General features: G+C 35.7%; 12 non-coding genes across 12 annotated transcripts; all 12 read left to right on the forward strand.

Moving 5' to 3' along the window:
- The first annotated feature begins 1,542 nt into the window (after nt 1–1,542).
- TRNAI-AAU (transfer RNA isoleucine (anticodon AAU)) lies at nt 1,543–1,616 on the forward strand. Its single transcript has one exon. It is a non-coding gene; the product is annotated as a tRNA-Ile (tRNA).
- Nucleotides 1,617–6,788: 5,172 nt separating this feature from the next.
- On the forward strand, nt 6,789–6,862 carry TRNAI-AAU (transfer RNA isoleucine (anticodon AAU)). Its single transcript has one exon. It is a non-coding gene; the product is annotated as a tRNA-Ile (tRNA).
- Nucleotides 6,863–10,275: 3,413 nt separating this feature from the next.
- TRNAI-AAU (transfer RNA isoleucine (anticodon AAU)) lies at nt 10,276–10,349 on the forward strand. Its single transcript has one exon. It is a non-coding gene; the product is annotated as a tRNA-Ile (tRNA).
- Nucleotides 10,350–16,396: 6,047 nt separating this feature from the next.
- Nucleotides 16,397–16,470, forward strand: TRNAI-AAU (transfer RNA isoleucine (anticodon AAU)). The gene has a single exon. It is a non-coding gene; the product is annotated as a tRNA-Ile (tRNA).
- A 5,172-nt stretch (nt 16,471–21,642) lies between these two features.
- TRNAI-AAU (transfer RNA isoleucine (anticodon AAU)) lies at nt 21,643–21,716 on the forward strand. The gene has a single exon. It is a non-coding gene; the product is annotated as a tRNA-Ile (tRNA).
- Nucleotides 21,717–25,138: 3,422 nt separating this feature from the next.
- TRNAI-AAU (transfer RNA isoleucine (anticodon AAU)) lies at nt 25,139–25,212 on the forward strand. Its single transcript has one exon. It is a non-coding gene; the product is annotated as a tRNA-Ile (tRNA).
- Nucleotides 25,213–33,897: 8,685 nt separating this feature from the next.
- TRNAI-AAU (transfer RNA isoleucine (anticodon AAU)) lies at nt 33,898–33,971 on the forward strand. The gene has a single exon. It is a non-coding gene; the product is annotated as a tRNA-Ile (tRNA).
- Nucleotides 33,972–37,377: 3,406 nt separating this feature from the next.
- TRNAI-AAU (transfer RNA isoleucine (anticodon AAU)) lies at nt 37,378–37,451 on the forward strand. Its single transcript has one exon. It is a non-coding gene; the product is annotated as a tRNA-Ile (tRNA).
- Nucleotides 37,452–44,379: 6,928 nt separating this feature from the next.
- On the forward strand, nt 44,380–44,453 carry TRNAI-AAU (transfer RNA isoleucine (anticodon AAU)). Its single transcript has one exon. It is a non-coding gene; the product is annotated as a tRNA-Ile (tRNA).
- Nucleotides 44,454–48,747: 4,294 nt separating this feature from the next.
- On the forward strand, nt 48,748–48,821 carry TRNAI-AAU (transfer RNA isoleucine (anticodon AAU)). Its single transcript has one exon. It is a non-coding gene; the product is annotated as a tRNA-Ile (tRNA).
- Nucleotides 48,822–51,390: 2,569 nt separating this feature from the next.
- Nucleotides 51,391–51,464, forward strand: TRNAI-AAU (transfer RNA isoleucine (anticodon AAU)). The gene has a single exon. It is a non-coding gene; the product is annotated as a tRNA-Ile (tRNA).
- Nucleotides 51,465–54,870: 3,406 nt separating this feature from the next.
- TRNAI-AAU (transfer RNA isoleucine (anticodon AAU)) lies at nt 54,871–54,944 on the forward strand. Its single transcript has one exon. It is a non-coding gene; the product is annotated as a tRNA-Ile (tRNA).
- The last annotated feature ends 10,677 nt before the right edge of the window (nt 54,945–65,621 follow it).

Below are 65,621 nucleotides of genomic sequence, written 5' to 3' on the forward strand. Positions count from 1 at the left end.
ATACAAAACAGAGAATTTTTAAATCCATGTTAGGAATAAATAAAAATGTCATCCTTTGGCTGATGCAGCATTTCTCTATATGGCATACATAGAAAACTTTTTCTCAAATATAGCAATATGGCAAATCTAAGAAATGCTGTGGCAAATTAATCAATCAGGACATTTATTTGGTGATTGAATCTACTATGGGGGACTAAGTTTTAAGACGAGAAGAAGAACAGACCTTTACTCTCATTAGTGCACACTGAAGAAGAAAATTCTTAAAACCAGAATATCTTAAAACCATAGCACAAGTGATGGATCACTGCATTCTTATTGCAACTTTTCCTATTTCCAAATGTTTGACAAACATCTCTCCAGTTGAAAACTGATTTGAAACAGCTTCAAAATTAGTTTGGAGTAAAAAAACCACTGAAGATGATGGGATTTATACAAAGTTTAAATATAGATAAGCTATCCTAAAATTCAACTTTAAGGAAATTGAACAAAGTTAGGTCCCACCAAGATTTGAAATCAGATTACTGGATTCAAAGTCCAAAGTGCTCACCATTACACCATGGAACCCATTATTAGAGAGTCTTCCTCTACTCAATATTGCTGATCTTTGAAATACTGAATGCTCTCCTGTTTTAGGTACATTTGGCATTTTTGTGTTTGCTGATGCTTTTATGTTTGGCCGGTTTGCTCAGTTGGTTAGAGCGTGGTGCTAATAACACCAAGGTCATGGGTTTGATCCCCATATGGGCCATGTGCTTTTTCTTGTTGGCAAGAAATGCCAAGAAGGGATTTTATCCAGCGGCAAAGTGCATGAAGTGTGGGATGAATGCATTGGCTACAGTTAGCAGCCCTTGAAACTTGCAAGAGAACATCATAGACACATACAAAACAGAGAATTTTTAAATCCATGTTAGGAATAAACAAAAATGTCATCCTTTGGCTGATGCAGCATTTCTCTATATGGCATACATAGAAAACTTTTTCTCAAATATAGCAATATGGCAAATCTAAGAAATGCTGTGGCAAATTAATCAATCAGGACATTTATTTGGTGATTGAATCTACTATGGGGGACTAAGTTTTAAGACGAGAAGAAGAACAGACCTTTACTCTCATTAGTGCACACTGAAGAAGAAAATTCTTAAAACCAGAATATCTTAAAACCATAGCACAAGTGATGGATCACTGCATTCTTATTGCAACTTTTCCTAATTCCAAATGTTTGACAAACATCTCTCCAGTTGAAAACTGATTTGAAACAGCTTCAAAATTAGTTTGCAGTAAAAAAACCACTGAAGATGATGGGATTTATACAAAGTTTAAATATAGATTAGCTATCCTAAAATTCAACTTTAAGGAAATTGAACAAAGTTAGGTACCACCAAGATTTGAAATCAGATTACAGGATTCAAAGTCCAAAGTGCTCACCATTACACCATGGAACCCATTAATAGAGAGTCTTCCTCTACTCAATATTGAAATACTGAATGTTCTCCTGTTTTAGGTACATTTGGCATTTTTGTGTTTGCTGATGCTTTTATGTTTGGCCGGTTAGCTCAGTTGGTTAGAGCGTGGTGCTAATAACGCCAAGGTCATGTGTTCGATCCCCATACGGGCCATGTGCTTTTTCTTGTTGTCCTACAAGAAATGCCAAGAAGGGATTTTATCCAGCGGCAAAGTGCATGAAGTGTGGGATGAATGCATTGGCTACAGTTAGCAGCCCTTGAAACTTGCTAGAGAACATCATAGACACATACAAAACAGAGAATTTTTAAATCCATGTTAGGAATAAACAAAAATGTCATCCTTTGGCTGATGCAGCATTTCTCTATATGGCATACATAGAAAACTTTTTCTCAAATATAGCAATATGGCAAATCTAAGAAATGCTAAGGCTAATTAATCAATCAGGACATTTATTTGGTGATTGAATCTACTATGGGGGACTAAGTTTTAAGAAGAGAAGAAGAACAGACCTTTACTCTCATTAGTGCACACTGAAGAAGAAAATTCTTAAAACCAGAATATCTTAAAACCATAGCACAAGTGATGGATCACTGCATTCTTATTGCAACTTTTCCTATTTCCAAATGTTTGACAAACATCTCTCCAGTTGAAAACTGATTTGAAACAGCTTCAAAATTAGTTTGGAGTAAAAAAACCACTGAAGATGATGGGATTTATACAAAGTTTAAATATAGATAAGCTATCCTAAAATTCAACTTTAAGGAAATTGAACAAAGTTAGGTCCCACCAAGATTTGAAATCAGATTACTGGATTCAAAGTCCAAAGTGCTCACCATTACACCATGGAACCCATTATTAGAGAGTCTTCCTCTACTCAATATTGCTGATCTTTGAAATACTGAATGTTCTCCTGTTTTAGGTACATTTGGCATTTTTGTGTTTGCTGATGCTTTTATGTTTGGCCGGTTAGCTCAGTTGGTTAGAGTGTTGTGCTAATAACACCAAGGTCATGTGTTCGATCCCCATACGGGCCATGTGCTTTTTCTTGTTGTCCTACAAGAAATGCCAAGAAGGGATTTTATCCAGCGGCAAAGTGCATGAAGTGTGGGATGAATGCATTGGCTACAGTTAGCAGCACTTGAAACTTGCTAGAGAACATCATAGACACATACATAACAGAGAATTTTTAAATCCATGTTAGGAATAAACAAAAATGTCATCCTTTGGCTGATGCAGCATTTCTCTATATGGCATACATAGAAAACTTTTTCTCAAATATAGCAATATGGCAAATCTAAGAAATGCTATGGCAAATTAATCAATCAGGACATTTATTTGGTGATTGAATCTACTATGGGGGACTAAGTTTTAAGAAGAGAAGAAGAACAGACCTTTACTCTCATTAGTGCACACTGAAGAAGAAAATTCTTAAAACCAGAATATCTTAAAACCATAGCACAAGTGATGGATCACTGCATTCTTATTGCAACTTTTCCTATTTCCAAATGTTTGACAAACATCTCTCCAGTTGAAAACTGATTTGAAACAGCTTAAAAATTAGTTTGGAGTAAAAAAACCACTGAAGATGATGGGATTTATACAAAGTTTAAATATAGATAAGCTATCCTAAAATTCAACTTTAAGGAAATTGAACAAAGTTAGGTCTCACCAAGATTTGAAATCAGAATACTGGATTCAAAGTCCAAAGTGCTCACCATTACACCATGGAACCCATTATTAGAAAGTCTTCCTCTACTCAATATTGCTGATCTTTGAAATACTGAATGTTCTCCTGTTTTAGGTACATTTGGCATTTTTGTGTTTGCTGATGCTTTTATGTTTGGCCGGTTAGCTCAGTTGGTTAGAGCGTGGTGCTAATAATGCCAAGGTCATGTGTTTTTTCTTGTTGTCCTACAAGAAATGCCAAGAAGGGATTTTATCCAGCGGCAAAGTGCATAAAGTGTGGGATGAATGCATTGGCTACAGTTAGCAGCCCTTGAAACTTGCAAGAGAACATCATAGACACATACAAAACAGAGAATTTTTAAATCCATGTTAGGAATAAACAAAAATGTCATCCTTTGGCTGATGCAGCATTTCTCTATATGGCATACATAGAAAACTTTTTCTCAAATATAGCAATATGGCAAATCTAAGAAATGCTGTGGCAAATTAATCAATCAGGACATTTATTTGGTGATTGAATCTACTATGGGGGACTAAGTTTTAAGACGAGAAGAAGAACAGACCTTTACTCTCATTAGTGCACACTGAAGAAGAAAATTCTTAAAACCAGAATATCTTAAAACCATAGCACAAGTGATGGATCACTGCATTCTTATTGCAACTTTTCCTATTTCCAAATGTTTGACAAACATCTCTCCAGTTGAAAACTGATTTGAAACAGCTTCAAAATTAGTTTGGAGTAAAAAAACCACTGAAGATGATGGGATTTATACAAAGTTTAAATATAGATAAGCTATCCTAAAATTCAACTTTAAGGAAATTGAACAAAGTTAGGTCCCACCAAGATTTGAAATCAGATTACTGGATTCAAAGTCCAAAGTGCTCACCATTACACCATGGAACCCATTATTAGAGAGTCTTCCTCTACTCAATATTGCTGATCTTTGAAATACTGAATGCTCTCCTGTTTTAGGTACATTTGGCATTTTTGTGTTTGCTGATGCTTTTATGTTTGGCCGGTTTGCTCAGTTGGTTAGAGCTTGGTGCTAATAACACCAATGTCATGGGTTTGATCCCCATATGGGCCATGTGCTTTTTCTTGTTGGCAAGAAATGCCAAGAAGGGATTTTATCCAGCGGCAAAGTGCATGAAGTGTGGGATGAATGCATTGGCTACAGTTAGCAGCCCTTGAAACTTGCAAGAGAACATCATAGACACATACAAAACAGAGAATTTTTAAATCCATGTTAGGAATAAACAAAAATGTCATCCTTTGGCTGATGCAGCATTTCTCTATATGGCATACATAGAAAACTTTTTCTCAAATATAGCAATATGGCAAATCTAAGAAATGCTGTGGCAAATTAATCAATCAGGACATTTATTTGGTGATTGAATCTACTATGGGGGACTAAGTTTTAAGACGAGAAGAAGAACAGACCTTTACTCTCATTAGTGCACACTGAAGAAGAAAATTCTTAAAACCAGAATATCTTAAAACCATAGCACAAGTGATGGATCACTGCATTCTTATTGCAACTTTTCCTATTTCCAAATGTTTGACAAACATCTCTCCAGTTGAAAACTGATTTGAAACAGCTTCAAAATTAGTTTGGAGTAAAAAAACCACTGAAGATGATGGGATTTATACAAAGTTTAAATATAGATAAGCTATCCTAAAATTCAACTTTAAGGAAATTGAACAAAGTTAGGTCCCACCAAGATTTGAAATCAGATTACTGGATTCAAAGTCCAAAGTGCTCACCATTACACCATGGAACCCATTATTAGAGAGTCTTCCTCTACTCAATATTGCTGATCTTTGAAATACTGAATGCTCTCCTGTTTTAGGTACATTTGGCATTTTTGTGTTTGCTGATGCTTTTATGTTTGGCCGGTTTGCTCAGTTGGTTAGAGCGTGGTGCTAATAACACCAAGGTCATGGGTTTGATCCCCATATGGGCCATGTGCTTTTTCTTGTTGGCAAGAAATGCCAAGAAGGGATTTTATCCAGCGGCAAAGTGCATGAAGTGTGGGATGAATGCATTGGCTACAGTTAGCAGCCCTTGAAACTTGCAAGAGAACATCATAGACACATACAAAACAGAGAATTTTTAAATCCATGTTAGGAATAAACAAAAATGTCATCCTTTGGCTGATGCAGCATTTCTCTATATGGCATACATAGAAAACTTTTTCTCAAATATAGCAATATGGCAAATCTAAGAAATGCTGTGGCAAATTAATCAATCAGGACATTTATTTGGTGATTGAATCTACTATGGGGGACTAAGTTTTAAGACGAGAAGAAGAACAGACCTTTACTCTCATTAGTGCACACTGAAGAAGAAAATTCTTAAAACCAGAATATCTTAAAACCATAGCACAAGTGATGGATCACTGCATTCTTATTGCAACTTTTCCTATTTCCAAATGTTTGACAAACATCTCTCCAGTTGAAAACTGATTTGAAACAGCTTCAAAATTAGTTTGGAGTAAAAAAACCACTGAAGATGATGGGATTTATACAAAGTTTAAATATAGATAAGCTATCCTAAAATTCAACTTTAAGGAAATTGAACAAAGTTAGGTCACACCAAGATTTGAAATCAGATTACTGGATTCAAAGTCCAAAGTGCTCACCATTACACCATGGAACCCATTATTAGAGAGTCTTCCTCTACTCAATATTGCTGATCTTTGAAATACTGAATGCTCTCCTGTTTTAGGTACATTTGGCATTTTTGTGTTTGCTGATGCTTTTATGTTTGGCCGGTTTGCTCAGTTGGTTAGAGTTTGGTGCTAATAACACCAAGGTCATGGGTTTGATCCCCATATGGGCCATGTGCTTTTTCTTGTTGGCAAGAAATGCCAAGAAGGGATTTTATCCAGCGGCAAAGTGCATGAAGTGTGGGATGAATGCATTGGCTACAGTTAGCAGCCCTTGAAACTTGCAAGAGAACATCATAGACACATACAAAACAGAGAATTTTTAAATCCATGTTAGGAATAAACAAAAATGTCATCCTTTGGCTGATGCAGCATTTCTCTATATGGCATACATAGAAAACTTTTTCTCAAATATAGCAATATGGCAAATCTAAGAAATGCTGTGGCAAATTAATCAATCAGGACATTTATTTGGTGATTGAATCTACTATGGGGGACTAAGTTTTAAGATGAGAAGAAGAACAGACCTTTACTCTCATTAGTGCACACTGAAGAAGAAAATTCTTAAAACCAGAATATCTTAAAACCATAGCACAAGTGATGGATCACTGCATTCTTATTGCAACTTTTCCTAATTCCAAATGTTTGACAAACATCTCTCCAGTTGAAAACTGATTTGAAACAGCTTCAAAATTAGTTTGCAGTAAAATAACCACTGAAGATGATGGGATTTATACAAAGTTTAAATATAGATTAGCTATCCTAAAATTCAACTTTAAGGAAATTGAACAAAGTTAGGTACCACCAAGATTTGAAATCAGATTACAGGATTCAAAGTCCAAAGTGCTCACCATTACACCATGGAACCCATTATTAGAGAGTCTTCCTCTACTCAATATTGAAATACTGAATGTTCTCCTGTTTTAGGTACATTTGGCATTTTTGTGTTTGCTGATGCTTTTATGTTTGGCCGGTTAGCTCAGTTGGTTAGAGCGTGGTGCTAATAACGCCAAGGTCATGTGTTCGATCCCCATACGGGCCATGTGCTTTTTCTTGTTGTCCTACAAGAAATGCCAAGAATGGATTTTATCCAGCGGCAAAGTGCATGAAGTGTGGGATGAATGCATTGGCTACAGTTAGCAGCCCTTGAAACTTGCTAGAGAACATCATAGACACATACAAAACAGAGAATTTTTAAATCCATGTTAGGAATAAACAAAAATGTCATCCTTTGGCTGATGCAGCATTTCTCTATATGGCATACATAGAAAACTTTTTCTCAAATATAGCAATATGGCAAAATCTAAGAAATGCTAAGGCTAATTAATCAATCAGGACATTTATTTGGTGATTGAATCTACTATGGGGGACTAAGTTTTAAGAAGAGAAGAAGAACAGACCTTTACTCTCATTAGTGCACACTGAAGAAGAAAATTCTTAAAACCAGAATATTTTAAAACCATAGCACAAGTAATGGATCACTGCATTCTTATTGCAACTTTTCCTATTTCCAAATGTTTGACAAACATCTCTCCAGTTGAAAACTGATTTGAAACAGCTTCAAAATTAGTTTGGAGTAAAAAAACCACTGAAGATGATGGGATTTATACAAAGTTTAAATATAGATAAGCTATCCTAAAATTCAACTTTAAGGAAATTGAACAAAGTTAGGTCCCACCAAGATTTGAAATCAGATTACTGGATTCAAAGTCCAAAGTGCTCACCATTACACCATGGAACCCTTTATTAGAGAGTCTTCCTCTACTCAATATTGCTGATCTTTGAAATACTGAATGTTCTCCTGTTTTAGGTACATTTGGCATTTTTGTGTTTGCTGATGTTTTTATGTTTGGCCAGTTAGCTCAGTTGGTTAGAGTGTGGTGCTAATAACGCCAAGGTCATGTATTTGATCCCCATATGGGCCATGTGCTTTTTCTTGTTGGCAAGAAATGCCAAGAAGGGATTTTATCCAGCGGCAAAGTGCATGAAGTGTGGGATGAATGCATTGGCTACAGTTAGCAGCCCTTGAAACTTGCTAGAGAACATCATAGACACATACAAAACAGAGAATTTTTAAATCCATGTTAGGAATAAACAAAAATGTCATCCTTTGGCTGATGCAGCATTTCTCTATATGGCATACATAGAAAACTTTTTCTCAAATATAGCAATATGGCAAATCTAAGAAATGCTAAGGCTAATTAATCAATCAGGACATTTATTTGGTGATTGAATCTTCTATGGGGGACTAAGTTTTAAGAAGAGAAGAAGAACAGACCTTTACTCTCATTAGTGCACACTGAAGAAGAAAATTCTTAAAACCAGAATATCTTAAAACCATAGCACAAGTGATGGATCACTGCATTCTTATTGCAACTTTTCCTATTTCCAAATGTTTGACAAACATCTCTCCAGTTGAAAACTGATTTGAAACAGCTTAAAAATTAGTTTGGAGTAAAAAAACCACTGAAGATGATGGGATTTATACAAAATTTAAATATAGATCAGCTATCCTAAAATTCAACTTTAAGGAAATTGAACAAAGTTAGGTCTCACCAAGATTTGAAATCAGAATACTGGATTCAAAGTCCAAAGTGCTCACCATTACACCATGGAACCCATTATTAGAGAGTCTTCCTCTACTCAATATTGCTGATCTTTGAAATACTGAATGTTCTCCTGTTTTAGGTACATTTGGCATTTTTGTGTTTGCTGATGCTTTTATGTTTGGCCGGTTAGCTCAGTTGGTTAGAGCGTGGTGCTAATAATGCCAAGGTCATGTGTTTTTTCTTGTTGTCCTACAAGAAATGCCAAGAAGGGATTTTATCCAGCGGCAAAGTGCATGAAGTGTGGGATGAATGCATTGGCTACAGTTAGCAGCCCTTGAAACTTGCAAGAGAACATCATAGACACATACAAAACAGAGAATTTTTAAATCCATGTTAGGAATAAACAAAAATGTCATCCTTTGGCTGATGCAGCATTTCTCTATATGGCATACATAGAAAACTTTTTCTCAAATATAGCAATATGGCAAATCTAAGAAATGCTGTGGCAAATTAATCAATCAGGACATTTATTTGGTGATTGAATCTACTATGGGGGACTAAGTTTTAAGACGAGAAGAAGAACAGACCTTTACTCTCATTAGTGCACACTGAAGAAGAAAATTCTTAAAACCAGAATATCTTAAAACCATAGCACAAGTGATGGATCACTGCATTCTTATTGCAACTTTTCCTATTTCCAAATGTTTGACAAACATCTCTCCAGTTGAAAACTGATTTGAAACAGCTTCAAAATTAGTTTGGAGTAAAAAAACCACTGAAGATGATGGGATTTATACAAAGTTTAAATATAGATAAGCTATCCTAAAATTCAACTTTAAGGAAATTGAACAAAGTTAGGTCCCACCAAGATTTGAAATCAGATTACTGGATTCAAAGTCCAAAGTGCTCACCATTACACCATGGAACCCATTATTAGAGAGTCTTCCTCTACTCAATATTGCTGATCTTTGAAATACTGAATGCTCTCCTGTTTTAGGTACATTTGGCATTTTTGTGTTTGCTGATGCTTTTATGTTTGGCTGGTTTGCTCAGTTGGTTAGAGCTTGGTGCTAATAACACCAATGTCATGGGTTTGATCCCCATATGGGCCATGTGCTTTTTCTTGTTGGCAAGAAATGCCAAGAAGGGATTTTATCCAGCGGCAAAGTGCATGAAGTGTGGGATGAATGCATTGGCTACAGTTAGCAGCCCTTGAAACTTGCAAGAGAACATCATAGACACATACAAAACAGAGAATTTTTAAATCCATGTTAGGAATAAACAAAAATGTCATCCTTTGGCTGATGCAGCATTTCTCTATATGGCATACATAGAAAACTTTTTCTCAAATATAGCAATATGGCAAATCTAAGAAATGCTGTGGCAAATTAATCAATCAGGACATTTATTTGGTGATTGAATCTACTATGGGGGACTAAGTTTTAAGATGAGAAGAAGAACAGACCTTTACTCTCATTAGTGCACACTGAAGAAGAAAATTCTTAAAACCAGAATATCTTAAAACCATAGCACAAGTGATGGATCACTGCATTCTTATTGCAACTTTTCCTAATTCCAAATGTTTGACAAACATCTCTCCAGTTGAAAACTGATTTGAAACAGCTTCAAAATTAGTTTGCAGTAAAATAACCACTGAAGATGATGGGATTTATACAAAGTTTAAATATAGATTAGCTATCCTAAAATTCAACTTTAAGGAAATTGAACAAAGTTAGGTACCACCAAGATTTGAAATCAGATTACAGGATTCAAAGTCCAAAGTGCTCACCATTACACCATGGAACCCATTATTAGAGAGTCTTCCTCTACTCAATATTGAAATACTGAATGTTCTCCTGTTTTAGGTACATTTGGCATTTTTGTGTTTGCTGATGCTTTTATGTTTGGCCGGTTAGCTCAGTTGGTTAGAGCGTGGTGCTAATAACGCCAAGGTCATGTGTTCGATCCCCATACGGGCCATGTGCTTTTTCTTGTTGTCCTACAAGAAATGCCAAGAATGGATTTTATCCAGCGGCAAAGTGCATGAAGTGTGGGATGAATGCATTGGCTACAGTTAGCAGCCCTTGAAACTTGCTAGAGAACATCATAGACACATACAAAACAGAGAATTTTTAAATCCATGTTAGGAATAAACAAAAATGTCATCCTTTGGCTGATGCAGCATTTCTCTATATGGCATACATAGAAAACTTTTTCTCAAATATAGCAATATGGCAAAATCTAAGAAATGCTAAGGCTAATTAATCAATCAGGACATTTATTTGGTGATTGAATCTACTATGGGGGACTAAGTTTTAAGAAGAGAAGAAGAACAGACCTTTACTCTCATTAGTGCACACTGAAGAAGAAAATTCTTAAAACCAGAATATTTTAAAACCATAGCACAAGTAATGGATCACTGCATTCTTATTGCAACTTTTCCTATTTCCAAATGTTTGACAAACATCTCTCCAGTTGAAAACTGATTTGAAACAGCTTCAAAATTAGTTTGGAGTAAAAAAACCACTGAAGATGATGGGATTTATACAAAGTTTAAATATAGATAAGCTATCCTAAAATTCAACTTTAAGGAAATTGAACAAAGTTAGGTCCCACCAAGATTTGAAATCAGATTACTGGATTCAAAGTCCAAAGTGCTCACCATTACACCATGGAACCCTTTATTAGAGAGTCTTCCTCTACTCAATATTGCTGATCTTTGAAATACTGAATGTTCTCCTGTTTTAGGTACATTTGGCATTTTTGTGTTTGCTGATGTTTTTATGTTTGGCCAGTTAGCTCAGTTGGTTAGAGTGTGGTGCTAATAACGCCAAGGTCATGTGTTTGATCCCCATATGGGCCATGTGCTTTTTCTTGTTGGCAAGAAATGCCAAGAAGGGATTTTATCCAGCGGCAAAGTGCATGAAGTGTGGGATGAATGCATTGGCTACAGTTAGCAGCCCTTGAAACTTGCTAGAGAACATCATAGACACATACAAAACAGAGAATTTTTAAATCCATGTTAGGAATAAACAAAAATGTCATCCTTTGGCTGATGCAGCATTTCTCTATATGGCATACATAGAAAACTTTTTCTCAAATATAGCAATATGGCAAATCTAAGAAATGCTAAGGCTAATTAATCAATCAGGACATTTATTTGGTGATTGAATCTTCTATGGGGGACTAAGTTTTAAGAAGAGAAGAAGAACAGACCTTTACTCTCATTAGTGCACACTGAAGAAGAAAATTCTTAAAACCAGAATATCTTAAAACCATAGCACAAGTGATGGATCACTGCATTCTTATTGCAACTTTTCCTATTTCCAAATGTTTGACAAACATCTCTCCAGTTGAAAACTGATTTGAAACAGCTTAAAAATTAGTTTGGAGTAAAAAAACCACTGAAGATGATGGGATTTATACAAAATTTAAATATAGATCAGCTATCCTAAAATTCAACTTTAAGGAAATTGAACAAAGTTAGGTCTCACCAAGATTTGAAATCAGAATACTGGATTCAAAGTCCAAAGTGCTCACCATTACACCATGGAACCCATTATTAGAGAGTCTTCCTCTACTCAATATTGCTGATCTTTGAAATACTGAATGTTCTCCTGTTTTAGGTACATTTGGCATTTTTGTGTTTGCTGATGCTTTTATGTTTGGCCGGTTAGCTCAGTTGGTTAGAGCGTGGTGCTAATAATGCCAAGGTCATGTGTTTTTTCTTGTTGTCCTACAAGAAATGCCAAGAAGGGATTTTATCCAGCGGCAAAGTGCATGAAGTGTGGGATGAATGCATTGGCTACAGTTAGCAGCCCTTGAAACTTGCAAGAGAACATCATAGACACATACAAAACAGAGAATTTTTAAATCCATGTTAGGAATAAACAAAAATGTCATCCTTTGGCTGATGCAGCATTTCTCTATATGGCATACATAGAAAACTTTTTCTCAAATATAGCAATATGGCAAATCTAAGAAATGCTGTGGCAAATTAATCAATCAGGACATTTATTTGGTGATTGAATCTACTATGGGGGACTACGTTTTAAGACGAGAAGAAGAACAGACCTTTACTCTCATTAGTGCACACTGAAGAAGAAAATTCTTAAAACCAGAATATCTTAAAACCATAGCACAAGTGATGGATCACTGCATTCTTATTGCAACTTTTCCTATTTCCAAATGTTTGACAAACATCTCTCCAGTTGAAAACTGATTTGAAACAGCTTCAAAATTAGTTTGGAGTAAAAAAACCACTGAAGATGATGGGATTTATACAAAGTTTAAATATAGATAAGCTATCCTAAAATTCAACTTTAAGGAAATTGAACAAAGTTAGGTCCCACCAAGATTTGAAATCAGATTACTGGATTCAAAGTCCAAAGTGCTCACCATTACACCATGGAACCCATTATTAGAGAGTCTTCCTCTACTCAATATTGCTGATCTTTGAAATACTGAATGCTCTCCTGTTTTAGGTACATTTGGCATTTTTGTGTTTGCTGATGCTTTTATGTTTGGCTGGTTTGCTCAGTTGGTTAGAGCTTGGTGCTAATAACACCAATGTCATGGGTTTGATCCCCATATGGGCCATGTGCTTTTTCTTGTTGGCAAGAAATGCCAAGAAGGGATTTTATCCAGCGGCAAAGTGCATGAAGTGTGGGATGAATGCATTGGCTACAGTTAGCAGCCCTTGAAACTTGCAAGAGAACATCATAGACACATACAAAACAGAGAATTTTTAAATCCATGTTAGGAATAAACAAAAATGTCATCCTTTGGCTGATGCAGCATTTCTCTATATGGCATACATAGAAAACTTTTTCTCAAATATAGCAATATGGCAAATCTAAGAAATGCTGTGGCAAATTAATCAATCAGGACATTTATTTGGTGATTGAATCTACTATGGGGGACTAAGTTTTAAGACGAGAAGAAGAACAGACCTTTACTCTCATTAGTGCACACTGAAGAAGAAAATTCTTAAAACCAGAATATCTTAAAACCATAGCACAAGTGATGGATCACTGCATTCTTATTGCAACTTTTCCTATTTCCAAATGTTTGACAAACATCTCTCCAGTTGAAAACTGATTTGAAACAGCTTCAAAATTAGTTTGGAGTAAAAAAACCACTGAAGATGATGGGATTTATACAAAGTTTAAATATAGATAAGCTATCCTAAAATTCAACTTTAAGGAAATTGAACAAAGTTAGGTCCCACCAAGATTTGAAATCAGATTACTGGATTCAAAGTCCAAAGTGCTCACCATTACACCATGGAACCCATTATTAGAGAGTCTTCCTCTACTCAATATTGCTGATCTTTGAAATACTGAATGCTCTCCTGTTTTAGGTACATTTGGCATTTTTGTGTTTGCTGATGCTTTTATGTTTGGCCGGTTTGCTCAGTTGGTTAGAGCTTGGTGCTAATAACACCAAGGTCATGGGTTTGATCCCCATATGGGCCATGTGCTTTTTCTTGTTGGCAAGAAATGCCAAGAAGGGATTTTATCCAGCGGCAAAGTGCATGAAGTGTGGGATGAATGCATTGGCTACAGTTAGCAGCCCTTGAAACTTGCAAGAGAACATCATAGACACATACAAAACAGAGAATTTTTAAATCCATGTTAGGAATAAACAAAAATGTCATCCTTTGGCTGATGCAGCATTTCTCTATATGGCATACATAGAAAACTTTTTCTCAAATATAGCAATATGGCAAATCTAAGAAATGCTGTGGCAAATTAATCAATCAGGACATTTATTTGGTGATTGAATCTACTATGGGGGACTAAGTTTTAAGACGAGAAGAAGAACAGACCTTTACTCTCATTAGTGCACACTGAAGAAGAAAATTCTTAAAACCAGAATATCTTAAAACCATAGCACAAGTGATGGATCACTGCATTCTTATTGCAACTTTTCCTATTTCCAAATGTTTGACAAACATCTCTCCAGTTGAAAACTGATTTGAAACAGCTTCAAAATTAGTTTGGAGTAAAAAAACCACTGAAGATGATGGGATTTATACAAAGTTTAAATATAGATAAGCTATCCTAAAATTCAACTTTAAGGAAATTGAACAAAGTTAGGTCCCACCAAGATTTGAAATCAGATTACTGGATTCAAAGTCCAAAGTGCTCACCATTACACCATGGAACCCATTATTAGAGAGTCTTCCTCTACTCAATATTGCTGATCTTTGAAATACTGAATGCTCTCCTGTTTTAGGTACATTTGGCATTTTTGTGTTTGCTGATGCTTTTATGTTTGGCCGGTTTGCTCAGTTGGTTAGAGCGTGGTGCTAATAACACCAAGGTCATGGGTTTGATCCCCATATGGGCCATGTGCTTTTTCTTGTTGGCAAGAAATGCCAAGAAGGGATTTTATCCAGCGGCAAAGTGCATGAAGTGTGGGATGAATGCATTGGCTACAGTTAGCAGCCCTTGAAACTTGCAAGAGAACATCATAGACACATACAAAACAGAGAATTTTTAAATCCATGTTAGGAATAAACAAAAATGTCATCCTTTGGCTGATGCAGCATTTCTCTATATGGCATACATAGAAAACTTTTTCTCAAATATAGCAATATGGCAAATCTAAGAAATGCTGTGGCAAATTATTCAATCAGGACATTTATTTGGTGATTGAATCTACTATGGGGGACTAAGTTTTAAGACGAGAAGAAGAACAGACCTTTACTCTCATTAGTGCACACTGAAGAAGAAAATTCTTAAAACCAGAATATCTTAAAACCATAGCACAAGTGATGGATCACTGCATTCTTATTGCAACTTTTCCTATTTCCAAATGTTTGACAAACATCTCTCCAGTTGAAAACTGATTTGAAACAGCTTCAAAATTAGTTTGGAGTAAAAAAACCACTGAAGATGATGGGATTTATACAAAGTTTAAATATAGATAAGCTATCCTAAAATTCAACTTTAAGGAAATTGAACAAAGTTAGGTCCCACCAAGATTTGAAATCAGATTACTGGATTCAAAGTCCAAAGTGCTCACCATTACACCATGGAACCCATTATTAGAGAGTCTTCCTCTACTCAATATTGCTGATCTTTGAAATACTGAATGCTCTCCTGTTTTAGGTACATTTGGCATTTTTGTGTTTGCTGATGCTTTTATGTTTGGCCGGTTTGCTCAGTTGGTTAGAGCGTGGTGCTAATAACACCAAGGTCATGGGTTTGATCCCCATATGGGCCATGTGCTTTTTCTTGTTGGCAAGAAATGCCAAGAAGGGATTTTATCCAGCGGCAAAGTGCATGAAGTGTGGGATGAATGCATTGGCTACAGTTAGCAGCCCTTGAAACTTGCAAGAGAACATCATAGACACATACAAAACAGAGAATTTTTAAATCCATGTTAGGAATAAACAAAAATGTCATCCTTTGGCTGATGCAGCATTTCTCTATATGGCATACATAGAAAACTTTTTCTCAAATATAGCAATATGGCAAATCTAAGAAATGCTGTGGCAAATTAATCAATCAGGACATTTATTTGGTGATTGAATCTACTATGGGGGACTAAGTTTTAAGACGAGAAGAAGAACAGACCTTTACTCTCATTAGTGCACACTGAAGAAGAAAATTCTTAAAACCAGAATATCTTAAAACCATAGCACAAGTGATGGATCACTGCATTCTTATTGCAACTTTTCCTAATTCCAAATGTTTGACAAACATCTCTCCAGTTGAAAACTGATTTGAAACAGCTTCAAAATTAGTTTGCAGTAAAAAAACCACTGAAGATGATGGGATTTATACAAAGTTTAAATATAGATTAGCTATCCTAAAATTCAACTTTAAGGAAATTGAACAAAGTTAGGTACCACCAAGATTTGAAATCAGATTACAGGATTCAAAGTCCAAAGTGCTCACCATTACACCATGGAACCCATTATTAGAGAGTCTTCCTCTACTCAATATTGAAATACTGAATGTTCTCCTGTTTTAGGTACATTTGGCATTTTTGTGTTTGCTGATGCTTTTATGTTTGGCCGGTTAGCTCAGTTGGTTAGAGCGTGGTGCTAATAACGCCAAGGTCATGTGTTCGATCCCCATACGGGCCATGTGCTTTTTCTTGTTGTCCTACAAGAAATGCCAAGAAGGGATTTTATCCAGCGGCAAAGTGCATGAAGTGTGGGATGAATGCATTGGCTACAGTTAGCAGCCCTTGAAACTTGCTAGAGAACATCATAGACACATACAAAACAGAGAATTTTTAAATCCATGTTAGGAATAAACAAAAATGTCATCCTTTGGCTGATGCAGCATTTCTCTATATGGCATACATAGAAAACTTTTTCTCAAATATAGCAATATGGCAAATCTAAGAAATGCTAAGGCTAATTAATCAATCAGGACATTTATTTGGTGATTGAATCTACTCTGGGGGACTAAGTTTTAAGAAGAGAAGAAGAACAGACCTTTACTCTCATTAGTGCACACTGAAGAAGAAAATTCTTAAAACCAGAATATCTTAAAACCATAGCACAAGTGATGGATCACTGCATTCTTATTGCAACTTTTCCTATTTCCAAATGTTTGACAAACATCTCTCCAGTTGAAAACTGATTTGAAACAGCTTCAAAATTAGTTTGGAGTAAAAAAACCACTGAAGATGATGGGATTTATACAAAGTTTAAATATAGATAAGCTATCCTAAAATTCAACTTTAAGGAAATTGAACAAAGTTAGGTCCCACCAAGATTTGAAATCAGATTACTGGATTCAAAGTCCAAAGTGCTCACCATTACACCATGGAACCCATTATTAGAGAGTCTTCCTCTACTCAATATTGCTGATCTTTGAAATACTGAATGTTCTCCTGTTTTAGGTACATTTGGCATTTTTGTGTTTGCTGATGCTTTTATGTTTGGCCGGTTAGCTCAGTTGGTTAGAGTGTTGTGCTAATAACACCAAGGTCATGTGTTCGATCCCCATACGGGCCATGTGCTTTTTCTTGTTGTCCTACAAGAAATGCCAAGAAGGGATTTTATCCAGCGGCAAAGTGCATGAAGTGTGGGATGAATGCATTGGCTACAGTTAGCAGCACTTGAAACTTGCTAGAGAACATCATAGACACATACATAACAGAGAATTTTTAAATCCATGTTAGGAATAAACAAAAATGTCATCCTTTGGCCAATGCAGCATTTCTCTATATGGCATACATAGAAAACTTTTTCTCAAATATAGCAATATGGCAAATCTAAGAAATGCTATGGCAAATTAATCAATCAGGACATTTATTTGGTGATTGAATCTACTATGGGGGACTAAGTTTTAAGAAGAGAAGAAGAACAGACCTTTACTCTCATTAGTGCACACTGAAGAAGAAAATTCTTAAAACCAGAATATCTTAAAACCATAGCACAAGTGATGGATCACTGCATTCTTATTGCAACTTTTCCTATTTCCAAATGTTTGACAAACATCTCTCCAGTTGAAAACTGATTTGAAACAGCTTAAAAATTAGTTTGGAGTAAAAAAACCACTGAAGATGATGGGATTTATACAAAGTTTAAATATAGATAAGCTATCCTAAAATTCAACTTTAAGGAAATTGAACAAAGTTAGGTCTCACCAAGATTTGAAATCAGAATACTGGATTCAAAGTCCAAAGTGCTCACCATTACACCATGGAACCCATTATTAGAGAGTCTTCCTCTACTCAATATTGCTGATCTTTGAAATACTGAATGTTCTCCTGTTTTAGGTACATTTGGCATTTTTGTGTTTGCTGATGCTTTTATGTTTGGCCGGTTAGCTCAGTTGGTTAGAGCGTGGTGCTAATAATGCCAAGGTCATGTGTTTTTTCTTGTTGTCCTACAAGAAATGCCAAGAAGGGATTTTATCCAGCGGCAAAGTGCATGAAGTGTGGGATGAATGCATTGGCTACAGTTAGCAGCCCTTGAAACTTGCAAGAGAACATCATAGACACATACAAAACAGAGAATTTTTAAATCCATGTTAGGAATAAACAAAAATGTCATCCTTTGGCTGATGCAGCATTTCTCTATATGGCATACATAGAAAACTTTTTCTCAAATATAGCAATATGGCAAATCTAAGAAATGCTGTGGCAAATTAATCAATCAGGACATTTATTTGGTGATTGAATCTACTATGGGGGACTAAGTTTTAAGACGAGAAGAAGAACAGACCTTTACTCTCATTAGTGCACACTGAAGAAGAAAATTCTTAAAACCAGAATATCTTAAAACCATAGCACAAGTGATGGATCACTGCATTCTTATTGCAACTTTTCCTATTTCCAAATGTTTGACAAACATCTCTCCAGTTGAAAACTGATTTGAAACAGCTTCAAAATTAGTTTGGAGTAAAAAAACCACTGAAGATGATGGGATTTATACAAAGTTTAAATATAGATAAGCTATCCTAAAATTCAACTTTAAGGAAATTGAACAAAGTTAGGTCCCACCAAGATTTGAAATCAGATTACTGGATTCAAAGTCCAAAGTGCTCACCATTACACCATGGAACCCATTATTAGAGAGTCTTCCTCTACTCAATATTGCTGATCTTTGAAATACTGAATGCTCTCCTGTTTTAGGTACATTTGGCATTTTTGTGTTTGCTGATGCTTTTATGTTTGGCCGGTTTGCTCAGTTGGTTAGAGCTTGGTGCTAATAACACCAATGTCATGGGTTTGATCCCCATATGGGCCATGTGCTTTTTCTTGTTGGCAAGAAATGCCAAGAAGGGATTTTATCCAGCGGCAAAGTGCATGAAGTGTGGGATGAATGCATTGGCTACAGTTAGCAGCCCTTGAAACTTGCAAGAGAACATCATAGACACATACAAAACAGAGAATTTTTAAATCCATGTTAGGAATAAACAAAAATGTCATCCTTTGGCTGATGCAGCATTTCTCTATATGGCATACATAGAAAACTTTTTCTCAAATATAGCAATATGGCAAATCTAAGAAATGCTGTGGCAAATTAATCAATCAGGACATTTATTTGGTGATTGAATCTACTATGGGGGACTAAGTTTTAAGACGAGAAGAAGAACAGACCTTTACTCTCATTAGTGCACACTGAAGAAGAAAATTCTTAAAACCAGAATATCTTAAAACCATAGCACAAGTGATGGATCACTGCATTCTTATTGCAACTTTTCCTATTTCCAAATGTTTGACAAACATCTCTCCAGTTGAAAACTGATTTGAAACAGCTTCAAAATTAGTTTGGAGTAAAAAAACCACTGAAGATGATGGGATTTATACAAAGTTTAAATATAGATAAGCTATCCTAAAATTCAACTTTAAGGAAATTGAACAAAGTTAGGTCCCACCAAGATTTGAAATCAGATTACTGGATTCAAAGTCCAAAGTGCTCACCATTACACCATGGAACCCATTATTAGAGAGTCTTCCTCTACTCAATATTGCTGATCTTTGAAATACTGAATGCTCTCCTGTTTTAGGTACATTTGGCATTTTTGTGTTTGCTGATGCTTTTATGTTTGGCCGGTTTGCTCAGTTGGTTAGAGCGTGGTGCTAATAACACCAAGGTCATGGGTTTGATCCCCATATGGGCCATGTGCTTTTTCTTGTTGGCAAGAAATGCCAAGAAGGGATTTTATCCAGCGGCAAAGTGCATGAAGTGTGGGATGAATGCATTGGCTACAGTTAGCAGCCCTTGAAACTTGCAAGAGAACATCATAGACACATACAAAACAGAGAATTTTTAAATCCATGTTAGGAATAAACAAAAATGTCATCCTTTGGCTGATGCAGCATTTCTCTATATGGCATACATAGAAAACTTTTTCTCAAATATAGCAATATGGCAAATCTAAGAAATGCTGTGGCAAATTAATCAATCAGGACATTTATTTGGTGATTGAATCTACTATGGGGGACTAAGTTTTAAGACGAGAAGAAGAACAGACCTTTACTCTCATTAGTGCACACTGAAGAAGAAAATTCTTAAAACCAGAATATCTTAAAACCATAGCACAAGTGATGGATCACTGCATTCTTATTGCAACTTTTCCTATTTCCAAATGTTTGACAAACATCTCTCCAGTTGAAAACTGATTTGAAACAGCTTCAAAATTAGTTTGGAGTAAAAAAACCACTGAAGATGATGGGATTTATACAAAGTTTAAATATAGATAAGCTATCCTAAAATTCAACTTTAAGGAAATTGAACAAAGTTAGGTCCCACCAAGATTTGAAATCAGATTACTGGATTCAAAGTCCAAAGTGCTCACCATTACACCATGGAACCCATTATTAGAGAGTCTTCCTCTACTCAATATTGCTGATCTTTGAAATACTGAATGCTCTCCTGTTTTAGGTACATTTGGCATTTTTGTGTTTGCTGATGCTTTTATGTTTGGCCGGTTTGCTCAGTTGGTTAGAGTGTGGTGCTAATAACACCAAGGTCATGGGTTTGATCCCCATATGGGCCATGTGCTTTATCTTGTTGGCAAGAAATGCCAAGAAGGGATTTTATCCAGCGGCAAAGTGCATGAAGTGTGGGATGAATGCATTGGCTACAGTTAGCAGCCCTTGAAACTTGCAAGAGAACATCATAGACACATACAAAACAGAGAATTTTTAAATCCATGTTAGGAATAAACAAAAATGTCATCCTTTGGCTGATGCAGCATTTCTCTATATGGCATACATAGAAAACTTTTTCTCAAATATAGCAATATGGCAAATCTAAGAAATGCTGTGGCAAATTAATCAATCAGGACATTTATTTGGTGATTGAATCTACTATGGGGGACTAAGTTTTAAGATGAGAAGAAGAACAGACCTTTACTCTCATTAGTGCACACTGAAGAAGAAAATTCTTAAAACCAGAATATCTTAAAACCATAGCACAAGTGATGGATCACTGCATTCTTATTGCAACTTTTCCTAATTCCAAATGTTTGACAAACATCTCTCCAGTTGAAAACTGATTTGAAACAGCTTCAAAATTAGTTTGCAGTAAAATAACCACTGAAGATGATGGGATTTATACAAAGTTTAAATATAGATTAGCTATCCTAAAATTCAACTTTAAGGAAATTGAACAAAGTTAGGTACCACCAAGATTTGAAATCAGATTACAGGATTCAAAGTCCAAAGTGCTCACCATTACACCATGGAACCCATTATTAGAGAGTCTTCCTCTACTCAATATTGAAATACTGAATGTTCTCCTGTTTTAGGTACATTTGGCATTTTTGTGTTTGCTGATGCTTTTATGTTTGGCCGGTTAGCTCAGTTGGTTAGAGCGTGGTGCTAATAACGCCAAGGTCATGTGTTCGATCCCCATACGGGCCATGTGCTTTTTCTTGTCCTACAAGAAATGCCAAGAATGGATTTTATCCATTGGCAAAGTGCATGAAGTGTGGGATGAATGCATTGGCTACAGTTAGCAGCCCTTGAAACTTGCTAGAGAACATCATAGACACATACAAAACAGAGAATTTTTAAATCCATGTTAGGAATAAACAAAAATGTCATCCTTTGGCTGATGCAGCATTTCTCTATATGGCATACATAGAAAACTTTTTCTCAAATATAGCAATATGGCAAAATCTAAGAAATGCTAAGGCTAATTAATCAATCAGGACATTTATTTGGTGATTGAATCTACTATGGGGGACTAAGTTTTAAGAAGAGAAGAAGAACAGACCTTTACTCTCATTAGTGCACACTGAAGAAGAAAATTCTTAAAACCAGAATATTTTAAAACCATAGCACAAGTGATGGATCACTGCATTCTTATTGCAACTTTTCCTATTTCCAAATGTTTGACAAACATCTCTCCAGTTGAAAACTGATTTGAAACAGCTTCAAAATTAGTTTGGAGTAAAAAAACCACTGAAGATGATGGGATTTATACAAAGTTTAAATATAGATAAGCTATCCTAAAATTCAACTTTAAGGAAATTGAACAAAGTTAGGTCCCACCAAGATTTGAAATCAGATTACTGGATTCAAAGTCCAAAGTGCTCACCATTACACCATGGAACCCTTTATTAGAGAGTCTTCCTCTACTCAATATTGCTGATCTTTGAAATACTGAATGTTCTCCTGTTTTAGGTACATTTGGCATTTTTGTGTTTGCTGATGTTTTTATGTTTGGCCAGTTAGCTCAGTTGGTTAGAGTGTGGTGCTAATAACGCCAAGGTCATGTGTTCGATCCCCATATGGGCCATGTGCTTTTTCTTGTTGGCAAGAAATGCCAAGAAGGGATTTTATCCAGCGGCAAAGTGCATGAAGTGTGGGATGAATGCATTGGCTACAGTTAGCAGCCCTTGAAACTTGCTAGAGAACATCATAGACACATACAAAACAGAGAATTTTTAAATCCATGTTAGGAATAAACAAAAATGTCATCCTTTGGCTGATGCAGCATTTCTCTATATGGCATACATAGAAAACTTTTTCTCAAATATAGCAATATGGCAAATCTAAGAAATGCTAAGGATAATTAATCAATCAGGACATTTATTTGGTGATTGAATCTTCTATGGGGGACTAAGTTTTAAGAAGAGAAGAAGAACAGACCTTTACTCTCATTAGTGCACACTGAAGAAGAAAATTCTTAAAACCAGAATATCTTAAAACCATAGCACAAGTGATGGATCACTGCATTCTTATTGCAACTTTTCCTATTTCCAAATGTTTGACAAACATCTCTCCAGTTGAAAACTGATTTGAAACAGCTTAAAAATTAGTTTGGAGTAAAAAAACCACTGAAGATGATGGGATTTATACAAAGTTTAAATATAGATCAGCTATCCTAAAATTCAACTTTAAGGAAATTGAACAAAGTTAGGTCTCACCAAGATTTGAAATCAGAATACTGGATTCAAAGTGCTCACCATTACACCATGGAACCCATTATTAGAGAGTCTTCCTCTACTCAATATTGCTGATCTTTGAAATACTGAATGTTCTCCTGTTTTAGGTACATTTGGCATTTTTGTGTTTGCTGATGCTTTTATGTTTGGCCGGTTAGCTCAGTTGGTTAGAGCGTGGTGCTAATAACGCCAAGGTCATTGGTTTGATCCCCATACGTGCCATGTGCTTTTCTTGTTGGCAAGAAATGCCAAGAAGGGATTTCATCCAGCGGCAAAGTGCATGAAGTGTGGGATGAATGCATTGGCTACAGTTAGCAGCCCTTGAAACTTGCTAGAGAACATCATAGACACATACAAAACAGAGAATTTTTAAATCCATGTTAGGAATAAATAAAAATGTCATCCTTTGGCTGATGCAGCATTTCTCTATATGGCATACATAGAAAACTTTTTCTCAAATATAGCAATATGGCAAATCTAAGAAATGCTGTGGCAAATTAATCAATCAGGACATTTATTTGGTGATTGAATCTACTATGGGGGACTAAGTTTTAAGACGAGAAGAAGAACAGACCTTTACTCTCATTAGTGCACACTGAAGAAGAAAATTCTTAAAACCAGAATATCTTAAAACCATAGCACAAGTGATGGATCACTGCATTCTTATTGCAACTTTTCCTATTTCCAAATGTTTGACAAACATCTCTCCAGTTGAAAACTGATTTGAAACAGCTTCAAAATTAGTTTGGAGTAAAAAAACCACTGAAGATGATGGGATTTATACAAAGTTTAAATATAGATAAGCTATCCTAAAATTCAACTTTAAGGAAATTGAACAAAGTTAGGTCCCACCAAGATTTGAAATCAGATTACTGGATTCAAAGTCCAAAGTGCTCACCATTACACCATGGAACCCATTATTAGAGAGTCTTCCTCTACTCAATATTGCTGATCTTTGAAATACTGAATGCTCTCCTGTTTTAGGTACATTTGGCATTTTTGTGTTTGCTGATGCTTTTATGTTTGGCCGGTTTGCTCAGTTGGTTAGAGCGTGGTGCTAATAACACCAAGGTCATGGGTTTGATCCCCATATGGGCCATGTGCTTTTTCTTGTTGGCAAGAAATGCCAAGAAGGGATTTTATCCAGCGGCAAAGTGCATGAAGTGTGGGATGAATGCATTGGCTACAGTTAGCAGCCCTTGAAACTTGCAAGAGAACATCATAGACACATACAAAACAGAGAATTTTTAAATCCATGTTAGGAATAAACAAAAATGTCATCCTTTGGCTGATGCAGCATTTCTCTATATGGCATACATAGAAAACTTTTTCTCAAATATAGCAATATGGCAAATCTAAGAAATGCTGTGGCAAATTAATCAATCAGGACATTTATTTGGTGATTGAATCTACTATGGGGGACTAAGTTTTAAGATGAGAAGAAGAACAGACCTTTACTCTCATTAGTGCACACTGAAGAAGAAAATTCTTAAAACCAGAATATCTTAAAACCATAGCACAAGTGATGGATCACTGCATTCTTATTGCAACTTTTCCTAATTCCAAATGTTTGACAAACATCTCTCCAGTTGAAAACTGATTTGAAACAGCTTCAAAATTAGTTTGCAGTAAAAAAACCACTGAAGATGATGGGATTTATACAAAGTTTAAATATAGATTAGCTATCCTAAAATTCAACTTTAAGGATATTGAACAAAGTTAGGTACCACCAAGATTTGAAATCAGATTACAGGATTCAAAGTCCAAAGTGCTCACCATTACACCATGGAACCCATTATTAGAGAGTCTTCCTCTACTCAATATTGAAATACTGAATGTTCTCCTGTTTTAGGTACATTTGGCATTTTTGTGTTTGCTGATGCTTTTATGTTTGGCCGGTTAGCTCAGTTGGTTAGAGCGTGGTGCTAATAACGCCAAGGTCATGTGTTCGATCCCCATACGGGCCATGTGCTTTTTCTTGTTGTCCTACAAGAAATGCCAAGAAGGGATTTTATCCAGCGGCAAAGTGCATGAAGTGTGGGATGAATGCATTGGCTACAGTTAGCAGCCCTTGAAACTTGCTAGAGAACATCATAGACACATACAAAACAGAGAATTTTTAAATCCATGTTAGGAATAAACAAAAATGTCATCCTTTGGCTGATGCAGCATTTCTCTATATGGCATACATAGAAAACTTTTTCTCAAATATAGCAATATGGCAAATCTAAGAAATGCTAAGGCTAATTAATCAATCAGGACATTTATTTGGTGATTGAATCTACTATGGGGGACTAAGTTTTAAGAAGAGAAGAAGAACAGACCTTTACTCTCATTAGTGCACACTGAAGAAGAAAATTCTTAAAACCAGAATATCTTAAAACCATAGCACAAGTGATGGATCACTGCATTCTTATTGCAACTTTTCCTATTTCCAAATGTTTGACAAACATCTCTCCAGTTGAAAACTGATTTGAAACAGCTTCAAAATTAGTTTGGAGTAAAAAAACCACTGAAGATGATGGGATTTATACAAAGTTTAAATATAGATAAGCTATCCTAAAATTCAACTTTAAGGAAATTGAACAAAGTTAGGTCCCACCAAGATTTGAAATCAGATTACTGGATTCAAAGTCCAAAGTGCTCACCATTACACCATGGAACCCATTATTAGAGAGTCTTCCTCTACTCAATATTGCTGATCTTTGAAATACTGAATGTTCTCCTGTTTTAGGTACATTTGGCATTTTTGTGTTTGCTGATGCTTTTATGTTTGGCCGGTTAGCTCAGTTGGTTAGAGTGTTGTGCTAATAACACCAAGGTCATGTGTTCGATCCCCATACGGGCCATGTGCTTTTTCTTGTTGTCCTACAAGAAATGCCAAGAAGGGATTTTATCCAGCGGCAAAGTGCATGAAGTGTGGGATGAATGCATTGGCTACAGTTAGCAGCACTTGAAACTTGCTAGAGAACATCATAGACACATACATAACAGATAATTTTTAAATCCATGTTAGGAATAAACAAAAATGTCATCCTTTGGCTGATGCAGCATTTCTCTATATGGCATACATAGAAAACTTTTTCTCAAATATAGCAATATGGCAAATCTAAGAAATGCTATGGCAAATTAATCAATCAGGACATTTATTTGGTGATTGAATCTACTATGGGGGACTAAGTTTTAAGAAGAGAAGAAGAACAGACCTTTACTCTCATTAGTGCACACTGAAGAAGAAAATTCTTAAAACCAGAATATCTTAAAACCATAGCACAAGTGATGGATCACTGCATTCTTATTGCAACTTTTCCTATTTCCAAATGTTTGACAAACATCTCTCCAGTTGAAAACTGATTTGAAACAGCTTAAAAATTAGTTTGGAGTAAAAAAACCACTGAAGATGATGGGATTTATACAAAGTTTAAATATAGATAAGCTATCCTAAAATTCAACTTTAAGGAAATTGAACAAAGTTAGGTCTCACCAAGATTTGAAATCAGAATACTGGATTCAAAGTCCAAAGTGCTCACCATTACACCATGGAACCCATTATTAGAGAGTCTTCCTCTACTCAATATTGCTGATCTTTGAAATACTGAATGTTCTCCTGTTTTAGGTACATTTGGCATTTTTGTGTTTGCTGATGCTTTTATGTTTGGCCGGTTAGCTCAGTTGGTTAGAGCGTGGTGCTAATAATGCCAAGGTCATGTGTTTTTTCTTGTTGTCCTACAAGAAATGCCAAGAAGGGATTTTATCCAGCGGCAAAGTGCATAAAGTGTGGGATGAATGCATTGGCTACAGTTAGCAGCCCTTGAAACTTGCAAGAGAACATCATAGACACATACAAAACAGAGAATTTTTAAATCCATGTTAGGAATAAACAAAAATGTCATCCTTTGGCTGATGCAGCATTTCTCTATATGGCATACATAGAAAACTTTTTCTCAAATATAGCAATATGGCAAATCTAAGAAATGCTGTGGCAAATTAATCAATCAGGACATTTATTTGGTGATTGAATCTACTATGGGGGACTAAGTTTTAAGACGAGAAGAAGAACAGACCTTTACTCTCATTAGTGCACACTGAAGAAGAAAATTCTTAAAACCAGAATATCTTAAAACCATAGCACAAGTGATGGATCACTGCATTCTTATTGCAACTTTTCCTATTTCCAAATGTTTGACAAACATCTCTCCAGTTGAAAACTGATTTGAAACAGCTTCAAAATTAGTTTGGAGTAAAAAAACCACTGAAGATGATGGGATTTATACAAAGTTTAAATATAGATAAGCTATCCTAAAATTCAACTTTAAGGAAATTGAACAAAGTTAGGTCCCACCAAGATTTGAAATCAGATTACTGGATTCAAAGTCCAAAGTGCTCACCATTACACCATGGAACCCATTATTAGAGAGTCTTCCTCTACTCAATATTGCTGATCTTTGAAATACTGAATGCTCTCCTGTTTTAGGTACATTTGGCATTTTTGTGTTTGCTGATGCTTTTATGTTTGGCCGGTTTGCTCAGTTGGTTAGAGCTTGGTGCTAATAACACCAATGTCATGGGTTTGATCCCCATATGGGCCATGTGCTTTTTCTTGTTGGCAAGAAATGCCAAGAAGGGATTTTATCCAGCGGCAAAGTGCATGAAGTGTGGGATGAATGCATTGGCTACAGTTAGCAGCCCTTGAAACTTGCAAGAGAACATCATAGACACATACAAAACAGAGAATTTTTAAATCCATGTTAGGAATAAACAAAAATGTCATCCTTTGGCTGATGCAGCATTTCTCTATATGGCATACATAGAAAACTTTTTCTCAAATATAGCAATATGGCAAATCTAAGAAATGCTGTGGCAAATTAATCAATCAGGACATTTATTTGGTGATTGAATCTACTATGGGGGACTAAGTTTTAAGACGAGAAGAAGAACAGACCTTTACTCTCATTAGTGCACACTGAAGAAGAAAATTCTTAAAACCAGAATATCTTAAAACCATAGCACAAGTGATGGATCACTGCATTCTTATTGCAACTTTTCCTATTTCCAAATGTTTGACAAACATCTCTCCAGTTGAAAACTGATTTGAAACAGCTTCAAAATTAGTTTGGAGTAAAAAAACCACTGAAGATGATGGGATTTATACAAAGTTTAAATATAGATAAGCTATCCTAAAATTCAACTTTAAGGAAATTGAACAAAGTTAGGTCCCACCAAGATTTGAAATCAGATTACTGGATTCAAAGTCCAAAGTGCTCACCATTACACCATGGAACCCATTATTAGAGAGTCTTCCTCTACTCAATATTGCTGATCTTTGAAATACTGAATGCTCTCCTGTTTTAGGTACATTTGGCATTTTTGTGTTTGCTGATGCTTTTATGTTTGGCCGGTTTGCTCAGTTGGTTAGAGCGTGGTGCTAATAACACCAAGGTCATGGGTTTGATCCCCATATGGGCCATGTGCTTTTTCTTGTTGGCAAGAAATGCCAAGAAGGGATTTTATCCAGCGGCAAAGTGCATGAAGTGTGGGATGAATGCATTGGCTACAGTTAGCAGCCCTTGAAACTTGCAAGAGAACATCATAGACACATACAAAACAGAGAATTTTTAAATCCATGTTAGGAATAAACAAAAATGTCATCCTTTGGCTGATGCAGCATTTCTCTATATGGCATACATAGAAAACTTTTTCTCAAATATAGCAATATGGCAAATCTAAGAAATGCTGTGGCAAATTAATCAATCAGGAAATTTATTTGGTGATTGAATCTACTATGGGGGACTAAGTTTTAAGACGAGAAGAAGAACAGACCTTTACTCTCATTAGTGCACACTGAAGAAGAAAATTCTTAAAACCAGAATATCTTAAAACCATAGCACAAGTGATGGATCACTGCATTCTTATTGCAACTTTTCCTATTTCCAAATGTTTGACAAACATCTCTCCAGTTGAAAACTGATTTGAAACAGCTTCAAAATTAGTTTGGAGTAAAAAAACCACTGAAGATGATGGGATTTATACAAAGTTTAAATATAGATAAGCTATCCTAAAATTCAACTTTAAGGAAATTGAACAAAGTTAGGTCCCACCAAGATTTGAAATCAGATTACTGGATTCAAAGTCCAAAGTGCTCACCATTACACCATGGAACCCATTATTAGAGAGTCTTCCTCTACTCAATATTGCTGATCTTTGAAATACTGAATGCTCTCCTGTTTTAGGTACATTTGGCATTTTTGTGTTTGCTGATGCTTTTATGTTTGGCCGGTTTGCTCAGTTGGTTAGAGTTTGGTGCTAATAACACCAAGGTCATGGGTTTGATCCCCATATGGGCCATGTGCTTTTTCTTGTTGGCAAGAAATGCCAAGAAGGGATTTTATCCAGCGGCAAAGTGCATGAAGTGTGGGATGAATGCATTGGCTACAGTTAGCAGCCCTTGAAACTTGCAAGAGAACATCATAGACACATACAAAACAGAGAATTTTTAAATCCATGTTAGGAATAAACAAAAATGTCATCCTTTGGCTGATGCAGCATTTCTCTATATGGCATACATAGAAAACTTTTTCTCAAATATAGCAATATGGCAAATCTAAGAAATGCTGTGGCAAATTAATCAATCAGGACATTTATTTGGTGATTGAATCTACTATGGGGGACTAAGTTTTAAGATGAGAAGAAGAACAGACCTTTACTCTCATTAGTGCACACTGAAGAAGAAAATTCTTAAAACCAGAATATCTTAAAACCATAGCACAAGTGATGGATCACTGCATTCTTATTGCAACTTTTCCTAATTCCAAATGTTTGACAAACATCTCTCCAGTTGAAAACTGATTTGAAACAGCTTCAAAATTAGTTTGCAGTAAAATAACCACTGAAGATGATGGGATTTATACAAAGTTTAAATATAGATTAGCTATCCTAAAATTCAACTTTAAGGAAATTGAACAAAGTTAGGTACCACCAAGATTTGAAATCAAATTACAGGATTCAAAGTCCAAAGTGCTCACCATTACACCATGGAACCCATTATTAGAGAGTCTTCCTCTACTCAATATTGAAATACTGAATGTTCTCCTGTTTTAGGTACATTTGGCATTTTTGTGTTTGCTGATGCTTTTATGTTTGGCCGCTTAGCTCAGTTGGTTAGAGCGTGGTGCTAATAACGCCAAGGTCATGTGTTCGATCCCCATACGGGCCATGTGCTTTTTCTTGTTGTCCTACAAGAAATGCAAAGAATGGATTTTATCCAGCGGCAAAGTGCATGAAGTGTGGGATGAATGCATTGGCTACAGTTAGCAGCCCTTGAAACTTGCTAGAGAACATCATAGACACATACAAAACAGAGAATTTTTAAATCCATGTTAGGAATAAACAAAAATGTCATCCTTTGGCTGATGCAGCATTTCTCTATATGGCATACATAGAAAACTTTTTCTCAAATATAGCAATATGGCAAAATCTAAGAAATGCTAAGGCTAATTAATCAATCAGGACATTTATTTGGTGATTGAATCTACTATGGGGGACTAAGTTTTAAGAAGAGAAGAAGAACAGACCTTTACTCTCATTAGTGCACACTGAAGAAGAAAATTCTTAAAACCAGAATATTTTAAAACCATAGCACAAGTGATGGATCACTGCATTCTTTTTGCAACTTTTCCTATTTCCAAATGTTTGACAAACATCTCTCCAGTTGAAAACTGATTTGAAACAGCTTCAAAATTAGTTTGGAGTAAAAAAACCACTGAAGATGATGGGATTTATACAAAGTTTAAATATAGATAAGCTATCCTAAAATTCAACTTTAAGGAAATTGAACAAAGTTAGGTCCCACCAAGATTTGAAATCAGATTACTGGATTCAAAGTCCAAAGTGCTCACCATTACACCATGGAACCCTTTATTAGAGAGTCTTCCTCTACTCAATATTGCTGATCTTTGAAATACTGAATGTTCTCCTGTTTTAGGTACATTTGGCATTTTTGTGTTTGCTGATGTTTTTATGTTTGGCCAGTTAGCTCAGTTGGTTAGAGTGTGGTGCTAATAACACCAAGGTCATGTGTTCGATCCCCATATGGGCCATGTGCTTTTTCTTGTTGGCAAGAAATGCCAAGAAGGGATTTTATCCAGCGGCAAAGTGCATGAAGTGTGGGATGAATGCATTGGCTACAGTTAGCAGCCCTTGAAACTTGCTAGAGAACATCATAGACACATACAAAACAGAGAATTTTTAAATCCATGTTAGGAATAAACAAAAATGTCATCCTTTGGCTGATGCAGCATTTCTCTATATGGCATACATAGAAAACTTTTTCTCAAATATAGCAATATGGCAAATCTAAGAAATGCTAAGGCTAATTAATCAATCAGGACATTTATTTGGTGATTGAATCTTCTATGGGGGACTAAGTTTTAAGAAGAGAAGAAGAACAGACCTTTACTCTCATTAGTGCACACTGAAGAAGAAAATTCTTAAAACCAGAATATCTTAAAACCATAGCACAAGTGATGGATCACTGCATTCTTATTGCAACTTTTCCTATTTCCAAATGTTTGACAAACATCTCTCCAGTTGAAAACTGATTTGAAACAGCTTAAAAATTAGTTTGGAGTAAAAAAACCACTGAAGATGATGGGATTTATACAAAGTTTAAATATAGATCAGCTATCCTAAAATTCAACTTTAAGGAAATTGAACAAAGTTAGGTCTCACCAAGATTTGAAATCAGAATACTGGATTCAAAGTGCTCACCATTACACCATGGAACCCATTATTAGAGAGTCTTCCTCTACTCAATATTGCTGATCTTTGAAATACTGAATGTTCTCCTGTTTTAGGTACATTTGGCATTTTTGTGTTTGCTGATGCTTTTATGTTTGGCCGGTTAGCTCAGTTGGTTAGAGCGTGGTGCTAATAACGCCAAGGTCATTGGTTTGATCCCCATACGTGCCATGTGCTTTTCTTGTTGGCAAGAAATGCCAAGAAGGGATTTTATCCAGCGGCAAAGTGCATGAAGTGTGGGATGAATGCATTGGCTACAGTTAGCAGCCCTTGAAACTTGCTAGAGAACATCATAGACACATACAAAACAGAGAATTTTTAAATCCATGTTAGGAATAAATAAAAATGTCATCCTTTGGCTGATGCAGCATTTCTCTATATGGCATACATAGAAAACTTTTTCTCAAATATAGCAATATGGCAAATCTAAGAAATGCTAAGGCTAATTAATCAATCAGGACATTTATTTGGTGATTGAATCTACTATGGGGGACTAAGTTTTAAGAAGAGAAGAAGAACAGACCTTTACTCTCATTAGTGCACACTGAAGAAGAAAATTCTTAAAACCAGAATATCTTAAAACCATAGCACAAGTGATGGATCACTGCATTCTTATTGCAACTTTTCCTATTTCCAAATGTTTGACAAACATCTCTCCAGTTGAAAACTGATTTGAAACAGCTTCAAAATTAGTTTGGAGTAAAAAAACCACTGAAGATGATGGGATTTATACAAAGTTTAAATATAGATAAGCTATCCTAAAATTCAACTTTAAGCAAATTGAACAAAGTTAGGTCCCACCAAGATTTGAAATCAGATTACTGGATTCAAAGTCCAAAGTGCTCACCATTACACCATGGAACCCATTATTAGAGAGTCTTCCTCTACTCAATATTGCTGATCTTTGAAATACTGAATGTTCTCCTGTTTTAGGTACATTTGGCATTTTTGTGTTTGCTGATGTTTTTATGTTTGGCCGGTTAGCTCAGTTGGTTAGAGCAAGGTGCTAATAATGCCAAGGTCATGTGTTTGATCCCCATACGGGCCATGTGCTTCTTCTTGTTGTCCTACAAGAAATGCCAAGAAGGGATTTTATCCAGCGGCAAAGTGCATGAAGTGTGGGATGAATGCATTAGCTACAGTTAGCAGCCCTTGAAACTTGCTAGAGAACATCATAGACACATACAAAACAGAGAATTTTTAAATCCATGTTAGGAATAAACAAAAATGTCATCCTTTGGCTGATGCAGCATTTCTCTATATGGCATACATAGAAAACTTTTTCTCAAATATAGCAATATGGCAAATCTAAGAAATGCTAAGGCTAATTAATCAATCAGGACATTTATTTGGTGATTGAATCTACTATGGGGGACTAAGTTTTAAGAAGAGAAGAAGAACAGACCTTTACTCTCATTAGTGCACACTGAAGAAGAAAATTCTTAAAACCAGAATATCTTAAAACCATAGCACAAGTGATGGATCACTGCATTCTTATTGCAACTTTTCCTATTTCCAAATGTTTGACAAACATCTCTCCAGTTGAAAACTGATTTGAAACAGCTTCAAAATTAGTTTGGAGTAAAAAAACCACTGAAGATGATGGGATTTATACAAAGTTTAAATATAGATAAGCTATCCTAAAATTCAACTTTAAGGAAATTGAACAAAGTTAGGTCCCACCAAGATTTGAAATCAGATTACTGGATTCAAAGTCCAAAGTGCTCACCATTACACCATGGAACCCATTATTAGAGAGTCTTCCTCTACTCAATATTGCTGATCTTTGAAATACTGAATGTTCTCCTGTTTTAGGTACATTTGGCATTTTTGTGTTTGCTGATGCTTTTATGTTTGGCCGGTTAGCTCAGTTGGTTAGAGCGTGGTGCTAATAACGCCAAGGTCATGGGTTTGATCCCCATACGGGCCATGTGCTTTTTCTTGTTGGCAAGAAATGCCAAGAAGGGATTTTATCCAGCGGCAAAGTGCATGAAGTGTGGGATGAATGCATTGGCTACAGTTAGCAGCCCTTGAAACTTGCTAGAGAACATCATAGACACATACAAAACAGAGAATTTTTAAATCCATGCTAGGAATAAACAAAAATGTCATCCTTTGGCTGATGCAGCATTTCTCTATATGGCATACATAGAAAACTTTTTCTCAAATATAGCAATATGGCAAATCTAAGAAATGCTAAGGCTAATTAATCAATCAGGACATTTATTTGGTGATTGAATCTACTATGGGGGACTAAGTTTTAAGAAGAGAAGAAGAACAGACCTTTACTCTCATTAGTGCACACTGAAGAAGAAAATTCTTAAAACCAGAATATCTTAAAACCATAGCACAAGTGATGGATCACTGCATTCTTATTGCAACTTTTCCTATTTCCAAATGTTTGACAAACATCTCTCCAGTTGAAAACTGATTTGAAACAGCTTCAAAATTAGTTTGCAGTAAAAAAACCACTGAAGATGATGGGATTTATACAAAGTTTAAATATAGATAAGCTATCCTAAAATTCAACTTTAAGGAAATTGAACAAAGTTAGGTACCACCAAGATTTGAAATCAGATTACAGGATTCAAAGTCCAAAGTGCTCACCATTACACCATGGAACCCATTATTAGAGAGTCTTCCTCTACTCAATATTGAAATACTGAATGTTCTCCTGTTTTAGGTACATTTGGCATTTTTGTGTTTGCTGATGCTTTTATGTTTGGCCGGATAGCTCAGTTGGTTAGAGCGTGGTGCTAATAACGCCAAGGTCATGTGTTCGATCCCCATACGGGCCATGTGCTTTTTCTTGTTGTCCTACAAGAAATGCCAAGAAGGGATTTTATCCAGCGGCAAAGTGCATGAAGTGTGGGATGAATGCATTGGCTACAGTTAGCAGCCCTTGAAACTTGCTAGAGAACATCATAGACACATACAAAACAGAGAATTTTTAAATCCATGTTAGGAATAAACAAAAATGTCATCCTTTGGCTGATGCAGCATTTCTCTATATGGCATACATAGAAAACTTTTTCTCAAATATAGCAATATGGCAAATCTAAGAAATGCTAAGGCTAATTAATCAATCAGGACATTTATTTGGTGATTGAATCTACTATGGGGGACTAAGTTTTAAGAAGAGAAGAAGAACAGACCTTTACTCTCATTAGTGCACACTGAAGAAGAAAATTCTTAAAACCAGAATATCTTAAAACCATAGCACAAGTGATGGATCACTGCATTCTTATTGCAACTTTTCCTATTTCCAAATGTTTGACAAACATCTCTCCAGTTGAAAACTGATTTGAAACAGCTTCAAAATTAGTTTGGAGTAAAAAAACCACTGAAGATGATGGGATTTATACAAAGTTTAAATATAGATAAGCTATCCTAAAATTCAACTTTAAGGAAATTGAACAAAGTTAGGTCCCACCAAGATTTGAAATCAGATTACTGGATTCAAAGTCCAAAGTGCTCACCATTACACCATGGAACCCATTATTAGAGAGTCCTCCTCTACTCAATATTGCTGATCTTTGAAATACTGAATGTTCTCCTGTTTTAGGTACATTTGGCATTTTTGTGTTTGCTGATGCTTTTATGTTTGGCCGGTTAGCTCAGTTGGTTAGAGTGTTGTGCTAATAACACCAAGGTCATGTGTTCGATTCCCATACGGGCCATGTGCTTTTTCTTGTTGTCCTACAAGAAATGCCAAGAAGGGATTTTATCCAGCGGCAAAGTGCATGAAGTGTGGGATGAATGCATTGGCTACAGTTAGCAGCACTTGAAACTTGCTAGAGAACATCATAGACACATACATAACAGAGAATTTTTAAATCCATGTTAGGAATAAACAAAAATGTCATCCTTTGGCTGATGCAGCATTTCTCTATATGGCATACATAGAAAACTTTTTCTCAAATATAGCAATATGGCAAATCTAAGAAATGCTATGGCAAATTAATCAATCAGGACATTTATTTGGTGATTGAATCTACTATGGGGGACTAAGTTTTAAGAAGAGAAGAAGAACAGACCTTTACTCTCATTAGTGCACACTGAAGAAGAAAATTCTTAAAACCAGAATATCTTAAAACCATAGCACAAGTGATGGATCACTGCATTCTTATTGCAACTTTTCCTATTTCCAAATGTTTGACAAACATCTCTCCAGTTGAAAACTGATTTGAAACAGCTTAAAAATTAGTTTGGAGTAAAAAAACCACTGAAGATGATGGGATTTATACAAAGTTTAAATATAGATAAGCTATCCTAAAATTCAACTTTAAGGAAATTGAACAAAGTTAGGTCTCACCAAGATTTGAAATCAGAATACTGGATTCAAAGTCCAAAGTGCTCACCATTACACCATGGAACCCATTATTAGAGAGTCTTCCTCTACTCAATATTGCTGATCTTTGAAATACTGAATGTTCTCCTGTTTTAGGTACATTTGGCATTTTTGTGTTTGCTGATGCTTTTATGTTTGGCCGGTTAGCTCAGTTGGTTAGAGCGTGGTGCTAATAATGCCAAGGTCATGTGTTTTTTCTTGTTGTCCTACAAGAAATGCCAAGAAGGGATTTTATCCAGCGGCAAAGTGCATGAAGTGTGGGATGAATGCATTGGCTACAGTTAGCAGCCCTTGAAACTTGCAAGAGAACATCATAGACACATACAAAACAGAGAATTTTTAAATCCATGTTAGGAATAAACAAAAATGTCATCCTTTGGCTGATGCAGCATTTCTCTGTATGGCATACATAGAAAACTTTTTCTCAAATATAGCAATATGGCAAATCTAAGAAATGCTAAGGCTAATTAATCAATCAGGACATTTATTTGGTGATTGAATCTACTATGGGGGACTAAGTTTTAAGAAGAGAAGAAGAACAGACCTTTACTCTCATTAGTGCACACTGAAGAAGAAAATTCTTAAAACCAGAATATCTTAAAACCATAGCACAAGTGATGGATCACTGCATTCTTATTGCAACTTTTCCTATTTCCAAATGTTTGACAAACATCTCTCCAGTTGAAAACTGATTTGAAACAGCTTCAAAATTAGTTTGCAGTAAAAAAACCACTGAAGATGATGGGATTTATACAAAGTTTAAATATAGATAAGCTATCCTAAAATTCAACTTTAAGGAAATTGAACAAAGTTAGGTACCACCAAGATTTGAAATCAGATTACAGGATTCAAAGTCCAAAGTGCTCACCATTACACCATGGAACCCATTATTAGAGAGTCTTCCTCTACTCAATATTGAAATACTGAATGTTCTCCTGTTTTAGGTACATTTGGCATTTTTGTGTTTGCTGATGCTTTTATGTTTGGCCGGTTAGCTCAGTTGGTTAGAGCGTGGTGCTAATAACGCCAAGGTCATGTGTTCGATCCCCATACGGGCCATGTGCTTTTTCTTGTTGTCCTACAAGAAATGCCAAGAAGGGATTTTATCCAGCGGCAAAGTGCATGAAGTGTGGGATGAATGCATTGGCTACAGTTAGCAGCCCTTGAAACTTGCTAGAGAACATCATAGACACATACAAAACAGAGAATTTTTAAATCCATGTTAGGAATAAACAAAAATGTCATCCTTTGGCTGATGCAGCATTTCTCTATATGGCATACATAGAAAACTTTTTCTCAAATATAGCAATATGGCAAATCTAAGAAATGCTAAGGCTAATTAATCAATCAGGACATTTATTTGGTGATTGAATCTACTATGGGGGACTAAGTTTTAAGAAGAGAAGAAGAACAGACCTTTACTCTCATTAGTGCACACTGAAGAAGAAAATTCTTAAAACCAGAATATCTTAAAACCATAGCACAAGTGATGGATCACTGCATTCTTATTGCAACTTTTCCTATTTCCAAATGTTTGACAAACATCTCTCCAGTTGAAAACTGATTTGAAACAGCTTCAAAATTAGTTTGGAGTAAAAAAACCACTGAAGATGATGGGATTTATACAAAGTTTAAATATAGATAAGCTATCCTAAAATTCAACTTTAAGGAAATTGAACAAAGTTAGGTCCCACCAAGATTTGAAATCAGATTACTGGATTCAAAGTCCAAAGTGCTCACCATTACACCATGGAACCCATTATTAGAGAGTCTTCCTCTACTCAATATTGCTGATCTTTGAAATACTGAATGTTCTCCTGTTTTAGGTACATTTGGCATTTTTGTGTTTGCTGATGCTTTTATGTTTGGCCGGTTAGCTCAGTTGGTTAGAGTGTTGTGCTAATAACACCAAGGTCATGTGTTCGATCCCCATACGGGCCATGTGCTTTTTCTTGTTGTCCTACAAGAAATGCCAAGAAGGGATTTTATCCAGCGGCAAAGTGCATGAAGTGTGGGATGAATGCATTGGCTACAGTTAGCAGCACTTGAAACTTGCTAGAGAACATCATAGACACATACATAACAGAGAATTTTTAAATCCATGTTAGGAATAAACAAAAATGTCATCCTTTGGCTGATGCAGCATTTCTCTATATGGCATACATAGAAAACTTTTTCTCAAATATAGCAATATGGCAAATCTAAGAAATGCTATGGCAAATTAATCAATCAGGACATTTATTTGGTGATTGAATCTACTATGGGGGACTAAGTTTTAAGAAGAGAAGAAGAACAGACCTTTACTCTCATTAGTGCACACTGAAGAAGAAAATTCTTAAAACCAGAATATCTTAAAACCATAGCACAAGTGATGGATCACTGCATTCTTATTGCAACTTTTCCTATTTCCAAATGTTTGACAAACATCTCTCCAGTTGAAAACTGATTTGAAACAGCTTAAAAATTAGTTTGGAGTAAAAAAACCACTGAAGATGATGGGATTTATACAAAGTTTAAATATAGATAAGCTATCCTAAAATTCAACTTTAAGGAAATTGAACAAAGTTAGGTCTCACCAAGATTTGAAATCAGAATACTGGATTCAAAGTCCAAAGTGCTCACCATTACACCATGGAACCCATTATTAGAGAGTCTTCCTCTACTCAATATTGCTGATCTTTGAAATACTGAATGTTCTCCTGTTTTAGGTACATTTGGCATTTTTGTGTTTGCTGATGCTTTTATGTTTGGCCGGTTAGCTCAGTTGGTTAGAGCGTGGTGCTAATAATGCCAAGGTCATGTGTTTTTTCTTGTTGTCCTACAAGAAATGCCAAGAAGGGATTTTATCCAGCGGCAAAGTGCATGAAGTGTGGGATGAATGCATTGGCTACAGTTAGCAGCCCTTGAAACTTGCAAGAGAACATCATAGACACATACAAAACAGAGAATTTTTAAATCCATGTTAGGAATAAACAAAAATGTCATCCTTTGGCTGATGCAGCATTTCTCTATATGGCATACATAGAAAACTTTTTCTCAAATATAGCAATATGGCAAATCTAAGAAATGCTGTGGCAAATTAATCAATCAGGACATTTATTTGGTGATTGAATCTACTATGGGGGACTAAGTTTTAAGACGAGAAGAAGAACAGACCTTTACTCTCATTAGTGCACACTGAAGAAGAAAATTCTTAAAACCAGAATATCTTAAAACCATAGCACAAGTGATGGATCACTGCATTCTTATTGCAACTTTTCCTATTTCCAAATGTTTGACAAACATCTCTCCAGTTGAAAACTGATTTGAAACAGCTTCAAAATTAGTTTGGAGTAAAAAAACCACTGAAGATGATGGGATTTATACAAAGTTTAAATATAGATAAGCTATCCTAAAATTCAACTTTAAGGAAATTGAACAAAGTTAGGTCCCACCAAGATTTGAAATCAGATTACTGGATTCAAAGTCCAAAGTGCTCACCATTACACCATGGAACCCATTATTAGAGAGTCTTCCTCTACTCAATATTGCTGATCTTTGAAATACTGAATGCTCTCCTGTTTTAGGTACATTTGGCATTTTTGTGTTTGCTGATGCTTTTATGTTTGGCCGGTTTGCTCAGTTGGTTAGAGCGTGGTGCTAATAACACCAAGGTCATGGGTTTGATCCCCATATGGGCCATGTGCTTTTTCTTGTTGGCAAGAAATGCCAAGAAGGGATTTTATCCAGCGGCAAAGTGCATGAAGTGTGGGATGAATGCATTGGCTACAGTTAGCAGCCCTTGAAACTTGCAAGAGAACATCATAGACACATACAAAACAGAGAATTTTTAAATCCATGTTAGGAATAAACAAAAATGTCATCCTTTGGCTGATGCAGCATTTCTCTATATGGCATACATAGAAAACTTTTTCTCAAATATAGCAATATGGCAAATCTAAGAAATGCTGTGGCAAATTAATCAATCAGGACATTTATTTGGTGATTGAATCTACTATGGGGGACTAAGTTTTAAGACGAGAAGAAGAACAGACCTTTACTCTCATTAGTGCACACTGAAGAAGAAAATTCTTAAAACCAGAATATCTTAAAACCATAGCACAAGTGATGGATCACTGCATTCTTATTGCAACTTTTCCTATTTCCAAATGTTTGACAAACATCTCTCCAGTTGAAAACTGATTTGAAACAGCTTCAAAATTAGTTTGGAGTAAAAAAACCACTGAAGATGATGGGATTTATACAAAGTTTAAATATAGATAAGCTATCCTAAAATTCAACTTTAAGGAAATTGAACAAAGTTAGGTCCCACCAAGATTTGAAATCAGATTACTGGATTCAAAGTCCAAAGTGCTCACCATTACACCATGGAACCCATTATTAGAGAGTCTTCCTCTACTCAATATTGCTGATCTTTGAAATACTGAATGCTCTCCTGTTTTAGGTACATTTGGCATTTTTGTGTTTGCTGATGCTTTTATGTTTGGCCGGCTTGCTCAGTTGGTTAGAGCTTGGTGCTAATAACACCAAGGTCATGGGTTTGATCCCCATATGGGCCATGTGCTTTTTCTTGTTGGCAAGAAATGCCAAGAAGGGATTTTATCCAGCGGCAAAGTGCATGAAGTGTGGGATGAATGCATTGGCTACAGTTAGCAGCCCTTGAAACTTGCAAGAGAACATCATAGACACATACAAAACAGAGAATTTTTAAATCCATGTTAGGAATAAACAAAAATGTCATCCTTTGGCTGATGCAGCATTTCTCTATATGGCATACATAGAAAACTTTTTCTCAAATATAGCAATATGGCAAATCTAAGAAATGCTGTGGCAAATTAATCAATCAGGACATTTATTTGGTGATTGAATCTACTATGGGGGACTAAGTTTTAAGACGAGAAGAAGAACAGACCTTTATTCTCATTAGTGCACACTGAAGAAGAAAATTCTTAAAACCAGAATATCTTAAAACCATAGCACAAGTGATGGATCACTGCATTCTTATTGCAACTTTTCCTATTTCCAAATGTTTGACAAACATCTCTCCAGTTGAAAACTGATTTGAAACAGCTTCAAAATTAGTTTGGAGTAAAAAAACCACTGAAGATGATGGGATTTATACAAAGTTTAAATATAGATAAGCTATCCTAAAATTCAACTTTAAGGAAATTGAACAAAGTTAGGTCCCACCAAGATTTGAAATCAGATTACTGGATTCAAAGTCCAAAGTGCTCACCATTACACCATGGAACCCATTATTAGAGAGTCTTCCTCTACTCAATATTGCTGATCTTTGAAATACTGAATGCTCTCCTGTTTTAGGTACATTTGGCATTTTTGTGTTTGCTGATGCTTTTATGTTTGGCCGGCTTGCTCAGTTGGTTAGAGCTTGGTGCTAATAACACCAAGGTCATGGGTTTGATCCCCATATGGGCCATGTGCTTTTTCTTGTTGGCAAGAAATGCCAAGAAGGGATTTTATCCAGCGGCAAAGTGCATGAAGTGTGGGATGAATGCATTGGCTACAGTTAGCAGCCCTTGAAACTTGCAAGAGAACATCATAGACACATACAAAACAGAGAATTTTTAAATCCATGTTAGGAATAAACAAAAATGTCATCCTTTGGCTGATGCAGCATTTCTCTATATGGCATACATAGAAAACTTTTTCTCAAATATAGCAATATGGCAAATCTAAGAAATGCTGTGGCAAATTAATCAATCAGGACATTTATTTGGTGATTGAATCTACTATGGGGGACTAAGTTTTAAGACGAGAAGAAGAACAGACCTTTATTCTCATTAGTGCACACTGAAGAAGAAAATTCTTAAAACCAGAATATCTTAAAACCATAGCACAAGTGATGGATCACTGCATTCTTATTGCAACTTTTCCTATTTCCAAATGTTTGACAAACATCTCTCCAGTTGAAAACTGATTTGAAACAGCTTCAAAATTAGTTTGGAGTAAAAAAACCACTGAAGATGATGGGATTTATACAAAGTTTAAATATAGATAAGCTATCCTAAAATTCAACTTTAAGGAAATTGAACAAAGTTAGGTCCCACCAAGATTTGAAATCAGATTACTGGATTCAAAGTCCAAAGTGCTCACCATTACACCATGGAACCCATTATTAGAGAGTCTTCCTCTACTCAATATTGCTGATCTTTGAAATACTGAATGCTCTCCTGTTTTAGGTACATTTGGCATTTTTGTGTTTGCTGGTGCTTTTATGTTTGGCCGGTTTGCTCAGTTGGTTAGAGCGTGGTGCTAATAACACCAAGGTCATGGGTTTGATCCCCATATGGGCCATGTGCTTTTTCTTGTTGGCAAGAAATGCCAAGAAGGGATTTTATCCAGCGGCAAAGTGCATGAAGTGTGGGATGAATGCATTGGCTACAGTTAGCAGCCCTTGAAACTTGCAAGAGAACATCATAGACACATACAAAACAGAGAATTTTTAAATCCATGTTAGGAATAAACAAAAATGTCATCCTTTGGCTGATGCAGCATTTCTCTATATGGCATACATAGAAAACTTTTTCTCAAATATAGCAATATGGCAAATCTAAGAAATGCTGTGGCAAATTAATCAATCAGGACATTTATTTGGTGATTGAATCTACTATGGGGGACTAAGTTTTAAGACGAGAAGAAGAACAGACCTTTACTCTCATTAGTGCACACTGAAGAAGAAAATTCTTAAAACCAGAATATCTTAAAACCATAGCACAAGTGATGGATCACTGCATTCTTATTGCAACTTTTCCTATTTCCAAATGTTTGACAAACATCTCTCCAGTTGAAAACTGATTTGAAACAGCTTCAAAATTAGTTTGGAGTAAAAAAACCACTGAAGATGATGGGATTTATACAAAGTTTAAATATAGATAAGCTATCCTAAAATTCAACTTTAAGGAAATTGAACAAAGTTAGGTCCCACCAAGATTTGAAATCAGATTACTGGATTCAAAGTCCAAAGTGCTCACCATTACACCATGGAACCCATTATTAGAGAGTCTTCCTCTACTCAATATTGCTGATCTTTGAAATACTGAATGCTCTCCTGTTTTAGGTACATTTGGCATTTTTGTGTTTGCTGATGCTTTTATGTTTGGCCGGTTTGCTCAGTTGGTTAGAGCGTGGTGCTAATAACACCAAGGTCATGGGTTTGATCCCCATATGGGCCATGTGCTTTTTCTTGTTGGCAAGAAATGCCAAGAAGGGATTTTATCCAGCGGCAAAGTGCATGAAGTGTGGGATGAATGCATTGGCTACAGTTAGCAGCCCTTGAAACTTGCAAGAGAACATCATAGACACATACAAAACAGAGAATTTTTAAATCCATGTTAGGAATAAACAAAAATGTCATCCTTTGGCTGATGCAGCATTTCTCTATATGGCATACATAGAAAACTTTTTCTCAAATATAGCAATATGGCAAATCTAAGAAATGCTGTGGCAAATTAATCAATCAGGACATTTATTTGGTGATTGAATCTACTATGGGGGACTAAGTTTTAAGACGAGAAGAAGAACAGACCTTTACTCTCATTAGTGCACACTGAAGAAGAAAATTCTTAAAACCAGAATATCTTAAAACCATAGCACAAGTGATGGATCACTGCATTCTTATTGCAACTTTTCCTAATTCCAAATGTTTGACAAACATCTCTCCAGTTGAAAACTGATTTGAAACAGCTTCAAAATTAGTTTGCAGTAAAAAAACCACTGAAGATGATGGGATTTATACAAAGTTTAAATATAGATTAGCTATCCTAAAATTCAACTTTAAGGAAATTGAACAAAGTTAGGTACCACCAAGATTTGAAATCAGATTACAGGATTCAAAGTCCAAAGTGCTCACCATTACACCATGGAACCCATTATTAGAGAGTCTTCCTCTACTCAATATTGAAATACTGAATGTTCTCCTGTTTTAGGTACATTTGGCATTTTTGTGTTTGCTGATGCTTTTATGTTTGGCCGGTTAGCTCAGTTGGTTAGAGCGTGGTGCTAATAACGCCAAGGTCATGTGTTCGATCCCCATACGGGCCATGTGCTTTTTCTTGTTGTCCTACAAGAAATGCCAAGAAGGGATTTTATCCAGCGGCAAAGTGCATGAAGTGTGGGATGAATGCATTGGCTACAGTTAGCAGCCCTTGAAACTTGCTAGAGAACATCATAGACACATACAAAACAGAGAATTTTTAAATCCATGTTAGGAATAAACAAAAATGTCATCCTTTGGCTGATGCAGCATTTCTCTATATGGCATACATAGAAAACTTTTTCTCAAATATAGCAATATGGCAAATCTAAGAAATGCTAAGGCTAATTAATCAATCAGGACATTTATTTGGTGATTGAATCTACTATGGGGGACTAAGTTTTAAGAAGAGAAGAAGAACAGACCTTTACTCTCATTAGTGCACACTGAAGAAGAAAATTCTTAAAACCAGAATATCTTAAAACCATAGCACAAGTGATGGATCACTGCATTCTTATTGCAACTTTTCCTATTTCCAAATGTTTGACAAACATCTCTCCAGTTGAAAACTGATTTGAAACAGCTTCAAAATTAGTTTGGAGTAAAAAAACCACTGAAGATGATGGGATTTATACAAAGTTTAAATATAGATAAGCTATCCTAAAATTCAACTTTAAGGAAATTGAACAAAGTTAGGTCCCACCAAGATTTGAAATCAGATTACTGGATTCAAAGTCCAAAGTGCTCACCATTACACCATGGAACCCATTATTAGAGAGTCTTCCTCTACTCAATATTGCTGATCTTTGAAATACTGAATGTTCTCCTGTTTTAGGTACATTTGGCATTTTTGTGTTTGCTGATGCTTTTATGTTTGGCCGGTTAGCTCAGTTGGTTAGAGTGTTGTGCTAATAACACCAAGGTCATGTGTTCGATCCCCATACGGGCCATGTGCTTTTTCTTGTTGTCCTACAAGAAATTCCAAGAAGGGATTTTATCCAGCGGCAAAGTGCATGAAGTGTGGGATGAATGCATTGGCTACAGTTAGCAGCACTTGAAACTTGCTAGAGAACATCATAGACACATACATAACAGAGAATTTTTAAATCCATGTTAGGAATAAACAAAAATGTCATCCTTTGGCTGATGCAGCATTTCTCTATATGGCATACATAGAAAACTTTTTCTCAAATATAGCAATATGGCAAATCTAAGAAATGCTATGGCAAATTAATCAATCAGGACATTTATTTGGTGATTGAATCTACTATGGGGGACTAAGTTTTAAGAAGAGAAGAAGAACAGACCTTTACTCTCATTAGTGCACACTGAAGAAGAAAATTCTTAAAACCAGAATATCTTAAAACCATAGCACAAGTGATGGATCACTGCATTCTTATTGCAACTTTTCCTATTTCCAAATGTTTGACAAACATCTCTCCAGTTGAAAACTGATTTGAAACAGCTTAAAAATTAGTTTGGAGTAAAAAAACCACTGAAGATGATGGGATTTATACAAAGTTTAAATATAGATAAGCTATCCTAAAATTCAACTTTAAGGAAATTGAACAAAGTTAGGTCTCACCAAGATTTGAAATCAGAATACTGGATTCAAAGTCCAAAGTGCTCACCATTACACCATGGAACCCATTATTAGAGAGTCTTCCTCTACTCAATATTGCTGATCTTTGAAATACTGAATGTTCTCCTGTTTTAGGTACATTTGGCATTTTTGTGTTTGCTGATGCTTTTATGTTTGGCCGGTTAGCTCAGTTGGTTAGAGCGTGGTGCTAATAATGCCAAGGTCATGTGTTTTTTCTTGTTGTCCTACAAGAAATGCCAAGAAGGGATTTTATCCAGCGGCAAAGTGCATGAAGTGTGGGATGAATGCATTGGCTACAGTTAGCAGCCCTTGAAACTTGCAAGAGAACATCATAGACACATACAAAACAGAGAATTTTTAAATCCATGTTAGGAATAAACAAAAATGTCATCCTTTGGCTGATGCAGCATTTCTCTATATGGCATACATAGAAAACTTTTTCTCAAATATAGCAATATGGCAAATCTAAGAAATGCTGTGGCAAATTAATCAATCAGGACATTTATTTGGTGATTGAATCTACTATGGGGGACTAAGTTTTAAGAAGAGAAGAAGAACAGACCTTTACTCTCATTAGTGCACACTGAAGAAGAAAATTCTTAAAACCAGAATATCTTAAAACCATAGCACAAGTGATGGATCACTGCATTCTTATTGCAACTTTTCCTATTTCCAAATGTTTGACAAACATCTCTCCAGTTGAAAACTGATTTGAAACAGCTTCAAAATTAGTTTGGAGTAAAAAAACCACTGAAGATGATGGGATTTATACAAAGTTTAAATATAGATAAGCTATCCTAAAATTCAACTTTAAGGAAATTGAACAAAGTTAGGTCCCACCAAGATTTGAAATCAGATTACTGGATTCAAAGTCCAAAGTGCTCACCATTACACCATGGAACCCATTATTAGAGAGTCTTCCTCTACTCAATATTGCTGATCTTTGAAATACTGAATGTTCTCCTGTTTTAGGTACATTTGGCATTTTTGTGTTTGCTGATGCTTTTATGTTTGGCCGGTTTGCTCAGTTGGTTAGAGCTTGGTGCTAATAACACCAATGTCATGGGTTTGATCCCCATATGGGCCATGTGCTTTTTCTTGTTGGCAAGAAATGCCAAGAAGGGATTTTATCCAGCGGCAAAGTGCATGAAGTGTGGGATGAATGCATTGGCTACAGTTAGCAGCCCTTGAAACTTGCAAGAGAACATCATAGACACATACAAAACAGAGAATTTTTAAATCCATGTTAGGAATAAACAAAAATGTCATCCTTTGGCTGATGCAGCATTTCTCTATATGGCATACATAGAAAACTTTTTCTCAAATATAGCAATATGGCAAATCTAAGAAATGCTGTGGCAAATTAATCAATCAGGACATTTATTTGGTGATTGAATCTACTATGGGGGACTAAGTTTTAAGACGAGAAGAAGAACAGACCTTTACTCTCATTAGTGCACACTGAAGAAGAAAATTCTTAAAACCAGAATATCTTAAAACCATAGCACAAGTGATGGATCACTGCATTCTTATTGCAACTTTTCCTATTTCCAAATGTTTGACAAACATCTCTCCAGTTGAAAACTGATTTGAAACAGCTTCAAAATTAGTTTGGAGTAAAAAAACCACTGAAGATGATGGGATTTATACAAAGTTTAAATATAGATAAGCTATCCTAAAATTCAACTTTAAGGAAATTGAACAAAGTTAGGTCCCACCAAGATTTGAAATCAGATTACTGGATTCAAAGTCCAAAGTGCTCACCATTACACCATGGAACCCATTATTAGAGAGTCTTCCTCTACTCAATATTGCTGATCTTTGAAATACTGAATGCTCTCCTGTTTTAGGTACATTTGGCATTTTTGTGTTTGCTGATGCTTTTATGTTTGGCCGGTTTGCTCAGTTGGTTAGAGTTTGGTGCTAATAACACCAAGGTCATGGGTTTGATCCCCATATGGGCCATGTGCTTTTTCTTGTTGGCAAGAAATGCCAAGAAGGGATTTTATCCAGCGGCAAAGTGCATGAAGTGTGGGATGAATGCATTGGCTACAGTTAGCAGCCCTTGAAACTTGCAAGAGAACATCATAGACACATACAAAACAGAGAATTTTTAAATCCATGTTAGGAATAAACAAAAATGTCATCCTTTGGCTGATGCAGCATTTCTCTATATGGCATACATAGAAAACTTTTTCTCAAATATAGCAATATGGCAAATCTAAGAAATGCTGTGGCAAATTAATCAATCAGGACATTTATTTGGTGATTGAATCTACTATGGGGGACTAAGTTTTAAGATGAGAAGAAGAACAGACCTTTACTCTCATTAGTGCACACTGAAGAAGAAAATTCTTAAAACCAGAATATCTTAAAACCATAGCACAAGTGATGGATCACTGCATTCTTATTGCAACTTTTCCTAATTCCAAATGTTTGACAAACATCTCTCCAGTTGAAAACTGATTTGAAACAGCTTCAAAATTAGTTTGCAGTAAAATAACCACTGAAGATGATGGGATTTATACAAAGTTTAAATATAGATTAGCTATCCTAAAATTCAACTTTAAGGAAATTGAACAAAGTTAGGTACCACCAAGATTTGAAATCAGATTACAGGATTTAAAGTCCAAAGTGCTCACCATTACACCATGGAACCCATTATTAGAGAGTCTTCCTCTACTCAATATTGAAATACTGAATGTTCTCCTGTTTTAGGTACATTTGGCATTTTTGTGTTTGCTGATGCTTTTATGTTTGGCCGGTTAGCTCAGTTGGTTAGAGCGTGGTGCTAATAACGCCAAGGTCATGTGTTCGATCCCCATACGGGCCATGTGCTTTTTCTTGTTGTCCTACAAGAAATGCCAAGAATGGATTTTATCCAGCGGCAAAGTGCATGAAGTGTGGGATGAATGCATTGGCTACAGTTAGCAGCCCTTGAAACTTGCTAGAGAACATCATAGACACATACAAAACAGAGAATTTTTAAATCCATGTTAGGAATAAACAAAAATGTCATCCTTTGGCTGATGCAGCATTTCTCTATATGGCATACATAGAAAACTTTTTCTCAAATATAGCAATATGGCAAAATCTAAGAAATGCTAAGGCTAATTAATCAATCAGGACATTTATTTGGTGATTGAATCTACTATGGGGGACTAAGTTTTAAGAAGAGAAGAAGAACAGACCTTTACTCTCATTAGTGCACACTGAAGAAGAAAATTCTTAAAACCAGAATATTTTAAAACCATAGCACAAGTGATGGATCACTGCATTCTTATTGCAACTTTTCCTATTTCCAAATGTTTGACAAACATCTCTCCAGTTGAAAACTGATTTGAAACAGCTTCAAAATTAGTTTGGAGTAAAAAAACCACTGAAGATGATGGGATTTATACAAAGTTTAAATATAGATAAGCTATCCTAAAATTCAACTTTAAGGAAATTGAACAAAGTTAGGTCCCACCAAGATTTGAAATCAGATTACTGGATTCAAAGTCCAAAGTGCTCACCATTACACCATGGAACCCTTTATTAGAGAGTCTTCCTCTACTCAATATTGCTGATCTTTGAAATACTGAATGTTCTCCTGTTTTAGGTACATTTGGCATTTTTGTGTTTGCTGATGTTTTTATGTTTGGCCAGTTAGCTCAGTTGGTTAGAGTGTGGTGCTAATAACGCCAAGGTCATGTGTTCGATCCCCATATGGGCCATGTGCTTTTTCTTGTTGGCAAGAAATGCCAAGAAGGGATTTTATCCAGCGGCAAAGTGCATGAAGTGTGGGATGAATGCATTGGCTACAGTTAGCAGCCCTTGAAACTTGCTAGAGAACATCATAGACACATACAAAACAGAGAATTTTTAAATCCATGTTAGGAATAAACAAAAATGTCATCCTTTGGCTGATGCAGCATTTCTCTATATGGCATACATAGAAAACTTTTTCTCAAATATAGCAATATGGCAAATCTAAGAAATGCTAAGGCTAATTAATCAATCAGGACATTTATTTGGTGATTGAATCTACTATGGGGGACTAAGTTTTAAGAAGAGAAGAAGAACAGACCTTTACTCTCATTAGTGCACACTGAAGAAGAAAATTCTTAAAACCAGAATATCTTAAAACCATAGCACAAGTGATGGATCACTGCATTCTTATTGCAACTTTTCCTATTTCCAAATGTTTGACAAACATCTCTCCAGTTGAAAACTGATTTGAAACAGCTTCAAAATTAGTTTGGAGTAAAAAAACCACTGAAGATGATGGGATTTATACAAAGTTTAAATATAGATAAGCTATCCTAAAATTCAACTTTAAGCAAATTGAACAAAGTTAGGTCCCACCAAGATTTGAAATCAGATTACTGGATTCAAAGTCCAAAGTGCTCACCATTACACCATGGAACCCATTATTAGAGAGTCTTCCTCTACTCAATAGTGCTGATCTTTGAAATACTGAATGTTCTCCTGTTTTAGGTACATTTGGCATTTTTGTGTTTGCTGATGTTTTTATGTTTGGCCGGTTAGCTCAGTTGGTTAGAGCAAGGTGCTAATAATGCCAAGGTCATGTGTTTGATCCCCATACGGGCCATGTGCTTCTTCTTGTTGTCCTACAAGAAATGCCAAGAAGGGATTTTATCCAGCGGCAAAGTGCATGAAGTGTGGGATGAATGCATTAGCTACAGTTAGCAGCCCTTGAAACTTGCTAGAGAACATCATAGACACATACAAAACAGAGAATTTTTAAATCCATGTTAGGAATAAACAAAAATGTCATCCTTTGGCTGATGCAGCATTTCTCTATATGGCATACATAGAAAACTTTTTCTCAAATATAGCAATATGGCAAATCTAAGAAATGCTAAGGCTAATTAATCAATCAGGACATTTATTTGGTGATTGAATCTACTATGGGGGACTAAGTTTTAAGAAGAGAAGAAGAACAGACCTTTACTCTCATTAGTGCACACTGAAGAAGAAAATTCTTAAAACCAGAATATCTTAAAACCATAGCACAAGTGATGGATCACTGCATTCTTATTGCAACTTTTCCTATTTCCAAATGTTTGACAAACATCTCTCCAGTTGAAAACTGATTTGAAACAGCTTCAAAATTAGTTTGGAGTAAAAAAACCACTGAAGATGATGGGATTTATACAAAGTTTAAATATAGATAAGCTATCCTAAAATTCAACTTTAAGGAAATTGAACAAAGTTAGGTCCCACCAAGATTTGAAATCAGATTACTGGATTCAAAGTCCAAAGTGCTCACCATTACACCATGGAACCCATTATTAGAGAGTCTTCCTCTACTCAATATTGCTGATCTTTGAAATACTGAATGTTCTCCTGTTTTAGGTACATTTGGCATTTTTGTGTTTGCTGATGCTTTTATGTTTGGCCGGTTAGCTCAGTTGGTTAGAGCGTGGTGCTAATAACGCCAAGGTCATGGGTTTGATCCCCATACGGGCCATGTGCTTTTTCTTGTTGGCAAGAAATGCCAATAAGGGATTTTATCCAGCGGCAAAGTGCATGAAGTGTGGGATGAATGCATTGGCTACAGTTAGCAGCCCTTGAAACTTGCTAGAGAACATCATAGACACATACAAAACAGAGAATTTTTAAATCCATGCTAGGAATAAACAAAAATGTCATCCTTTGGCTGATGCAGCATTTCTCTATATGGCATACATAGAAAACTTTTTCTCAAATATAGCAATATGGCAAATCTAAGAAATGCTAAGGCTAATTAATCAATCAGGACATTTATTTGGTGATTGAATCTACTATGGGGGACTAAGTTTTAAGAAGAGAAGAAGAACAGACCTTTACTCTCATTAGTGCACACTGAAGAAGAAAATTCTTAAAACCAGAATATCTTAAAACCATAGCACAAGTGATGGATCACTGCATTCTTATTGCAACTTTTCCTATTTCCAAATGTTTGACAAACATCTCTCCAGTTGAAAACTGATTTGAAACAGCTTCAAAATTAGTTTGCAGTAAAAAAACCACTGAAGATGATGGGATTTATACAAAGTTTAAATATAGATAAGCTATCCTAAAATTCAACTTTAAGGAAATTGAACAAAGTTAGGTACCACCAAGATTTGAAATCAGATTACAGGATTCAAAGTCCAAAGTGCTCACCATTACACCATGGAACCCATTATTAGAGAGTCTTCCTCTACTCAATATTGAAATACTGAATGTTCTCCTGTTTTAGGTACATTTGGCATTTTTGTGTTTGCTGATGCTTTTATGTTTGGCCGGATAGCTCAGTTGGTTAGAGCGTGGTGCTAATAACGCCAAGGTCATGTGTTCGATCCCCATACGGGCCATGTGCTTTTTCTTGTTGTCCTACAAGAAATGCCAAGAAGGGATTTTATCCAGCGGCAAAGTGCATGAAGTGTGGGATGAATGCATTGGCTACAGTTAGCAGCCCTTGAAACTTGCTAGAGAACATCATAGACACATACAAAACAGAGAATTTTTAAATCCATGTTAGGAATAAACAAAAATGTCATCCTTTGGCTGATGCAGCATTTCTCTATATGGCATACATAGAAAACTTTTTCTCAAATATAGCAATATGGCAAATCTAAGAAATGCTAAGGCTAATTAATCAATCAGGACATTTATTTGGTGATTGAATCTACTATGGGGGACTAAGTTTTAAGAAGAGAAGAAGAACAGACCTTTACTCTCATTAGTGCACACTGAAGAAGAAAATTCTTAAAACCAGAATATCTTAAAACCATAGCACAAGTGATGGATCACTGCATTCTTATTGCAACTTTTCCTATTTCCAAATGTTTGACAAACATCTCTCCAGTTGAAAACTGATTTGAAACAGCTTCAAAATTAGTTTGGAGTAAAAAAACCACTGAAGATGATGGGATTTATACAAAGTTTAAATATAGATAAGCTATCCTAAAATTCAACTTTAAGGAAATTGAACAAAGTTAGGTCCCACCAAGATTTGAAATCAGATTACTGGATTCAAAGTCCAAAGTGCTCACCATTACACCATGGAACCCATTATTAGAGAGTCCTCCTCTACTCAATATTGCTGATCTTTGAAATACTGAATGTTCTCCTGTTTTAGGTACATTTGGCATTTTTGTGTTTGCTGATGCTTTTATGTTTGGCCGGTTAGCTCAGTTGGTTAGAGTGTTGTGCTAATAACACCAAGGTCATGTGTTCGATTCCCATACGGGCCATGTGCTTTTTCTTGTTGTCCTACAAGAAATGCCAAGAAGGGATTTTATCCAGCGGCAAAGTGCATGAAGTGTGGGATGAATGCATTGGCTACAGTTAGCAGCACTTGAAACTTGCTAGAGAACATCATAGACACATACATAACAGAGAATTTTTAAATCCATGTTAGGAATAAACAAAAATGTCATCCTTTGGCTGATGCAGCATTTCTCTATATGGCATACATAGAAAACTTTTTCTCAAATATAGCAATATGGCAAATCTAAGAAATGCTATGGCAAATTAATCAATCAGGACATTTATTTGGTGATTGAATCTACTATGGGGGACTAAGTTTTAAGAAGAGAAGAAGAACAGACCTTTACTCTCATTAGTGCACACTGAAGAAGAAAATTCTTAAAACCAGAATATCTTAAAACCATAGCACAAGTGATGGATCACTGCATTCTTATTGCAACTTTTCCTATTTCCAAATGTTTGACAAACATCTCTCCAGTTGAAAACTGATTTGAAACAGCTTAAAAATTAGTTTGGAGTAAAAAAACCACTGAAGATGATGGGATTTATACAAAGTTTAAATATAGATAAGCTATCCTAAAATTCAACTTTAAGGAAATTGAACAAAGTTAGGTCTCACCAAGATTTGAAATCAGAATACTGGATTCAAAGTCCAAAGTGCTCACCATTACACCATGGAACCCATTATTAGAGAGTCTTCCTCTACTCAATATTGCTGATCTTTGAAATACTGAATGTTCTCCTGTTTTAGGTACATTTGGCATTTTTGTGTTTGCTGATGCTTTTATGTTTGGCCGGTTAGCTCAGTTGGTTAGAGCGTGGTGCTAATAATGCCAAGGTCATGTGTTTTTTCTTGTTGTCCTACAAGAAATGCCAAGAAGGGATTTTATCCAGCGGCAAAGTGCATGAAGTGTGGGATGAATGCATTGGCTACAGTTAGCAGCCCTTGAAACTTGCAAGAGAACATCATAGACACATACAAAACAGAGAATTTTTAAATCCATGTTAGGAATAAACAAAAATGTCATCCTTTGGCTGATGCAGCATTTCTCTGTATGGCATACATAGAAAACTTTTTCTCAAATATAGCAATATGGCAAATCTAAGAAATGCTAAGGCTAATTAATCAATCAGGACATTTATTTGGTGATTGAATCTACTATGGGGGACTAAGTTTTAAGAAGAGAAGAAGAACAGACCTTTACTCTCATTAGTGCACACTGAAGAAGAAAATTCTTAAAACCAGAATATCTTAAAACCATAGCACAAGTGATGGATCACTGCATTCTTATTGCAACTTTTCCTATTTCCAAATGTTTGACAAACATCTCTCCAGTTGAAAACTGATTTGAAACAGCTTCAAAATTAGTTTGCAGTAAAAAAACCACTGAAGATGATGGGATTTATACAAAGTTTAAATATAGATAAGCTATCCTAAAATTCAACTTTAAGGAAATTGAACAAAGTTAGGTACCACCAAGATTTGAAATCAGATTACAGGATTCAAAGTCCAAAGTGCTCACCATTACACCATGGAACCCATTATTAGAGAGTCTTCCTCTACTCAATATTGAAATACTGAATGTTCTCCTGTTTTAGGTACATTTGGCATTTTTGTGTTTGCTGATGCTTTTATGTTTGGCCGGTTAGCTCAGTTGGTTAGAGCGTGGTGCTAATAACGCCAAGGTCATGTGTTCGATCCCCATACGGGCCATGTGCTTTTTCTTGTTGTCCTACAAGAAATGCCAAGAAGGGATTTTATCCAGCGGCAAAGTGCATGAAGTGTGGGATGAATGCATTGGCTACAGTTAGCAGCCCTTGAAACTTGCTAGAGAACATCATAGACACATACAAAACAGAGAATTTTTAAATCCATGTTAGGAATAAACAAAAATGTCATCCTTTGGCTGATGCAGCATTTCTCTATATGGCATACATAGAAAACTTTTTCTCAAATATAGCAATATGGCAAATCTAAGAAATGCTAAGGCTAATTAATCAATCAGGACATTTATTTGGTGATTGAATCTACTATGGGGGACTAAGTTTTAAGAAGAGAAGAAGAACAGACCTTTACTCTCATTAGTGCACACTGAAGAAGAAAATTCTTAAAACCAGAATATCTTAAAACCATAGCACAAGTGATGGATCACTGCATTCTTATTGCAACTTTTCCTATTTCCAAATGTTTGACAAACATCTCTCCAGTTGAAAACTGATTTGAAACAGCTTAAAAATTAGTTTGGAGTAAAAAAACCACTGAAGATGATGGGATTTATACAAAGTTTAAATATAGATAAGCTATCCTAAAATTCAACTTTAAGGAAATTGAACAAAGTTAGGTCCCACCAAGATTTGAAATCAGATTACTGGATTCAAAGTCCAAAGTGCTCACCATTACACCATGGAACCCATTATTAGAGAGTCTTCCTCTACTCAATATTGCTGATCTTTGAAATACTGAATGTTCTCCTGTTTTAGGTACATTTGGCATTTTTGTGTTTGCTGATGCTTTTATGTTTGGCCGGTTAGCTCAGTTGGTTAGAGTGTTGTGCTAATAACACCAAGGTCATGTGTTCGATCCCCATATGGGCCATGTGCTTTTTCTTGTTGTCCTACAAGAAATGCCAAGAAGGGATTTTATCCAGCGGCAAAGTGCATGAAGTGTGGGATGAATGCATTGGCTACAGTTAGCAGCACTTGAAACTTGCTAGAGAACATCATAGACACATACATAACAGAGAATTTTTAAATCCATGTTAGGAATAAACAAAAATGTCATCCTTTGGCTGATGCAGCATTTCTCTATATGGCATACATAGAAAACTTTTTCTCAAATATAGCAATATGGCAAATCTAAGAAATGCTATGGCAAATTAATCAATCAGGACATTTATTTGGTGATTGAATCTACTATGGGGGACTAAGTTTTAAGAAGAGAAGAAGAACAGACCTTTACTCTCATTAGTGCACACTGAAGAAGAAAATTCTTAAAACCAGAATATCTTAAAACCATAGCACAAGTGATGGATCACTGCATTCTTATTGCAACTTTTCCTATTTCCAAATGTTTGACAAACATCTCTCCAGTTGAAAACTGATTTGAAACAGCTTAAAAATTAGTTTGGAGTAAAAAAACCACTGAAGATGATGGGATTTATACAAAGTTTAAATATAGATAAGCTATCCTAAAATTCAACTTTAAGGAAATTGAACAAAGTTAGGTCTCACCAAGATTTGAAATCATAATACTGGTGGATTCAAAGTCCAAAGTGCTCACCATTACACCATGGAACCCATTATTAGAGAGTCTTCCTCTACTCAATATTGCTGATCTTTGAAATACTGAATGTTCTCCTGTTTTAGGTACATTTGGCATTTTTGTGTTTGCTGATGCTTTTATGTTTGGCCGGTTAGCTCAGTTGGTTAGAGCGTGGTGCTAATAATGCCAAGGTCATGTGTTTTTTCTTGTTGTCCTACAAGAAATGCCAAGAAGGGATTTTATCCAGCGGCAAAGTGCATGAAGTGTGGGATGAATGCATTGGCTACAGTTAGCAGCCCTTGAAACTTGCAAGAGAACATCATAGACACATACAAAACAGAGAATTTTTAAATCCATGTTAGGAATAAACAAAAATGTCATCCTTTGGCTGATGCAGCATTTCTCTATATGGCATACATAGAAAACTTTTTCTCAAATATAGCAATATGGCAAATCTAAGAAATGCTGTGGCAAATTAATCAATCAGGACATTTATTTGGTGATTGAATCTACTATGGGGGACTAAGTTTTAAGACGAGAAGAAGAACAGACCTTTACTCTCATTAGTGCACACTGAAGAAGAAAATTCTTAAAACCAGAATATCTTAAAACCATAGCACAAGTGATGGATCACTGCATTCTTATTGCAACTTTTCCTATTTCCAAATGTTTGACAAACATCTCTCCAGTTGAAAACTGATTTGAAACAGCTTCAAAATTAGTTTGGAGTAAAAAAACCACTGAAGATGATGGGATTTATACAAAGTTTAAATATAGATAAGCTATCCTAAAATTCAACTTTAAGGAAATTGAACAAAGTTAGGTCCCACCAAGATTTGAAATCAGATTACTGGATTCAAAGTCCAAAGTGCTCACCATTACACCATGGAACCCATTATTAGAGAGTCTTCCTCTACTCAATATTGCTGATCTTTGAAATACTGAATGCTCTCCTGTTTTAGGTACATTTGGCATTTTTGTGTTTGCTGATGCTTTTATGTTTGGCCGGTTTGCTCAGTTGGTTAGAGCGTGGTGCTAATAACACCAAGGTCATGGGTTTGATCCCCATATGGGCCATGTGCTTTTTCTTGTTGGCAAGAAATGCCAAGAAGGGATTTTATCCAGCGGCAAAGTGCATGAAGTGTGGGATGAATGCATTGGCTACAGTTAGCAGCCCTTGAAACTTGCAAGAGAACATCATAGACACATACAAAACAGAGAATTTTTAAATCCATGTTAGGAATAAACAAAAATGTCATCCTTTGGCTGATGCAGCATTTCTCTATATGGCATACATAGAAAACTTTTTCTCAAATATAGCAATATGGCAAATCTAAGAAATGCTGTGGCAAATTAATCAATCAGGACATTTATTTGGTGATTGAATCTACTATGGGGGACTAAGTTTTAAGACGAGAAGAAGAACAGACCTTTACTCTCATTAGTGCACACTGAAGAAGAAAATTCTTAAAACCAGAATATCTTAAAACCATAGCACAAGTGATGGATCACTGCATTCTTATTGCAACTTTTCCTATTTCCAAATGTTTGACAAACATCTCTCCAGTTGAAAACTGATTTGAAACAGCTTCAAAATTAGTTTGGAGTAAAAAAACCACTGAAGATGATGGGATTTATACAAAGTTTAAATATAGATAAGCTATCCTAAAATTCAACTTTAAGGAAATTGAACAAAGTTAGGTCCCACCAAGATTTGAAATCAGATTACTGGATTCAAAGTCCAAAGTGCTCACCATTACACCATGGAACCCATTATTAGAGAGTCTTCCTCTACTCAATATTGCTGATCTTTGAAATACTGAATGCTCTCCTGTTTTAGGTACATTTGGCATTTTTGTGTTTGCTGATGCTTTTATGTTTGGCCGGCTTGCTCAGTTGGTTAGAGCTTGGTGCTAATAACACCAAGGTCATGGGTTTGATCCCCATATGGGCCATGTGCTTTTTCTTGTTGGCAAGAAATGCCAAGAAGGGATTTTATCCAGCGGCAAAGTGCATGAAGTGTGGGATGAATGCATTGGCTACAGTTAGCAGCCCTTGAAACTTGCAAGAGAACATCATAGACACATACAAAACAGAGAATTTTTAAATCCATGTTAGGAATAAACAAAAATGTCATCCTTTGGCTGATGCAGCATTTCTCTATATGGCATACATAGAAAACTTTTTCTCAAATATAGCAATATGGCAAATCTAAGAAATGCTGTGGCAAATTAATCAATCAGGACATTTATTTGGTGATTGAATCTACTATGGGGGACTAAGTTTTAAGACGAGAAGAAGAACAGACCTTTATTCTCATTAGTGCACACTGAAGAAGAAAATTCTTAAAACCAGAATATCTTAAAACCATAGCACAAGTGATGGATCACTGCATTCTTATTGCAACTTTTCCTATTTCCAAATGTTTGACAAACATCTCTCCAGTTGAAAACTGATTTGAAACAGCTTCAAAATTAGTTTGGAGTAAAGAAACCACTGAAGATGATGGGATTTATACAAAGTTTAAATATAGATAAGCTATCCTAAAATTCAACTTTAAGGAAATTGAACAAAGTTAGGTCCCACCAAGATTTGAAATCAGATTACAGGATTCAAAGTCCAAAGTGCTCACCATTACACCATGGAACCCATTATTAGAGAGTCTTCCTCTACTCAATATTGCTGATCTTTGAAATACTGAATGTTCTCCTGTTTTAGGTACATTTGGCATTTTTGTGTTTGCTGATGCTTTTATGTTTGGCCGGTTAGCTCAGTTGGTTAGAGTGTTGTGCTAATAACACCAAGGTCATGTGTTCGATCCCCATACGGGCCATGTGCTTTTTCTTGTTGTCCTACAAGAAATGCCAAGAAGGGATTTTATCCAGCGGCAAAGTGCATGAAGTGTGGGATGAATGCATTGGCTACAGTTAGCAGCACTTGAAACTTGCTAGAGAACATCATAGACACATACATAACAGAGAATTTTTAAATCCATGTTAGGAATAAACAAAAATGTCATCCTTTGGCTGATGCAGCATTTCTCTATATGGCATACATAGAAAACTTTTTCTCAAATATAGCAATATGGCAAATCTAAGAAATGCTATGGCAAATTAATCAATCAGGACATTTATTTGGTGATTGAATCTACTATGGGGGACTAAGTTTTAAGAAGAGAAGAAGAACAGACCTTTACTCTCATTAGTGCACACTGAAGAAGAAAATTCTTAAAACCAGAATATCTTAAAACCATAGCACAAGTGATGGATCACTGCATTCTTATTGCAACTTTTCCTATTTCCAAATGTTTGACAAACATCTCTCCAGTTGAAAACTGATTTGAAACAGCTTAAAAATTAGTTTGGAGTAAAAAAACCACTGAAGATGATGGGATTTATACAAAGTTTAAATATAGATAAGCTATCCTAAAATTCAACTTTAAGGAAATTGAACAAAGTTAGGTCTCACCAAGATTTGAAATCAGAATACTGGATTCAAAGTCCAAAGTGCTCACCATTACACCATGGAACCCATTATTAGAGAGTCTTCCTCTACTCAATATTGCTGATCTTTGAAATACTGAATGTTCTCCTGTTTTAGGTACATTTGGCATTTTTGTGTTTGCTGATGCTTTTATGTTTGGCCGGTTAGCTCAGTTGGTTAGAGCGTGGTGCTAATAATGCCAAGGTCATGTGTTTTTTCTTGTTGTCCTACAAGAAATGCCAAGAAGGGATTTTATCCAGCGGCAAAGTGCATGAAGTGTGGGATGAATGCATTGGCTACAGTTAGCAGCCCTTGAAACTTGCAAGAGAACATCATAGACACATACAAAACAGAGAATTTTTAAATCCATGTTAGGAATAAACAAAAATGTCATCCTTTGGCTGATGCAGCATTTCTCTATATGGCATACATAGAAAACTTTTTCTCAAATATAGCAATATGGCAAATCTAAGAAATGCTGTGGCAAATTAATCAATCAGGACATTTATTTGGTGATTGAATCTACTATGGGGGACTAAGTTTTAAGAAGAGAAGAAGAACAGACCTTTACTCTCATTAGTGCACACTGAAGAAGAAAATTCTTAAAACCAGAATATCTTAAAACCATAGCACAAGTGATGGATCACTGCATTCTTATTGCAACTTTTCCTATTTCCAAATGTTTGACAAACATCTCTCCAGTTGAAAACTGATTTGAAACAGCTTCAAAATTAGTTTGGAGTAAAAAAACCACTGAAGATGATGGGATTTATACAAAGTTTAAATATAGATAAGCTATCCTAAAATTCAACTTTAAGGAAATTGAACAAAGTTAGGTCCCACCAAGATTTGAAATCAGATTACTGGATTCAAAGTCCAAAGTGCTCACCATTACACCATGGAACCCATTATTAGAGAGTCTTCCTCTACTCAATATTGCTGATCTTTGAAATACTGAATGCTCTCCTGTTTTAGGTACATTTGGCATTTTTGTGTTTGCTGATGCTTTTATGTTTGGCCGGTTTGCTCAGTTGGTTAGAGCTTGGTGCTAATAACACCAATGTCATGGGTTTGATCCCCATATGGGCCATGTGCTTTTTCTTGTTGGCAAGAAATGCCAAGAAGGGATTTTATCCAGCGGCAAAGTGCATGAAGTGTGGGATGAATGCATTGGCTACAGTTAGCAGCCCTTGAAACTTGCAAGAGAACATCATAGACACATACAAAACAGAGAATTTTTAAATCCATGTTAGGAATAAACAAAAATGTCATCCTTTGGCTGATGCAGCATTTCTCTATATGGCATACATAGAAAACTTTTTCTCAAATATAGCAATATGGCAAATCTAAGAAATGCTGTGGCAAATTAATCAATCAGGACATTTATTTGGTGATTGAATCTACTATGGGGGACTAAGTTTTAAGAAGAGAAGAAGAACAGACCTTTACTCTCATTAGTGCACACTGAAGAAGAAAATTCTTAAAACCAGAATATCTTAAAACCATAGCACAAGTGATGGATCACTGCATTCTTATTGCAACTTTTCCTATTTCCAAATGTTTGACAAACATCTCTCCAGTTGAAAACTGATTTGAAACAGCTTCAAAATTAGTTTGGAGTAAAAAAACCACTGAAGATGATGGGATTTATACAAAGTTTAAATATAGATAAGCTATCCTAAAATTCAACTTTAAGGAAATTGAACAAAGTTAGGTCCCACCAAGATTTGAAATCAGATTACTGGATTCAAAGTCCAAAGTGCTCACCATTACACCATGGAACCCATTATTAGAGAGTCTTCCTCTACTCAATATTGCTGATCTTTGAAATACTGAATGCTCTCCTGTTTTAGGTACATTTGGCATTTTTGTGTTTGCTGTAGCTTTTATGTTTGGCCGGTTAGCTCAGTTGGTTAGAGCGTGGTGCTAATAACGCCAAGGTCATGTGTTCGATCCCCCTACGGGCCATGTGCTTTTTCTTGTTGTCCTACAAGAAATGCCAAGAATGGATTTTATCCAGCGGCAAAGTGCATGAAGTGTGGGATGAATGCATTGGCTACAGTTAGCAGCCCTTGAAACTTGCTAGAGAACATCATAGACACATACAAAACAGAGAATTTTTAAATCCATGTTAGGAATAAACAAAAATGTCATCCTTTGGCTGATGCAGCATTTCTCTATATGGCATACATAGAAAACTTTTTCTCAAATATAGCAATATGGCAAATCTAAGAAATGCTAAGGCTAATTAATCAATCAGGACATTTATTTGGTGATTGAATCTTCTATGGGGGACTAAGTTTTAAGAAGAGAAGAAGAACAGACCTTTACTCTCATTAGTGCACACTGAAGAAGAAAATTCTTAAAACCAGAATATCTTAAAACCATAGCACAAGTGATGGATCACTGCATTCTTATTGCAACTTTTCCTATTTCCAAATGTTTGACAAACATCTCTCCAGTTGAAAACTGATTTGAAACAGCTTAAAAATTAGTTTGGAGTAAAAAAACCACTGAAGATGATGGGATTTATACAAAGTTTAAATATAGATCAGCTATCCTAAAATTCAACTTTAAGGAAATTGAACAAAGTTAGGTCTCACCAAGATTTGAAATCAGAATACTGGATTCAAAGTGCTCACCATTACACCATGGAACCCATTATTAGAGAGTCTTCCTCTACTCAATATTGCTGATCTTTGAAATACTGAATGTTCTCCTGTTTTAGGTACATTTGGCATTTTTGTGTTTGCTGATGCTTTTATGTTTGGCCGGTTAGCTCAGTTGGTTAGAGCGTGGTGCTAATAACGCCAAGGTCATTGGTTTGATCCCCATACGTGCCATGTGCTTTTCTTGTTGGCAAGAAATGCCAAGAAGGGATTTTATCCAGCGGCAAAGTGCATGAAGTGTGGGATGAATGCATTGGCTACAGTTAGCAGCCCTTGAAACTTGCTAGAGAACATCATAGACACATACAAAACAGAGAATTTTTAAATCCATGTTAGGAATAAATAAAAATGTCATCCTTTGGCTGATGCAGCATTTCTCTATATGGCATACATAGAAAACTTTTTCTCAAATATAGCAATATGGCAAATCTAAGAAATGCTAAGGCTAATTAATCAATCAGGACATTTATTTGGTGATTGAATCTACTATGGGGGACTAAGTTTTAAGAAGAGAAGAAGAACAGACCTTTACTCTCATTAGTGCACACTGAAGAAGAAAATTCTTAAAACCAGAATATCTTAAAACCATAGCACAAGTGATCACTGCATTCTTATTGCAACTTTTCCTATTTCCAAATGTTTGACAAACATCTCTCCAGTTGAAAACTGATTTGAAACAGCTTCAAAATTAGTTTGCAGTAAAAAAACCACTGAAGATGATGGGATTTATACAAAGTTTAAATATAGATAAGCTATCCTAAAATTCAACTTTAAGGAAATTGAACAAAGTTAGGTACCACCAAGATTTGAAATCAGATTACAGGATTCAAAGTCCAAAGTGCTCACCATTACACCATGGAACCCATTATTAGAGAGTCTTCCTCTACTCAATATTGAAATACTGAATGTTCTCCTGTTTTAGGTACATTTGGCATTTTTGTGTTTGCTGATGCTTTTATGTTTGGCCGGTTAGCTCAGTTGGTTAGAGCGTGGTGCTAATAATGCCAAGGTCATGTGTTCGATCCCCATACGGGCCATGTGCTTTTTCTTGTTGTCCTACAAGAAATGCCAAGAAGGGATTTTATCCAGCGGCAAAGTGCATGAAGTGTGGGATGAATGCATTGGCTACAGTTAGCAGCCCTTGAAACTTGCTAGAGAACATCATAGACACATACAAAACAGAGAATTTTTAAATCCATGTTAGGAATAAACAAAAATGTCATCCTTTGGCTGATGCAGCATTTCTCTATATGGCATACATAGAAAACTTTTTCTCAAATATAGCAATATGGCAAATCTAAGAAATGCTAAGGCTAATTAATCAATCAGGACATTTATTTGGTGATTGAATCTACTATGGGGGACTAAGTTTTAAGAAGAGAAGAAGAACAGACCTTTACTCTCATTAGTGCACACTGAAGAAGAAAATTCTTAAAACCAGAATATCTTAAAACCATAGCACAAGTGATGGATCACTGCATTCTTATTGCAACTTTTCCTATTTCCAAATGTTTGACAAACATCTCTCCAGTTGAAAACTGATTTGAAACAGCTTCAAAATTAGTTTGGAGTAAAAAAACCACTGAAGATGATGGGATTTATACAAAGTTTAAATATAGATAAGCTATCCTAAAATTCAACTTTAAGGAAATTGAACAAAGTTAGGTCCCACCAAGATTTGAAATCAGATTACTGGATTCAAAGTCCAAAGTGCTCACCATTACACCATGGAACCCATTATTAGAGAGTCTTCCTCTACTCAATATTGCTGATATTTGAAATACTGAATGTTCTCCTGTTTTAGGTACATTTGGCATTTTTGTGTTTGCTGATGCTTTTATGTTTGGCCGGTTAGCTCAGTTGGTTAGAGCGTTGTGCTAATAACACCAAGGTCATGTGTTCGATCCCCATACGGGCCATGTGCTTTTTCTTGTTGTCCTACAAGAAATGCCAAGAAGGGATTTTATCCAGCGGCAAAGTGCATGAAGTGTGGGATGAATGCATTGGCTACAGTTAGCAGCCCTTGAAACTTGCTAGAGAACATCATAGACACATACATAACAGAGAATTTTTAAATCCATGTTAGGAATAAACAAAAATGTCATCCTTTGGCTGATGCAGCATTTCTCTATATGGCATACATAGAAAACTTTTTCTCAAATATAGCAATATGGCAAATCTAAGAAATGCTAAGGCTAATTAATCAATCAGGACATTTATTTGGTGATTGAATCTTCTATGGGGGACTAAGTTTTAAGAAGAGAAGAAGAACAGACCTTTACTCTCATTAGTGCACACTGAAGAAGAAAATTCTTAAAACCAGAATATCTTAAAACCATAGCACAAGTGATGGATCACTGCATTCTTATTGCAACTTTTCCTATTTCCAAATGTTTGACAAACATCTCTCCAGTTGAAAACTGATTTGAAACAGCTTAAAAATTAGTTTGGAGTAAAAAAACCACTGAAGATGATGGGATTTATACAAAGTTTAAATATAGATAAGCTATCCTAAAATTCAACTTTAAGGAAATTGAACAAAGTTAGGTCTCACCAAGATTTGAAATCAGAATACTGGATTCAAAGTCCAAAGTGCTCACCATTACACCATGGAACCCATTATTAGAGAGTCTTCCTCTACTCAATATTGCTGATCTTTGAAATACTGAATGTTCTCCTGTTTTAGGTACATTTGGCATTTTTGTGTTTGCTGATGCTTTTATGTTTGGCCGGTTAGCTCAGTTGGTTAGAGCGTGGTGCTAATAATGCCAAGGTCATGTGCTTTTTCTTGTTGTCCTACAAGAAATGCTAAGAAGGGATTTTATCCAGCGGCAAAGTGCATGAAGTGTGGGATGAATGCATTGGCTACAGTTAGCAGCCCTTGAAACTTGCAAGAGAACATCATAGACACATACAAAACAGAGAATTTTTAAATCCATGTTAGGAATAAACAAAAATGTCATCCTTTGGCTGATGC

This window comes from Taudactylus pleione, unplaced genomic scaffold, assembly GCF_031769625.1.
Source record: "Taudactylus pleione unplaced genomic scaffold, aTauple2 ptg000085l, whole genome shotgun sequence".
Lineage (NCBI taxonomy): Eukaryota > Metazoa > Chordata > Amphibia > Anura > Myobatrachidae > Taudactylus > Taudactylus pleione.